General features: G+C 38.2%; 3 protein-coding genes across 3 annotated transcripts; 1 reads left to right on the top strand and 2 right to left on the bottom strand.

Moving 5' to 3' along the window:
* Positions 1-59301: 59301 nt before the first annotated feature.
* LOC149152315 (uncharacterized) lies at positions 59302-60344 on the bottom strand. Its single transcript, XM_089443454.1, has 2 exons — positions 60029-60344; positions 59302-59789 (listed from the first exon to the last, which is right to left on the bottom strand). Exons 1-2 carry the CDS (start codon positions 60342-60344, stop codon positions 59302-59304), a joined length of 804 nt encoding a protein of 267 aa, XP_089299580.1.
* Positions 60345-60847: 503 nt separating this feature from the next.
* On the bottom strand, positions 60848-61222 carry LOC149152314 (putative disease resistance protein At5g63020). Its single transcript, XM_089443453.1, has one exon. The coding sequence runs from the start codon at positions 61220-61222 to the stop codon at positions 60848-60850; it is 375 nt and encodes a 124-aa protein (XP_089299579.1).
* A 5654-nt stretch (positions 61223-66876) lies between these two features.
* LOC149152313 (double-stranded RNA-binding protein 2-like) lies at positions 66877-67346 on the top strand. The gene has a single exon (XM_089440952.1). The coding sequence runs from the start codon at positions 66909-66911 to the stop codon at positions 67311-67313; it is 405 nt and encodes a 134-aa protein (XP_089297078.1). The 5' UTR covers positions 66877-66908; the 3' UTR covers positions 67314-67346.
* Positions 67347-72089: the final 4743 nt, after the last annotated feature.

The following is a 72089-nucleotide window of genomic DNA, read 5'->3' as shown; positions in this document are numbered from 1 at the left end:
AAGGATCAATTTGTTGAGACCCAACATAAGAGTTTCTGAATACTATTCCGGATGAACAAACATGAACGGACCATACTGTCGAAATAGCCCCTGAGTGGGCCCCTTCTAGCGATTGAGAGCTAGTTGGGATAGATGGTATGCCGACGAACATCCTTGGAGTGATAGCAGGAAGTTCTATCGTTGTTGTGTCAGATGACATAGTCCTAGATGTCGACGGTTGTTCAGACATTTCTAGTCTATCCAAAAGATTACCTAGCGATTCTACAGGAGCTTCCGCTGGCAGTAGACTAATTTCTGACGAAGAAGGATACAGAGTGGTCCCGACCCCAAATTGCGATGGAGTACTAGATGGAGGATCCTCCATAATCTCTTCTATAGAAATCAAGCCAGGTGGAAGAGGTAAACCGTCAGGTCCATAAAATATTTCTAGTGCCGAAGAAGGTATGGAATCTGCAGCGACCAATGTTTGGGGAACAACACTCTCCGAACCGGTTGTAGATGGAACTGGTTCAGTAACACAAGTGTTTACCCTCAGACTAGGATCAGTACTACTGTCCTTCGATGGCTGCTAAACTTCTTCTGTAAAGTCAGGGATACCAGAAATGTTTGGAGTAACCGGAGTCTCTGATGTTGTTGGAACACTTGTTCTAACTTTACCAAGAGATTTGGAACCGATTAAACGAGTTCGCTTTTTCCATAATAGTTTCGATTCCGAAGACAAATATGGTTGAATCGTAAGCCTCCGCGAGCGACGGGGTTTCAATTGACTTTCTTCCATGATTGTGGATTACTCGATCAACTAAAAATCAAGGGGAAGTATGTTTCCGAATTAGATGAATTTTAGATGCTTTGACACAACTTGTTTTTTCAATTTTAAAGAGTCAAGAAAAAACAAAAGATGACTCTAGTTGCCTTCGATTTTTAATGAGCCTGAAGTGACAAGTGCTCAGATGGACCTTTTTTGTTAAGGAGTCTGAAAGGAACGAAAGGGACTGCTCTAGAAATCTAGGCAGAGGGATTACCAATCCAATTGCAAAACTGCATAATACTTTTTACGGTACGACAGTCAATCTTCCCGAATGTTGTGTTCAGTGCATTGCGATCGATAGGGCGGCAGACACGGATTCCTATGGATAAAGGATTAAGCCTATTGTGGTCTCCCAAAATATACTCGAAGGTACGTGGGAGCATAAGTCCGTACTGGCACTTATCGTCTCAAAGTGGAGGAATCACCCAACCAACAATCAGAACAACAGTTACCAGGCTTTACGACGCTGAAATACGTCTCTAGCCTAGACTTCTAGATGTTGTGCGTTAGGTTCCAAAGTGTTGTTAGATTCATTAAATTTATTTTATAGTTGATCTTGCTTAAGAAATTTTCCTTTCAGGTTCACCACGTGATGTAGATGTACAATTCCTAAAATGCAACCTAAGATGATAAACAGTCTTTTTATCTTCTTTGTGCAATGAAAATCCTAGCTACTAAGGAAAGAGAGACAGTATTCTTTCAAAAAAGAGAAAAGAGCACACACTATATGCACTGTCCTAAATCAAACCAATCAAACAGTCTAAATGAAAATGCACATGCATGTATTTGTTTTCAGCCTTCTTAATATGTGAATGATAAAAAAGAAAGCTAATGCGTAAATCTGAATTACTTTTTAAAGCGACAATTACTAACAAGTTTCTTTTCAAAATCAAAATGAAGACAATGACGACACTTTGCGATTTGGAAATGAAAACTTGCTTTCGACACTAGAAAAACTACTAATTCAGATCAAATACAATGGTAACAGGGTAATCGACTATCAAGAGCAATCAAACTCTCTTCTATGACTGAAAATGATACTTGCGACACTTTCAAATCAAGAAACGACAGTACAATTACGTTACTTTTTTGCAAAGGAGAATTGAAAATGACTCAACAAATACACAAAAAAATTTACAGTTCTTTGCACAATGGAGGTGGAATAACTGCAAGGAAAGGGGTTTCAAACATAGGTGTACTGACTACAGGCAGCAAAATTCTTGAATAGATCTGAAAAGAGTGAACAAAAACCAAAATTCAGGAACAATGCCTAGTCTGATCAGCACACCTGTAACACAGTGAATTTGAAATGCAGGGCACTTACTACACTCGAGAAGTGCGCTGAATTTGAGATTCACAGAACAGAGAGTGCACTAGACCAGGGAGGAGACTTTGCTTGGGTTCCGGGTCACAGTTTGCAGTTCAGTTCAGGGATTTTGGCCGAGCAAGTGGTAATCAGTAAATCAACAACAGGGGTATATCTAAGGAGGTTACTAGAGCCACCACAAGGTCAATTAGAGAGTTTGTAAATCAGTTGTTTAATTCATAAAAAAAACCTGGATATTGACTGAAGCGACATTTATCTACTTTGCATTTGCATAGCAAATGTAGTTCGAAGGCTACCTGGCTCAACTTCAGGCTCCGTCTGTAAGTTTATAAAGTAAATAAATGTAGATAAACAAACAACCTAGTCGCTCCCCAGTGAAGTCGCCATTTTGTTATAGGGAAAAGTGTCTATGCAAAACTGCTAATCCCACTAAGGCATGGTAGCTACCTTAGAAACAAACAAAGTAAAACTACTCTCGTTTTCCTTTACGAAAGATAGATGAGAGAAGAATAAAGGAGACCAACCTCTGTCTTGCGCTTGGTTCCTTGCTCGATTCCTCTCTCTTCTGATAGTCCTTTGCTACTTGCTTCCTTGTATACCCAGATTTACAAAGTACCTTTAGAATCAAAGCAGCATAACACTATACGAGAACATGGTTCTATTATCATAAACAATCTAGGATCAGATGTAAATTGACCATACAAATGCACAAAACATAGATTACACAAGAGTATGGAGGAAAACTTGAATAGCTTTATTGATAATCAAGAAAGAGCCAAGAGATTTACAACCAGTTGTTCTGACCCAGCATCATCCTCTCAGCAAGTAAGCCCTTCTTCACCTCATGCAAAGCTTAGATCACCCAACACTATGATGTTGCCTCAAGAAACCAACAACAATTCCTTACAAGATGCAAAATTCCAGCCTCTGGATCTCTGGGATGAGAGATCCATATATAGATATCTGTAAGGGAGATGAGTTAGCTTGTGATTTGATTAGTAGAGGGCTTCCACTTGGAGATTGATGATCTCTTACTCATCCCTGGTCGAATTCATAAAGGCAAGTGTCACAAAAGAAGTTTCTGGAAGATTCCATGCTTCTCCACCTCGCGGGTTGACACTACCATTTGTCTCTTCTCGCCCATCGCACCCCATAGAAAGGCTTTTTGAAATGAAACGCACCCACTGAGTGTACTTAGGTGAGATGCAACGCACTTTGCCTATGGAGCACGTGAAATGATCATGTTTTGACCAGTTCTTAGTAGTTTTTCATGGAGAACTTCTAGGAGAAGCTGTAATCAGTTGACCTTGTTCCTTTAGGGGTTGGAACAACACTTTTAGGGACTTAGGAGCCCTTGGTTTATGGACATTTTATGCTTGGGGTTGCAGTGCCAAAAATGTCTATAACAATCATGTACTGGTGCAACACTCCTGTGCCTCTCACATTACTGCAACCTACTATTTCTGCATTGTCTTGAGACTCATGCACTATAGCTTTCTCTGCCACTCCATCTGCGTCCATCTCTACCCACTTAGCCAGTACTGCTACTACTCGTCGGGGCTCCTGCAGCAAGTTCTAATCAAAGAGGTTGGGTACCTCAAGGATCCTACCCCTATTTTAGCCTTCTTGGGACTATCACTCCTGATCGCCCCACCTCCCACCTGGAGGTATGAATGCATGTGAGCCCTCTACCCACCTGGCTCAAAATTTCCCCCTATTGGAGGTCTCTACATGAATGGATGCCTCCACTAGGTCTCCTCTTAGCTTCCCCAATTGTGGCTACTCCATAACCTCCTGAAGCTGCTTCACCAATTGTGGCTCCTCCATAATTGTTTGAGACTTCTTTTGGTGTTGCATGTTGAGAGGTAATGTACTTTCCCTCTCAACCACCAAGTCTCCAATAGTTTCCTTGCTCCTCAAGGCTTTGCATGCATGTTGAATCTCAAGAGCATATAGGTTCTTGACTCGTGAACCGATCTGCTTCACTTGCCTCACGGTGATGTGTCTAAAGAAAACCTTTCCCTTATTGAGGACTACATCATAGCCTTTGTCTTCCAACATTGTGATCATTACCAAGTTCTTCCTCAGTCCTGGCACATATTTGACATCTGTCAAGGTAATGCCAGCTCCATGCTCCCTCTAAAAAGAAACCATTCCCACACCTGAAACACTATACTTTTCATCATTACCCATTGCTATGAGTACCTTGAGGTCTTTCTCCTCCAATGTAATGAATAGACTCTTATTGCCAAATAGAGATCGTGTCACCCTTTTCACACTTGATTTTCCGAAGCTTGTCTTTCAGCGCCAAATTCCTCTGATCGTTGATGTTCTGATATAGATCCTTCAATGTTTTCCACATTGAAAATGGTGTCTCCTCCTCATGAATACTCGAGACAATGTGGTCTCGAACTCCCTCCAAAAGAATCCTCCTCGCTCTAGCCACACATTTCTTCCATTCCGCTAATTCTTGGGCATTAACAGTTGTTGTCTTGGGGACTTCTTGATCAATGAAGTCCTTCAAACCGTTTTCCTCTAATACTGCTTCCATGTGATCCTTCTAGGCTATATAATTCAAGCTGCCATCCAGGGCATACTTTAGTCTCAAACCGTTGAACGCCATTGGTGAAATTTGAGATGTGATAAGAATTCGATTTCTATAATTAGGAACTTCAAATTTCAAACTTCTCCATTATTTGTATATTGTTCTTCGCTTTGATCACCTTTTCTCCGATACCATGTAGAAATTTCACTGTAGATCACCTAATAATGCAATATACTAAAGAAAAATACTTGATCTACTTCTACTATCAAACTTTGCGGAAGCTTAATCAATTTGAGCAAGATCAATCGGAACATTATAATAGAGAAGAAAAAATCATACACACGAAACACAAAAGAATACTCTAGGGAAAGCGTTAGCTAAAAACCCCACTATTTGTATTATCATACAAGTGGAAATATCTCAGGATTACACAAAGATTTATCTCACAAGCTATCCAACTCTTAGTACAATCCCTCACTGCTACTCATAAACAGAATAGACAAGACATATGCCTTCCTTCAGTCCTCCAAGCCTCCTATTTCCTTGCGCATTTTCTCCTGGGTCCTCAAGCTGCCACCTGTGTGTAATAATCCCTCACACACTGCTCTGACCTCTGAAATAACTGCACAATCTTGAAGGAGTGAATTCCTTCTGCATGGATGAGTTTCCTTTATAGAAAAATTCCTCCAACTATAGTACAATGTCCCTTCCTTTAATCTCAACTGGGTCTTTCTCTGAACTGACATGCATGAGTTATTTATGAGAGAATATTCAGGTATCTAGAGAACACTAGTTGCATGCATGCATGCATTAACTGACTGAACTCACAATTAGTTACTCCAACTGTTTGGAACTAATTTAACTAGAATTAACTCAGTTAACTGAGCTAACTAATTGTAACTCAAATACAACTCATCCTTATCTCCTTAATTAAGGGATACCTTCCTCAATCCAAGGGATAATTGTTGCATGTCTTCACAAGGACTTCATGTTTGATTTTCTCCAACTAATTAACTCAAGATGAATTAACTAATTATTTTTCAAACAGCTACTAAGATCAAATTTGAATTTTGATTCTCAATTTTAATTCATGGACTAACTAAAATTGGAATGTATCTCGAAATCCTATTTATGGCAATGCTATTTTTATCATTTCTATTTTATCATTCCTTGTTGCTATTTCCAACACTGGTACCTGAAATGTTATTTATAGCAATGCTATTTATAGAATTGCTATTTTTAGCATTTCTTGTTGCTATTTTAAACAGTTAGTCCCATGGTTGCAATTCAAATGGGTGGTGTTGATATTGTATAGGAGTACAATGGTTGCAAACATTGAGAATTGTGGCCCTTAATTTCCAAGGTATTTCGTAAGATTTTTCCTAGAAGGAAAGGAAACTAAGCTTAAAGGTATCCTAGGGAAACCTAGTAAAGTGATAAGCTCTAATAACATGAAAAAATTACTAAAAAGGGGACACCAAGGTGTAGTTGCACTATTGTGTTCATTCTATGTTCAAACATCTCTATCCTCTACTCTATTGGATCTTTAAGAAGTTATCAACATTCATGCTAACGTATTTGGAGAAATGACTAAGGGTCTTCCACTTGTCTAAAAACATGACCATGCTATTCATTTTCAACCTAGAAGTGTACTACCTAACATTATGCCTTACATATATCCGCATGCACAAAAGAATGATATTGATTGTATGGTTCAAGAAATGTTAGAGGCGGACATCATTCAACCTAGCTAGAATGATTTCTCTTCACCAATTAGGACGATTCTTGAAAAGGATGGTTCATAGCATATGTGTCCAAATTACAGATAGCTCAACAAAATGATAATCAAAGATAAGTTTCCTATTTTTGTCATTGACTAATTGTTAGATGGATTACATGGAGAATTTATCTTTACTAAGTTGGATCTTCATTTTGGATATCATCAAATAATAGCGAGGCAAAAAGAAATTCTCAAAACAACCTTTAGAACACACGAAGGTCATTATGAGCTTTTAGTTATTCCATTTGGACTTAAAAATGCACCTTCGACATTTGAAAGCTTGATGCATTACATTTTCAAACCTTTCCTTAGAAAACTTGTGCTAGTATTTCTTTTATTACATACTAATTTACAACAAATCTTGGGAAGGGCATGTACAACATGTTGGCAAGGTCTTAACATTATTGGAAGAGAAATAAATATATGCAAAGCCTTCCAAGTGTGCCTTTAGGTTTCAAGAAGTTGAATATTTGGGTCATATCAAGGTAGATCCTAACAAAATCAAATCTATGAGGGAATGGACAATCCCAAATAATTTGAAGAAACTTAGAGGGTTCTTAGGATTGATAAGACATTACCACAACTTTTTTAAGAATTATGGTTAAATAGAAACACCTCTAACAAAATTATTAAAGACGGAATCATTTTTGTAACAGCCTCCTCCCACATATACCCAAGTAACCGGCCAATTGGGGTAAACATGTGATGAGAAGTTACTATGATATGATTCGCCTCCCTATGTGTCTGTTAAGGAAGTGGAACTAGTGGAACACATCACATAGACCTTCCACATCAACAACGTAACTCCTAGGAGCCATCCCAACCTCTCAGGTAGTCAACCCTTGAGCCCAACTGAAGTTTTAATGCATCAAACCCTTGGATGCTCCCTTGGTATGGACCAACATGCATCCAGGAGGCTCCACATGCTCCCATAGTAAGGGAAAGCGAGCGTTCGGGGTATTTTTTTTATTTAGTGTTGTTCCTGCGACTCCCAAATTTGTGCCACTTTTTCATGCCTAGAGCCCAAGTCACTGCTTAGAACTCAATGACACCTTCAGAAATGAAATTTCACAGTGGAACAAAGATACATTCTAAAAAATTGAAAAGGACTAGACTGTACCCCTATTAGCCATGATAGGCATTTCATCAAACATGTCACAAACATGAAATCTAGAGGTCTTAATAGCAAAACTAAGCATATGGATCTCATACTTATCTGAGAATCACTAAGAAGCATTGATGTGTCAACACATTAGCTGCAAATTCATCTATCAGGCCATAGATACATTGTTCATTCATTTACAAGTAAAAACATGATGAGAACCATACATAGCCACTACCGTAATACATTTTCATAAATAACATAATAACAATAGAAATACCAAGGAAACAACAACCTTATAAACCACATATAAACCAGTATAATACTCATGAATTAATAAGGAGAAATAACCTCATATTAATGATGCAATGGCCAACCAAGTGTGGGACATCCATGAACCACCTGACCATAGACATGGCTGAGCCAAATCTCTCTTCAACCAGTCACCCCCTTGCCATACTCCAAGCATGAATGTGGGATCTCATAAAACACATCAATCGTAACCATCCAAGGCTTTCAAAGGCTAAACCACCTCAACCCATCAAATATTGATTCCACCTCATGGTTGTTATAGCACCATTTACCACTCTTGGTAGATATGATGCTCTGATTATGGCCTAGGGCAACCCTTCCTTCCATACTTGCTCCAAAATCTAAAAAAAATATGTTTTATTCCCTATACACTACTTTGCCTGTGATAAAAGTGTCTACACATAGGTCAACATATACCCAACCCACGTACATACGTTAAAGCACTTAAAAAAATTAAATTTCCTTAATTTTGGGAAGATTTCATAGGTTTTACCTGTTACTCACCTCCTATTTCCCGTGGCCCAACTATTTCCCAACTAAAAAAACTAATTTGAAGAAGTATAAATAAACCTCCATGGGAGGGCCTTAAGGGAGAAGATATGAGATATTAATACTATAGTGACATTATCCTTGATCAAGTCTGACGAAATCCCTATGCCTCCTGCACTCCCCAAAGCTTCAAGAAACCCTTGTTTCCTTGTTGGAGATACCCTTAATTTTTTTTGAAGATATCCATGTATTGGTGATGGAGGAAGATTGTTGAGGTCGGGAAAGGATGGATCTGGAGGATGATTCCACTTGGAGCCGAAGAAGGACTCAAGTCGTATTTCTCCACTTTACTCATAGCTAACTTCAATAAAGGAATGTTGTTTTTTTCCAATATTAAATGTGTTTATGCATCTATTTATATTGTAATTCATTTATGAATCTTACATTGATCCGTAATTGTTCATTCATTTATATGATTTAAATTTATTATCATGAACATGCTTTATGTTTCTACTGCTGTATATGTTTCATTTGAATAATTTTCAGGTTTCAAAGATATTAAGAGAAGTTGATTGTTTGCACCCTGTGGGATCTACTCAAACGTAGGACTCATAGGTAAGGACACTTTTACACAGTTCAGTAGAATAAGCATTTAGGTTGACTGCTTGAGCATTTCTTGTTGTGGTTTTCCCTCCACTCTGTTGGGGTTCTCAAACCAAGACCCTAGGCTGGTCTCGCCCACAACAGAATTGGTGACTCCACTTGGGATAGCATTCTTGTTATTCCTGGTTTGGGTTGTTTGTTCTCAATCAGGGTACAATTTCTTGATTTCTTGCTTTTACAGTGTTGTTTGATCCATTAGTGTCCCAGGCATCAAGTCTAGTCTTCTTGATCAGATTTTGATTTTTGTTTTCGTAATTAAGCTTTGTATACGTTGTTTTCTTAGGTTGCAGTCACGTATGCAATTTCTTGAATTGTTTTTTCAAATATTTTATCCCAGTTAGGTCTACTGCCTGGTGTTTTATGTTGTTGTATGGTCATCTGTTGTCTAAAGAAATTTTCTTTTCTGCAAGCTTTCTTTTTCAAAATATTCTTCTCACTGAAAAGTTTTGTTTGGCCTAGGATTGCTTCTTAAGCAAGTTTGTAGTTTGTGTCTTGGGTTCAAGGCTTCGTTTTGAGTTCTTAGATGTTCTGGTTTTCCATAACAAGGAATTGATTTTGATTTTGATTTCAGCCCAGATTTTAAGTGCCCTTGCTTTTCTTTTCCTTGTTTTATGGCCTTGTTGCCTTTCATTCTTTTTTGAGAGTCTTTTTGGCAAGTTTGAAAGTATTTCTTTCTTGACACTTTTTTGGTTTGCCGAAATCTTTTGATATTGCTTGGATCAGTTTGTGCAAGTTTGTAGTATTTCTTCATTTATTCATGATTTTTATAACTTGTTGTAGAGCTATAAAAATGGTCTCCTTCACCTCTAATTACCTCACATTAATATGTAAATCCGGGAGCATTTTGTTATTTCAAAGAGTGTCTCAGTCTGAGGCTATCATTTGCCAGAGTAATGCTAGTAGTACAATGTTCAAGAAATACAAGAGTAAACGGATGCTTGTCTATAACTAAGTTACTTTAAAGGAATAAATCACACACTCAAAAGCTAGGCAACTTATCAGTCAAGGGTTCGACAGCGATAGCCCATCCCTTTGGAAACTGATGGAAAGGAAATTAGAGCATGGACCACGGGTCTAGGAGCTAGACAGTAAGTGTCGAGGCTCACTACAGCCACAGATTGTCTCTCACACCAAAACAACAAATGCGAGTAAATGAAACGGCAGATAGAAAAATAGAACAACAAATAAGAAATCGAACAACAAATCTGGAATAGAACAGCAATGATAAAATGGAACAACAATTCTAAAATGGAACAACAATCAAACAACTAAGTCTCGCGAGCAATAATCAAACTCTATTCTACTAACTCAAATGCACTCATCACAATCAATCAACAATCTTTCATTCTTAAGGCAAAGCAAGCAGCACACACTAATGGAACAACACTAATTTCTGATAAGTTATGGAACAGCGCTTGGAAATCATATACATGCACAACACGCTTCAAGAGTAATCTGATCTAGCATCAATCTTAATTAACAGGAATACGACTGTGTTTCAAAATGGAACAGCATTACCCCTGAATCGTAAAGAATACAACTTCCGGATAAATCCTATAACATGAATGTACAACATAAAAGCTCCGTAACAAAATAGTAACAATATTCGGTCAAGACTAGTAATATTCAATCAACTCTGAAAGGATCAGTAATATAATGCAGAGTCAATACACCAGTTCTGTCTGTAAAAACCTTAATGAATGAATCTTAACAGAGCATATGATGTTAACTTATAAAGCATATCAGATTACCAAATAACGACGATAAGCAAACCACGCAAAAATCAAATCGTAGTGATACACAAGCAAGTGTCCTCTGGGGCTGAGCCCTTAGCCTCCAAGGGTACACCGCTTTAAGCTAATCCAGACGCAGAGATAAGATAATCACCAAGTTTATATTAATGCATAAAACAAAAGTACAATGAACCAGTTTCAACGAGACTCGATGATCAAAGTTTGATCTTTAACAGAAAATTACATAAAAGCATAACCCCCCAAAGCTAACAGTGTCGTCCCTTTATATAAGGGTGACGGCGGAGATGTCTAAGTAACAAGATAAATAAAGCAGTGATCCCTTAGGATCAAAGATCCTGAGGGATTCGCCAAATTGTTAATCCTTAATCACTTCTTTTCTCCTCCGTCAAGCTGGTGTCTTCTCCTCCTTTTCCGGACCGGTTTGCTTCGATCTGCTTAGCCTTGTTTGCACTTGGTCCCCCGTCAAAGGGACAGAAGTTACCTTGTTCTTGTCTTTTTCTTCGGAACAACAACTCCTCATTTTCACCCCTTCCTGCACAGAAGAATGACAACTATCAGCAGTTGAGTCTTGCATACTAATCCCACATGTTTTGTTATAATTATTTATTGTTTTCCACGTTCATGATGCAAAAAGGTTCACAAGTTCCACTGAAAGGCCACTGAAATGATCATCAAAAACATACCTTTTTATTACTCCACACACCCCCCTGCTTACCCTGTTTCATGCCCTCATGAAAACGTTGTAGTTTACATGCAAGGCAGTGAGAGAATAGGCTGGAGAAGGAATCTCATGCGGAGGCCTACAGCCATGGTGAGTGACTAGGTAGTCAAAGAACTGGCCTGTTTGACCCTCAGGCATCTCATATAGGGCTTCATATCCAGGTGCAGGGTGCCAGATAATTGGACTGCGGAATCTATATCCTAACCAGGATGGCCCTGCTCTCAAAATGCTTTCACCATAGAGGTTCAAACGGTTGGCAGCTAATTGAAAATTCTCATACTTAAACGGTTCCCTGAGCTGGATGTTTGGATTAGAGATTCGGTACCGAAATTTGGCTGCATCAATGGCGAGGTCTTTGATAGAAAGAAAATATTCTAAACTTTGTCGAATGAGTGCCTCGTGCATGGGTCCTAATGTTTCAATGACACCCAGAGTTCTCATGAGGTTTCTATGTGCTTTCCACAACTACACTGGGTCCATAGGCTCAGCCCTTACCCACAAGTCTAGGCCATTTTCCTGCCTCTAGAAAGTATTATAGGCATTGAAACATTTAATCTGATTAACCCCGAATGAGATGAATGCTTGCAATTGGATATCTCCAACAAAAGGGCCAGGGTTCAGCTCAGTCTCCTGATCTAGCACGAGGTTATGCAAATAGAATTCACACAACAATCTCTGGACCTTCACCCCATAATGTTTACAACAGTCTATAAAGTCATTGACAATGTTAATTTGTATAGGCGCACCTGCTTTAACAACTTTTATTTTTAATTGTAAATACCGTTCCAGTAAAAACAGAGCATAGTTTTTGGCAGGGGCCCTACATGCTCAAACGTCATTGTATAAAGAACACAAGGTATCCCTCTGCTTAGTCATGCACTCAATTGAACCACTAAATTCTATTCAAACAAGGCAACAACAAATCTGTTAGGAAAGCGGACAGTGGAGCAGGGCTTTTACATGCTCCGCACGCAGGTTCTTACCTTCCGTTTTTAAGATCCAACTCTTCCCTAGCAGGTTCATACATTACTCTGAAAAAGACAAATGGATACACTCTTTCCCCGGCAACGGCGCCAAAATGTAGAGCTATAAAAAGGGTCTCTTTCACCTCTAATTGCCTCACATTAATATGTCAATCCAGGAGCGTTTTGTTATTTCAAAGAGTGTCTCAATCTGAGGCTATCATTTGCCAGAGTAATGCTAGTAGTACAGCGTTCAAGAAATACAAGAGTAAACGGATGCTTGTCTATAACTAAGTTACTTTAAAGGAATAAATCACACACTCAAAAGCTAGGCAACTTATCAGTCAAGGGTTCGGCAGCGATAGCCCATCCCTTTGGAAACTGATGGAAAGGAAATTAGAGCATGGACCACGGGTCTGGGAGCTAGACAGTAAGTTCCGAGGCTCACTACAGCCACAGATCATCTCTCACACCAAAACAAAAAATGTGAGTAAATGAAATGGCATATAGAAAAATGGAACAGCAAATAAGAAATCGAACAGCAAATCTGGAATAGAACAACAATGATAAAATGGAACAGCAATTCTGAAATGGAACAGCAATCAAACAACTAAGTCTCGCGAGTAGTAATCAAACTCTATTCTACTAACTCAAATGCACTCATCGCAATCGATCAACAATCTTTCATTCTTAAGGCAAAGCAAGCAGCACACACTAATGGAACAACACTAATTTCTAATAAGTTATGGAACAACGCTTGGAAATCATATACATGCACAACACGCTTGAAGAGTAATCTGATCTAGCATCAATCTTGATTAATAGGAATACGACTGCGTTTCAAAATGGAACAGCATTACCCCTGAATCGTAAACAACACAACTTCCGGATAAATCCTATAACATGAATGTACAGCATAAAAGCTCCGTAACAAAATAGTAACAATATTCAGTCAAGACTAGTAATATTCAATCAACTCTGAAAGGATCAGTAATATAATGCAGAGTCAATACACCAGTTCTGTCTGTAAAAGCCTTAATGAATGAATCTTAACAGAGAATATGATGTTAACTTATAAAGCATATCAGATTACCAAATAACGACGATAAGCAAACCACGCAGAAATCAAATCGTAGTGATACAAAAGCAAGTGTCCTTCGGGGTCGGGCCCTTAGCCTCCAAGGATACACCACTTTAAGCTAATCCAGACGCAGAGATAAGATGATCACCAAGTTTATATTAATTCATAAAACAAAAGTAAAATGAACCAGTTTCAATGAGACTCGATGATCAAAGTTTGATCTTTAACAGAAAAATACTTAAAATCATAACCCCCCAAAGCTAACAGTGTTGTCCCTTTATATAAGGGTGATGGCGGAGATGTCTAAGTAACAAGATAAATAAAGCAGCGATCCCTCAGGATCAAAGATCCTGATGGATTCGCCAAACTGTTAATCCTTAATCACTTCTTTTCTCCTCCGCTGAGCTGGTGTCTTCTCCTCCTTTTCCGGACCGGTTTGCTTCGATCTGCTTAGCCTTGTTTGCACTCGGTCCCCCGTCAAAGGGACAACAGTTACCCTGTTGTTGTCTTTTTCTTTGGAACAGAAGCTCCTCGTTTTCACCCCTTCCTGCACAAGAGAATGACAACTATCAGCGGTTTAGTCTTGCATACTAATCCCACATGTTTTGTTATAATTATTTATTGTTTTCCACGTTCATGATGCAAAAAGGTTCACAAGTTCCACTGAAAAGCCATTGAAATGATCATCAAAAACATACCTTTTTAGTACTCCACACTTGTGAGATTGGAAGACTCCTTGTACTTATTTCTTGATCTTTCAAATTTTAGTAGTACTTTTGTGACCTCAAAAAGTTTCTTTTGTTTCCTTAAAAGAAAAAACACAAAAAAATTACTTTTTCTTTTTCTTTTTCCAAGCTTTTGGTTTACAGTTTCTTTTGTTTTATTGTTGAGAAGCGAATTGTGATCTTTTGCAATTTGTTCTAGTTGCTTTGGAGAGAGATTTGTTTTTATTTTTTTGCCCTCTCCATTTTCAAGTTGGCTTATTGTCTCTATAAAGAAACACATTTGCTTGTGAGTGTTATTTAGGATCTTGCATCATCATTTTGACTTGCGTTAGCTTAGTTTGCATTGTAAGCATTTTTAGTCTTTTTAGATTTTGGGTCTGTGTGGATTGTTTCAAAAAAGAAAAGAAAATTATTTTGCTTATATATAGGTTTTCGTAGAATCCAAGTAGAAATCACTCTTCATCGAAGAAAATGACTGCATCCATATAGTTAGTTTTTCTATTGATTTCTTTTGCATCATAAAACATCATCAGTTTCACTCTCATAATTCCCCCTGACTTAAAGAACAACTATATAAAATCAAGTGATCTAATAAAATGAACTAGAACTTTTATTGTTGTCATTAATAGACACCAACATGTTTAAGTTCACTAGGGCCTTGGAATATGTGAGTGGAGAGTTAACTCTCCAAGGCTACTCAAATTACAAAACTTAGAAGTTGAATAAAGAGAGAAACCTAATATTGTTAGAAACATTGAGAAAGCTCTGTGACTGAGAGTTAAACACGAGGGAGAGTGAAGACAAGGAAGAGAGATACCCCTCTCCTACTTGTTTGATCTCGCCTCACAATTGTTTCGCCAAGCTTTTGATACGAGTTGGTATCCATAGTTTCCTTTCCTAGGGATTGCATAGGTGGCTGCGGAGGGGAATACCATGGCACCTTAGGCTAACATTGCATCACATTCAGTAGTACTTCTAGAGGGTACCCTTACAAAGCTTGGGTGCTTGCACCAGCAAAGGTTGTTGTTTGGAGGTCAGTGTAACTGCTCTCAATACCTTCGCTAGTAGGCTCAGGGCGTAATTACCCTAGACTATTTTTGGAAAGCCTTCCTTTTATTTTTATGTCCAATCCTAATCACCTTAAATACTTGAAAATTGTTTCATTTCTTGTATCTTTAGGGACTTTTAGAGAGTTCTCTTTGCTCCTAGTTGGCCGAGCTTTAATTTTTTTTTGAGTCTTTAAGTATATCTCTTAAAAATAATTCAAAGTGGTGGATTGACTAACTCATCAATCCAAGAGACTTCTTGGGTTATCACCTATGAGTCCTGAGCCTTCACCTCGAAGGCATAGGAGAAATCCTGCAAGTGATTTTCAACCAGTGGCAGCAGGCACATCGAAGATTGATCCTCCAGTTAGAGTTATTGATTCACAAGATAGACCTAGTACAAGTAGAGAGTTAGAGAGGAACATTCCAGTTCTTTCTCGAGTCCTCTTCCAATTGGAGGAAAAGTATTGAGCTTGAAGAGCTTTCTGAGTCTATTGCAGCTCCTAATTCTCCTCTTCCTCCTGATTATCTAGATGTTTTATTATACGTTGGGACTCCGACCAACAGGCCTTCGAGCCCAGGTCATTGATATTTTCCTTTGGTGACCACTACTGGAAGCATGGCATCCATGACAAGTGTTACGAGTATGCAAACTCTTGTATCCGTACAATGAGGAGGAACTATTTCTATACCTTCTGTTACTCCTAGCACTACTATATTTGGTTCTACTTTGGTTCCATCTTTGAGTGGAAGTTGTCAAGTTGTTGCCTCTAGCATTGGCTTTTTCCCTTTTGGAATACCAACCAGTGTGATTCCTTCGGTTCCTTTAAGTATTCCATCAGCTGCCTCCACATCCATGGCAAGTGGATCATCTTCTTTTCAGGGTTTCCCTTTTAGGGGTGGTCATATACCACATTCAAATCCAACTTTGGGATCGATGCCTCTTTCCTATACGGGTCAAAGTTATAATCTGTTTCAAATTTGAGCAAACCCTGCAGTTAGTGGGTTAGGAGTCAGGAATCAATATTATTTAGGCCAACAAGGGAATATGTTGTATTCTTTTGTCAGTTATTTCCAGAACGTTTCTCCCTATGCTAATGCATGGAACCTTTACCAAGGGCTCTCTGCTTCTTTTAACACTTCTCAAGGGGGCAACTTTACTAGTTACGGAGGTTTTTCATTAAGAGTTGGTAAAACTCTGGTTTTTTCTAGACCACAGGAGCTCCTTATTGTTTAGCTGGGTCTACAAGTTACTTCAGGGAACCTGGCCCCTTCACAAATCCAGGCCATTCTTTTCAGAACGTTGGGTGTTCTGCCCACACTGGGTGGAATCCTCAAGGTCCACCACGACTCCCTTTTCTGGCAATGTTAAACTTTCCATATCTCTCTAAATTGACTAATGATCTGATTAGATATAACCTAGTTTGGCCTCCGGTCCCAACTAAAATTCCCTCATATATACCAAAATTCGATGGGAAGAAAAGAAGAGTGAAAAATTAGAGTTTGTGTATACAGATGTATGGAGACCTGCTCAGGTACCATCTATCTATGGCTCTCATTATTATGTTACTTTTATTGATGATGCAACCAGAAAGACCTGGATTTATTGTATTCGAAATAAATCTGATGTATTTGATACTTTCAAGAAATGGAAAGCTTTGGTTGAAAATGATACAAGAAAAAGGTTGAAGTGTTTCAAATCAGAAAATGGAGGTGAATATTGCAGCAAAGAGTTTGATATGTACTTTTCAGAGAATGGAATTCGTAGAGAGAAGATAGTTCCAAGAACACCACAAGAAAATGGTATGTCAGAAAGGATGAACAAGACAATCATGGAGCGTGCAAGGTGCATGAGATTGCATGAAGGATTTCCTTTACAATGTTGGGCAGATGCTATAGATACTGTTATTTATCTAATAAATAGAGGGCCTTCAAGTTCCTTGGATGGTGGTATTCTAGAGGAGGCATGGACAGGTAAAAAGGTAAATTACTCATTTTTAAAAACTTTTGGTTGTGAAGCCTTTGTCCACATTAATAAAGAAAATAGAACAAAGCTTGAGGCAAGATCAAAGAAATGTACCTTTATTGGATATGGTGTTAATGATTTTGGTTATCACTTTTATGATTGTGAAAAACACAAAATCATTAGGAGCAGAGATGTCATATTCAATGAAAATGTTTTGTATAAGGACCAATTGCAGGAAAAAAAACAGGAAAAAGAAAACAAAGAATACATAGTGCTTGATGAGATCACAGAAAAAGTGATGGTGCCTAAAAATCATAATGATCAACAACTAGAACAAAAACCGCAATAACAACAAGCACCTCAAACACCTGAAAGTGGTGTTAGAAGATATACCAGGATAGGTAGACCCCTTGAAAAATACTCTCTTTATTATATTATGTATTGTTGACTAATTCTGGGGAACCAGAATGTTATGAAGAAGCATTGCAGGCAGAAACCAGGAAGAAGTGGGAGCAAGCCATGAAAGAAGAGATGGAATCCTTAACACATAACCAGACTTGGGACTTTGTCAAGTTGCCTGTAGGTAAAACAAGATTACAAAATAAATGGGTTTATAAGTTGAAGGAAGAATATGGAGGTAGAAAAAGGTATAAAGCTAGACTTGTGGTGAAGGGGTTTGCACAGAAAAAGGGTATAGACTTTGATAATATATTTTTCCCTATTTCTAAAATGACTTCAATCTGAACTATTTTAAGTCTAGTAGCAGCTGAAGATTTGCATCTTGAGTAGTTAGATGTAAAGACAACCTTTCTCCATTGTGATTTGGAGGAAGAGATATATATTCAGCAACCACAAGGATATGAGGTAAAAGGGAAGGAGAAACTAGTGTGCAGGTTGAAGAAGAGTTTGTATGGCTTAAAACAGGATCCAAGGCAGTGGTATCTAAAATTTGATAGGTTTATGTCTGAACAAGGTTATACTAGATGTCACTCTGATCATTGTGTTTATCTCAAAAGGCAAAATGATGGCAGCTATATTATATTGTTATTATATGTAGATGACATGCTTGTTGTAGGTTCTAACATGCAGGAAATAAATGTACTCAAAAGAAAATTGGAAAACTCATGTGCAATGAAGGATCTGGGTGCAGCAAAACAAATCCTTGGTATGAGAATAACTAGAGACAGGAAGAATCACAAATTAACATTATCTCAAAGTGAGTACTGTTAGCTCTATTATGCATTTGTGTATTTGGAGGACCAAATGACTACCATGGCCATGTGTCTTTTCAAGGAAGGAACTAATAGAAGTTTATGTCATCCTTCCACCTTTGTTAGTTGTATACCCTCGTAACCCCTTAATCTCTATTTTCTGCCAAAACCTTGTGAAAACCCATGTTTACTTAAAACCCCTCTTACACTCCTTAACTCCCCATTCCTCCGTTTTCCACCAAATTTCTCCATAAACCTTTTTCCCAGCTCCCGCGTGTTTTTTTTAAATACTATGAAACTCCGATAATCCATCTAAACCCTTTCGCAAGCCTTTTAAACGTCTTTTCACCCGTCATATCAACTAAAAGCACATGTTGTAACCCATCAACCATCTGATCCTCCACCTGGTGATCCAACGCCATACGCTTCTCTCACCGCTGGAACCTGTGCACGCGATAGTTCGTGGGGAAGGCAGTTTCCCGCCGGACCTACCTGCCATGCGGCGCTTTGGTACTGGATCGCTTCTCCATGTACAAAAACCACCACAGCGCTCGAAGCGGTGCGGGGAAACTGCTTATCGCCCTTCCTGTATGGCTCCCCACTCGTTAACATGTGCTCACCTTCGTTGCCCGATAGCCGTCGAATCTGCTCGACTGCGATTTGACGGCCCTCATTTGTCCGATCCCATTGTCTTCCGATATCCTCCGTAGACTGATCTCCGCCACTCATTTGTTTAATCCAACAGCTGCTATTGATCCATATTACGCCTATGTGTCTTCCATCACCTCCTGCCATTAGATCTTGACCTTCCATCTGAGTCATCCAACGATTAATACTCATTCTCGGCTTCGTCCATTTTCAATGAAATTTTCATGTTTATGGCAGTCCTGTGCACCCGAAGGAGAAAGGAGCCCATGGTTCAATACTCTGCCCATTAAATCCTCAGCTACCACAGTTAAAGAACAGCACGGCCAAGGATGAGAAGGACGATCCTCGAGTAGTTCAATGACTGCAGCACTTATTGAAGTTCATTCAAATAATACTTCACCTATTCAAGAAGGACAACAAAGTACTAGTAAATGTCAAATTGAACAATCAAATTGTATCAAAGACCATACCTGATAGTAAATGTGGTTGATGATCAGTTATGACCCCTCCACGCATAGGTTATGCACAACAATTTTGTAATCAACCTCCATATATACCCAGAAAGCGAATGTAAAAGGGTTGATGAATGTTATTTTAGTGTAAACTTCAACTTTTTGAGACTGTAACTACTGTGATACCTGCAGCTTCTAGTCTTCATTTCCAGCTAATACAAGTTTCTTTTGTTGTTAATTGCTCACTTTCCACTTCTTCTTTGTTCCAGGCTGTTCCTGTTATACATTTATTCATGTGTTGTTGATGTTTTCCATTAGAGGGGCTGTCATCCCACTTGTGTGTTAGAATTTAGCATGTATTATTGAATATGTATGCAAGTTTCTGTTATTTTAATCCCAGAGAGTTGTCATCCTATCTGGGCATTAGGAAATAGAATTTACAGACCTTTTAACTGGTTGCAGCTGGCCATCACAGGGTCCTATGCATCTGCTGGTGTGATCATCATTCTCCATCATCACATTTTCTTTAAACTGTGAGTAATTGGTGGTCTAGAGCCTTGTATTTTGGGGGTGTTCACCCATGTCTGGGGTTAAGCATAGTAGAAGTGGTTATCTGGCTTGAATATGCAGCATTTCTTTCATTCATCCACCATTTTACAACATTTTTGTTGAATTTGTAATTTTCCCGAGCATCTCTGGTATACAACCTAGGAGATTTTCTTGGGATGATAACATTAATTGGCGTCATTGTCGAGGAGAGGAGAATTGAAGCTCAGCTTCCCTGAGAGAATGGCATAGTTTCAAGCTTTGATGATAGACAAGGTTTGAACATAGTTTTTGGTTGTAATCATCTATTTGGTGACTCCACTAGAGGAAGACCAAACTTTGATGACTCCAAATTGAAGTTCTGGCTCAGTTTGTGAGACATACGCGAAGAAATCCTCAGAAATCAGCAGTTGAACCAGTGCCTGAGCTTGAGAGAACTCTCAAATCAAAGAAAGCATCATTGAAAGGGACATCAGGATCAGGTAAGCCTAATAATTCTCATGAATCTATGAAAGATAAAGTTATTGCTGAAGATATACAGTTTGAAGATTTAGACCCCAACACTGTTATTAAGGAAATTCCTTCAGAGATTAATACAACCCCTTTGTCAGTTAGTTCCCCTTTGAATCTTAGTCCAAAGAAAACTTCCCATTTAGTCCAAAACATCCCTTTGTCTCTACCATCCATCACATTATTTCCTGCTATTCAATCTTCCACTATTCTTCCACATATCCCAATCATGGCAGGACAGCAAGCACCCACAAAGATAGAAAGAATTGTTGCTGCTAGATATGGACCTTTAGTCTTTCCTGTTCCTTTAAATCCTATGCATGTGGGAGAATATCAAAAATATATGCCTAAATTCACTGGAACAGAGGGAGTAACAACAGAAGAGCACCTAGAAGCTTTTTACAGTTATGCTGATAATTTAGATATAAGTGAAAATGATGTGTGGATGAGAGTTTTTGTCCAGAGTCTTGATGGAGAGGCTAGGAAGTGGCTCAGAGAATTACCCCAGAGATCTATAATACATATTGAAGCATTAGATGTTGCATTTTTGAAGCACTGGGGAGATAAAAAAGACTTTTTGTATTACCATGCTGAGTTTGGAAACCTGAAGAGGGAAAATGGTGAATCTTTTCCTGATTTTAATAAAAGATTCAACCGTATGTATAGTAAGCTACCAGCTGAGGTAAAGCCTACTCCTACCTCTGCCAAAATCACTTATGCAAATTCTTTTGACTCTGATTTCTGCCTATTGTTGAGAGAAAGAAGATGTGCCACTCTAGCTGACATGGACGATGCAACCCTAGAGGTGGAATCTAATATCATGGCTGCAGAGAAACTAAAAAGTCAAGCTGACAGAAGGAGGAAGAGAGGTCAGGCTTCTACTTCTTTTGCTCATCTTCAGAGCCTAAATTAGACAAAATTATTAAAATTATAGAGTCATTAGCTGTTGAAATTTCTAAGCTAAAGGTTGAGCAAAATTCAGGAAAAACAAGGCAACATAACACATTTGCTCCAAGAAATCCAAATCTATTCAGAAGAGCAAATGAAAGTTGCAAATAATTCAGAGGGGTGAAGAAACAAAGGAAGAGTAGAAAGTTAAAGCTCCCTTCCAAAATGTATTCATGGAGGAGGAACAATTTGAAGAAGATGAGAATGAAATTCACTACATGGAAGATAAAGGCAGCGCTGCATTTTTTACTCTGCCTACTTATGAAGAATCATTACTGCAAGAACAAAATAGTCAGGAGTGGGATAGAGGAGTTTTTCTACAAAATGAGCAGCAACAGAGATATAACCTGAGGTCGAATGCAAAAAATGTCAAAGAAAATTCTACCCAAAGAGCTGCTGTCCAAACAGAGTCATAGAATATCATGCAGAAAAGACCAGCAGCTGATCCAGTCATCCTCACAGCTCCAATTCAAGAGGTAAAAGGTTCTGATAAGTTATCTTCTTCTTTCAGATTAGAGTCAGAAGTTCAGAAATTGAAAATATCTATGCCTCTAGTAGAGTTGGTAAAGAGTGAAGTATTTAGAAAGCCTATCCTTGAAGCCCTTGAGCTAGAAACCACGCAAACCTCCACTCACTTTGTCAATTTGCAAGATGACAAGCCTGCCATTGTGCTCAACCCTATGATTGAACCTGCTGATAATAGTTCTCCATATTTTTATGTCTCCTTGAACATTCATGACAAAATCCTCCACAACTGCCTGCTAGACACAAGGGCCAGCCACAATCTGATGCCTAAAGCTGTCATGGAAGAGTTGGGCCTTGACATCACCAGACCTTATCATGATTTATTATATTTTGATTCAAGGAAAGTGAAATGCATGGGATTGATCAAAGACCTAGCCATTACCTTAACTCAGTTTCCCATGAAGAGTATGATGATGGATATTGTGGTAGCAGATGTCCCTCCTAAGTTTGGCATGCTGCTGTCTAGAGGGTGGATTAAGAGACTAGGTGGGGCATTACAAAATGATCTATCTTATGCCATTGTCCCAGTGTTCGGAGAAGAAAGTAGGATATTGTACAAAGAAGCACAGTTGGCATATATCATCAGTGATGAGAAGAATCCTACAAATCATACCATATATGCAGTGGACACTGATTTTGAGGCATGTATCCTCCAAATAGAAGAATATCATAATACCTCATTGTAGATCAAGAAACCAACAACTGAGGCCAAAGAAGAGCAAGGAAGTCAAGTTTGGGAGATGTTCTTTGATGGAGCATGTTCCAAGGAGACTGCAGGAGCAGGGGTGGTACTAGTGTCTCCAAAGAAAGAAAGCATCCAGCTGTCTTTTAAGCTGGTTTTTCAAGTGGCAAACAATATAACAGAGTATGAGGCTTTGTTGTTGGGCCTTAATGCAGCAAAAGACAGAGGAATCAAGAATCTAAAAGTGTTTGGAGATGTCGATTTGATCATTCAACAAGTCAATAAAACATTTCAAGCAAAGCACCCAAGGCTGAAAGCATACAGAGATGAGGTATGGAGAATCAAATATTCTTTTGATTATTTCTATATTTCATACTTCCTAGAGCCCAAAATCAGCTTGTTGATTCCCTTGCTATTTCTGCTAGTCTATGTATCCCTCCCATGCCTCCCAGACTAGTCTATGAAGTCCAAATGAAATACATACCTTCCTTGCCTGACAATGTCCAGCATTGGAAAGTTTTTAACGATGATGATGAGATAAATAGGTTCCTTCAAGTCATTGATGAGTTTTCTGAAATGAAAATTGACCAAGAAAATGAAGCCTTGGAAGAAAGCCTCCAGCCCCAGCTTAGAAATAAAATTGGTAAATACAACATTGTCCAGCTTCCTAGTAATCATATTCCTAAGGGTTTAATTCCTCTTGAAAGACTGTTTGACCAGAATGATGTGCCTTACAAAGCTGCCCAAAAATAATATTATTCTGTGGTATGTAAGCATGATATAGTAAGTCCAGGTTAGCCGAGATATGTGAATTTTTCCACTCATCTGTCTGTTAACCAGAGTGCTGAATACTGCAATTTAATGAAGCAATTTGCTGATGTGTTTGCCTAAGAATATAGTGATCTGAAAACATATTATAAGAACATAATCCAACATAAAATCCCTCTGGAGAAAGAAACTATTCCTTTCAAAAAAAAGCTGAGACCAATAAACCCTATGCTTCTTCCTCTGATTGAGAAAAAAAAATTAAAACTTATTGGCTTCCAAGATTATAGTTCCTCTTAGATATTCCAAATGGGTAGCCAATTTGGTGGTAGTAAGGAAGAAAAGTGGAGAAATCATACTATGTGTTGATTTCAGAAACTTGAACAAATGCTCTAAGAAAGACAACTATCCTCTACCAAAGATGGAGCATTTGTTGCAGAAGATCTTAGAAGCCAAAGTAATGTCTTTCTTAGATGGTTTTTCAGGCTTTAATCAGATTGTCGTGCACCTAGATGACCAAGAAAAGATTGCATTCACCACTCCTTGGGGAACTTTTATGTATGAAAAGATGCCTTTTGGATTGATGAATGTTGGAGCTACCTTTCAGAGAGCTATGGATATAGAATTTGTGGGAGAGAAGGATAAATTTGTCCTTGTCTACCTTGATGATATAACAGTTTACTCCAGCAGTCATCAAAATCATTTGTAGCATGTGCAAGAGGTTTGGAATTTCAGTCAATCCCAAAAAATCATAATTTTCTTTAGAAGAAGGCAAGCTGTTAGGACATGTGGTGTCTGCTGCAAGTGTTCAGATTGATCCAGAAAGAATAAAAGCAATACAGACCTTGTCTGTTCCTAGATCAAAGAAGGATATCCAATCCTTTCTGGGAAAAATTAATTTTGTCAGGAGGTTTATTCCAAATTTTTCAGAACTGGTGAAGCAAATTACCTCCATTTTGAGAAAAGGGTCAGAGGTAAGGTGGACTGATGCAGCAAAAAAATCATTTGATTTCATCAAAAAATCTATTATGGAAGCTCCCACATTAATAAGTCTAGATTACAACAAGGAGTTTCATATATTTTCATTTGCCTCTGAAGACACTATTGCAGCAGTTTTATTGCAAACAGATGAAGAAAGTTTAGAACATCCAGTAGCATTTTTCAGCAAGAACTTGAGGGATTCTTAACTGAGGTATGATATTATTGAAAAACAGGCATATGCCCTTATCAAATCCTTACAGGCTTTCAAAGTTTATCTCTTGCATTCTAAGATAATTGCATATGTACCCTCTGCTGCAATAAAATATGTCTTGACACAACCTGATGTTGATGGAAGAAGGGAAAAATGGATTGCAAAAATGATAGAATTTAATATAGAACTGAAGCCCACCAAGCTTGTCAGAGGTCAGGGGCTTGCCAAGTTATTGGCTGAAGAAAATTGCAGGTCTTTAGATATTGATTTCTTGTGCACAATCGCCAAAAATGATCAGGCAGAAAAAGAGGAAGAAGTTGAAACAGAGAGGAAGCAATCAGTGGCCGAGAATCTAGCTTCTTATGATTGGTATTCTGCAATAGTTAATTTCTTGCTGAAGCTAGAAATCCCTTCAGAATTGACTCAAAGTCAAGCCAAAACTTTAAAACTTGGGGCAGCTAAATATTGCATTAATGAAAATCTGCTCTATTGGAGGGATCTATCTGGAGTGCTTTTGAGGTGTCTAGACAAAGAACAGTCAATAGAAGTTATGCAGCAGTTTCATTCCAGCATGTGTGGAGGGCACCATTATTGGAAAACTACAGCCCACAAAATTCTCAGAGTTGGGTACTATTGGCCCACTTTATTTTCTGATGTATTTGTTTTTGTTAAATCTTGTGACAGGTGCCAAAGATTTGAAGGAAAAAAATAGTTGAAATCCCTACCCTTAAAACCAATACTTGCAAAAGGACCTTTTCAACAGTGGGGCTTGGATTTCATTGGAGAAATCAATCCACATTCTAGTGGCCAACACAGATGGATATTAGTAGCTATTGATTATTTCACTAAGTGGATTGAAGCAGTCCCTACTAGGAAGGCTGATCATAATGTGGTCATGAAGTTTTTGATAGAGAATATCTTCAGCAGATTTGGTTTTCCACATAAATTAATCACAGATAATGCATCAGCCTTTAGGGCAAAAGAATTGGTTGAAATGTGTGATTCTATGGGTATTAAACTTGTTCATTCCACCTCATATTATCCACAAGGAAATGGTCTGGCAGAATCCTCTAATAAAAGCCTGATAAGGATAATTAAGAAGCTATTAGAGGAAAATAAAAAGAATTGGGATTCAAAGCTCAAGTATGCACTGTGGGCTAACAGAGTGACCATTAAGAAATCCACAGGCAATTCTCCTTTCAAGCTGGTATATGGCACTGAGGTTGTATTTCCAATTCAACTAACTCTCCCTGTGGCAAAATTCCTTCAAGAAGAGCAGGATGAGGAAGAATACATGGCAAATAGGATCACTAATTTAGTAGAGTTGCATCAGATTAGAAAACAACTGGTTGAAAAGGCTACAGCACATCAGGAAAAGATCAAGGAAGCCTTTGACAAGAAGGCAAAAACAAACAATTTTCAGGTTGGAGACTTGGTTCTGAAATGGGATGCACTAAAAGAAAAGAAAGGCAATCATGGGAAATTTGATGCTTTCTGGACAGAGCCTTTCATCATTTCACAGATTCAAGGGAACAACACCTTCATACTGAAAAGTATGGGAGGAGAAGTAGTTTTAGATGGCCTAGTTAATGGGTGGTTTTTGAAAGTTTATGTGATTTAAGGTCTTTGGCCTTAAAGGTTGTAAATATTGTGTTTTTATTAGTTTTAGTATAGGTGCAGTAGACTGCATGCCCAATGGAACACTAGGAATTTTGGCTAATTTGTTTCAGCTGGAAAGGCATTGATCTGCAGGTTCTTGAGACCTCGCAGGGAGGATCTCATCCCCAGAAGGAGCCAATGTTAGCTCTGCTGTGCATTTGTGTATTTGGAGGACCAAATGACTACCATGGTCGTGTGTCTTTTCAAGGAAGGAGCTAATAGTAGTTTATGTCATCCTTCCACCTTTGTTAGTTGTATACCCTCGTAACCCCTTAATCTCTATTTTCTGCCAAAACCTTGTGAAAACCAATATTTACTTAAAACCCCGCTTACACTCCTTAACTCTCCATTCCTCTGTTTTCCGCCAAATTTCTCCATAAACCATTTTCCCAGCTCCTGCGTGTTTTTGTTTAAATACTATGAAACTCCGATAATCCCTCTAAACCCTTTCACAAAACTTTTAAACATCTTTTCACCCGTCATATCAACTAAAAGCACGTGTTGTAACCCATCAACCATTCGATCTTTCGCCTGGTGATCCAACACCATATGCTTCTCCCACCACTGGAACCTGTGCACGCAATAGCCCGCGGGAAGGCGGTTTCCCGCCGGACCTACCTGCCACGCAACGCTTTGGTACTAGATCACTTCTCCATGTACGAAAACCACCACATCTCCCGAAGCGGTGCGGGGAAACCACTTACTGCCCTTCCTGTATGGCTACCCACTCGTTAACCTGTGCTCACCTCCGCTGCCCAATAGCCGTCGAATCTGCGCAACTACGATCCAACGACCCTCATTTGTCTGATCCCGTTGTCTTCCGATATCCTCTGTAGACTGAACTCCGCTACTCGTTTGTTTAATCCAACGGCTACTATTGATCCCTATTATGCCTCTGTGTCTTCCATCACCTCCCGCCACCAAATATCGGCCGTCCATCTAAGCCATCCAACGATTAATACTCGTTCTCAGCTCCTATCCATTTTCAATGTAATTTTCATGTTTCTGGCAATCCTATGCACCCAAAGGAGAAAGGAGCCCATGGTTCAATACTCTGCACATTAAATCCTCAGCTACCACATTCAAATAACAACACGGCCAAGGACGAGAAGGACGATCCTCGAGCAGTTCAATGACTGCAGCAATTATTGAAATTCATTCAAATAATACTTCACATGTTCAAGAAGGACAAAAAAGTACCAGTAAATGTCAAATTGAACAATCAAATTATATCAAAGACCATACCTGATAGTAAATTTGGTTGATGATCAGTTATGACCCCTCCAAGCATAGGTTATGCTGAGCAATTTTGTAATCAACCTCCATATATACCCAAAAAGAGAATGTAAAAGGGTTGATGAATGTTATTTTGGTGTAAACTTCAACTTCTGGAGACTGTAACTACTGTGATACCTGCAGCTTCTGGTCTTCATTTCCAGCTAATACAAGTTTCTTTTGTTGTTAATTGCTCACTTTCCACTTCTTCTTTGTTCCAGGTTGTGCATGTTATGCATTTATTCATGTGTTGTTGATGTTTGGAATTAGAGGGGCTGTCATCTCACCTCTGTGTTAGAATTTAGCATGTATTATTGAATATATATGCAGGTTTCTGTTATTTTAATCCCAGAGAGCTATCATCCTATCTGGGCATTAGGAAATAGAATTTAAAGACCTTTTAACTGGATGCAGCTGGCCATCACAGGGTCTTGTGCATCTGGTGGTGTGATTAGCATTCTCCATCATCACATTTTCTTTAAACTGTGAGTAATTGGTGATCTAAAGCCTTGTAGTCTAGGGGTGTTCACCCATGTCTGGGGTTAAGCATAGTAGAAGTGGTTATCTGGTTTGAATATGCAACATTTCTTTCATTCATCCACCATTTTACAACATTTTTGTTGAGTTTGTAATGTTCCCAAGCATCTCTGATATACAACCTAGGAGAGTTTCTTGGGGTGATAACAAGTACGTACAAAAGGTGTTGAAAGGGTTTAATATGAAGAATGCAAAACCAGTTAGTATACCTTTGGCTAGCCATTTCAAAATAAGTAAGGAAATGTGTCCCAAGACTCAGAAAGAAATGGATTATATGTCTAAAGTTCCATATGCATCAGCAGTTGGAAGCTTAATGTATGCAATGGTTTGCACAAGGCCTGATATTGCACATGTAGTGGGACTTGTAAGCAAGTACATGAAAAATCTAGGAAAAGAACATTGGATGGCAGTGAAGTGGATTCTTAGGTATTTGAGAGATACCACAAATCAAGAATTATGCTTTGGTGGTTCAAACATTACTCTACAAGGATATGTTGATGCAGATATGGCAGGTGATAGAGATAATAGGAGGAGCACAACAGGGTATGTGTTTATTGTAGGTGGAACAACTGTCAGTTGGGTTTCAAAACTGCAAAGTGTTGTTGCACTATCAACAACAGGAGCAAAGTAGGTTGCTGCTACAGAGGCTAGTAAAGAACTGATTTGGTTACAAAGGTTTCTGGATGAATTGGGTAAGAAGTAGGAGTTGGGAAGGTTATATAGTGACAGCCAAAGCACCATACATCTTGCAAAGAACTATACATTTCATTCCAAGATAAAACCTACATCTCAAGTATCATTTCATACGGTCAGGGTTGGAAGATGGACATTTGAAGCTGGAAAATATACACACTAGCCAAAATCCTGCAGATATGTTAACAAAAGTTGTAACTAGGGAGAAACTGAGATTCTTCTCAATTTCAATTGGTATTCAAGTATGATGAAAAATATGAGAAACAACCATGTCCAAAGTGGAGCCATTGTGCAGCAAATGAAGAAGCGATGGAGTTGCTATAATCAGTCTCCAAGTGGGAGATTGTTGTGTGTGGAGCCTGATTATCTTCTTTATTCAGACGTATCACTGCATTGGATCCTAGTTCATAATGTGATGGCAACACCGCTCATTATATTTACGCTACAAGGGGGTCCAAGGGGGAGGGGGCGGTTGCGACCTTTGGGAGCCCCCCTCTAGCGGGGGGATTGGGGGCAGTGCCCCGAAAGCTAAAAAGAGATGTAAAATTGCCTTGTAAAATGTTGTAATTTCATAGTCAATCTAAGCCATTCATTAGGCAGATATCTGATGGTAGAAGTTATGTTTAATTTAGGGATTTTTCCCTAGAAGGCAACCCCTCGCTATATATGAGGGAATTGTATTGCATCTATGGAGATCTCTATTCTGAGTGAGACAGAGAGAGGAGATTGTGTGAGAGTGAAGAGGGAATTACAACGGATCTATTGTAGGTTTTATCTCTTCAGTTTGATGGACAATATAAAAGGAAGGACTAGATGTTTCTTTATGGACATAGCCCAAATTGGGTGAACCACGTATATCTGTGTCTCTCTTGTTTTATGTTTTTTCTATGTTTTGATTTCTGCAATATATTTTATGTGTTCCGTTGCTTTGTAATATATAATTTCTAATAGCACCCTGCTCAGAGGAGTGCATTACTCTTGGAAATCGGAGAAGTAGATCCAAAACTCACTTCTGATATGTCAAACGTCAAAAAGAGACTCCCCCATCATATGGATTTTCAGATAAAGTGTACATATCGAATGACCAACATCTTTTGAATCGTTATCGATGAGGGAGCTTCCCCATGTGTGAAGTCCATGTCATGTTGGAAGGCCACTGGATCGACTCAAGTTGTTCCTTCCCCAACTTTATTGACAGAATTTGATGGACATTCTCATAGGCCACATGAGATTATTCCAGCCTTTCCCATCTATGTTTGGGGAAAGGTGGTAAATATTGAGGTAGAAATAGTCGATGCGAATCTGGATTACAACCTCCTCTTAGGCAAGAATTGGATTTACGAGATGGATGCCATAGTTTCATCATTATTTTGCATCCTTTGTTTTCCTCATGAGGGGAGGATTGTAAAAGTTGATCATATGGACTACTCTCCGGGTGACTCCCACACATCTTCTGATTCTATTGTTCCATTAGTGGACAATCCTAGGCAACCTGACTCCCACACATCTTCTGATTCTATTGTTCCATTAGTGGACAATCCCAGGCAACCTGTAGAGAATTTAGGAGTTGGGATGTACTCTTCTTTAATGGGTATTTTTTATCTTCCTTCTCCTATAGCTAGAACCAATGTTATTTCATCCTCCAAGGGACCTTCTCGAAGAGAGTTCTTTTGAACTCATTATTTTTCAAACCCTTGGCCTTTACCTTCGTCTAACACCACATTAGATGGACGGAAGGTAGGTGGAATGACATGTCCTATGTCTGCAATAGAGATTTCTTATCAATCTATTGTTAACTCTGTTGAATCCCATCCTACTCCTTTCTCATCAGAGGAGTTAGATGGAGATGTGGCTCTGGCCTGGACCCTTGATTCAACATCGGCTCAAGATTTCTTAGAGACAACCTTACCATCTAAGGAAGCAATCCTAGAAGCAATGATGGGTGTTGATAGACCATGGGATGATTTACATCATCATTCATATTTCCTCCCTCATTTGCAATAAATTGAGTTGAGTTTGTCCAGTCCTTCTACTAGTGATGTTCATACCGTTTTAAACCCTTTGGCCCAGCACAGTTTTCTGCCAAAGGTAACATGTCTGTCATCTTACAAACTGTACCAGTGAACATCTCTAGGAATCCTAACATAATCGAAAATGTCTTCACTGGAGCTGACTGTTCCCCTAAAGAAATCCAAATTTATATTGATCTCTTCGAAGAGTTTCATGATGTGTTCGCTTGGTCTTATGAGGAAATGTTTGGAATAGATCCATCTATTGTCCAACATGAGATCAAGACATACAAAAATGCTAAACATATTTGTAAAAAAAATTGACTGGTTAACCCTAGAAAAACAACAACTATCAAATTTGAAGTCAAAAAGATGCTAAAGGTGAGTTTCATATACCCCATTCCTCTAACTGAGTGGATCTCTAATCCAGTCCCCATAGACAAAAAGCAAGGAACGATTTGAGTATGTATTGTCTTTAGGGACCTAAATAAGGCTTTTCTGAAAGGAAATTACCCCATGCCCTTCATTGATCAAATTATTGATCAATGTGTGGGTAATGAAGTTTTTTTGTTCATCGATGGATTCTCTAGTTACAATCAAATTACTATCTATCTAGAAAATCAACACAAGAAAACCTTTATTTGTCCTTGGGTTACGTTTGTGTACAAAACATGCCTTTTGGCCTCAAAAATGTTAGAGCCACTTTTCAGCGGACCATGTCTTATGATTTTCACGACATCAAGCATGTTATCTAAGCATATATGGATGATTTAGTAGCTCATTCTTGAAAGAAAATTGATCGTCCTAAGCACCTTCAGTTGATTTTTGAGTGGTGTCATTTTTATAAAATCTGGTTGAATCTGAATAAGTGCATTTTCGTGGTCACATCTGGTTGGTTGTTAGGAATCATCGTGTCAACAGAGAGGATTCGTGTTGATCCCTTCAAGGTTGAGGCAATACTTCAGTTTCCTCCCTCGTCATCCATACGTTAACTTCAAATTCTTCAAGGACAAGAAATTTTCTTGAGGAGATTTATAGCCAATTATGCTGAGATCACAAAAGGATTTATGTGTTTTCTTATTAAAGGGGTCCCATATTTATGGGATGATTTTGTGCAACGATCTTTTGATGCTTTGAAAAAATCATTTAGTTCTGCTCCATTGTTGATTCCACCTGATTATAGCAGAGAATTCCTCTTATATCTCACTGTAGCAGAATCAACCATTGGTATGGTTCTGGTTCAGGAAGATGATGGCTTATGTGAGTATGTGATCTACTATCTAAGTCGAGGCTTGGTAGGTCCTGAACTACGTTATTCTCCCATCGAGAAATTTTCTTTGGCAGTTGTACATGTTGTCCAGAGGCTTCGACATTACATTCTGCTTCAAAAAACATTCGTCTTAGCAGCCATCAATCCATTTTAGTTTGTTCTCAGTAGGGAAGTGATTGGGGGAAAATATAATAGATGGATTGTCATTTTGCAAGAATTAGATCTCGAAAGAATGCATATACAGAAAGAACGCCTTACAAGAGCCCATTAGAAGCTCAGACCATTCTGACATGGTCCTTACAACATTACCAAGGTTATGGGAAACAATTCTTTGGAGCACAACATTCCTCCATTCCTTCACTTGCACCAAGTGTTCAATGTGGAATGCCCTCAATCATGCTTCCCACCATTACTGGACACATCAGAGATAGCAAAACAACTCACTAGGGACCAAGATCAGCAGATGGAGGAACTCAACGCAATTGGGACCATTGCTTCCTAAGGGGGGAGGAATGATCCAGGTGGATGTTTGTGGCAACCCACCTATCCCACTTAGACCCCCACAAATATCTCTTTCATTTTTCCAGTTTCCGTAATTGTAGCACAATTTACTATTTTTAGCAGTTTTTCAGGTCTTGAACTTTTGGAGCTGTTTTGAGGCCCTAAACAATGTTTTTTGGGAAATCGAGGAGCAACATTGGTCCATCAACTAATGTTTCTCTTCCCAAATTTGTAATGCTCGAATATATCTTTCTAACGAGCTATTGTATGTGTCAAACTGAGATCGAGTGCCAAAGTTATGACCTCAGGAAGTTGATGTACCAACTTAACCAAAATGGGGCCCACAATTCTGGCGTTTCATCTTCTAGGGTTAGGTTTCTAGATGTTTAGGGTTTTCCATTGTTTCTCAACAATAAATAGGCCTTCGAGCCTCATCGTAACACAGTTCAGAGGAACAATTTTCTGCCGAAGGTAACTTTCTGTTATCTCACAAACTGTACCAGTGAACATCTCTAGGAATCCTAACATAATCGAAAATGTCTTCACTGGAGTTGACTGTTCCCCTAAAGAAATCCAAATTTATACTGATCTCTTCGAAGAGTCTCATGATGTGTTCGCTTGTCCTTATGAGGAAATGTCTAGAATAGATCCATCTATTGTCCAGCATGAGATCAAGACATACAAAAATGCTAAACCTATTCGTAAGAAAACTTGACCGGTTAACCCTAGAAAAGTAGCAACTATCAAATCTGAAGTTGAAAAGCTACTAAAGGCGGGTTTCATATACCCCATTCCTCTAACTAAGTGGATCTCTAATCTAGTCCTCGTAGACAAAAAGCAAGGAATGACTCGAGTATGTATTGACTTTAGGGACCTAAATAAGGCTTGTTCGAAAGACAATTACCCCATGCCCTTTATTGATCAAATTATTGATGAATGTGTGGGTAATGAAATTTTTTTATTCATTGATGGATTCTCTAGTTATAATCAAATTACTATCTATCCAGAAGATCAACACAAGGCAATCGTTATTTGTCCTCAGGGTACGTTTGCGTACAAAAAGATGCCTTTTGGCCTCAAAAATGCTAGAGCCACTTTTCAGTGGGCCATGTCTTATGATTTTCATGACATCAAGCATGTTATCGAAGCATATATGGATGATTTAGCTGCTCGTTCTCGAAAGAGAATTGATCGTCCTAAGCACCTTCGGTTGATTTTTGAGCGGTGTCATTTTTATAAAATCCGGTTGAATCCGAATAAGTGCGTTTTCGTGGTCACATCCGGTTGGTTGTTAGGAATCATCGTGTCAATAGAGGGGATTCATGTTGATCCCTTCAAGGTTGAGGCAATACTTCAGTTGCCTCCCTCGTCGTCCATACATTAACTTCAAATTCTTCAAGGAAAAGAAATTTTCTTGAGGAGATTTATAGCCAATTATGTCGAGATCACAAAAGGATTTATGTGTTTTCTTATTAAAGGGGTCCCGTTTTTATGGGATGATTTTGCGCAACGATCTTTTGATGCTTTGAAAAAATCATTAAGCTCTGCTCCATTGTTGAGTCCACTTGATTATAGCAGAGAATTCCTCTTGTATTTCACTACAACAGAATCAACCATTGGTATGGTTCTAGTTCAGGAAGATGATGCCTTATGTGAGTATGTGATCTACTATCTAAGTCGAGGCTTGGTAGGTCTTGAACTACGCTATTCTCCCATCGAGAAATTATCTTTGGTAGTTTTCCATGTTGTCCAGAGGCTTCGACATTACATTCTGCTTCGAAAAACATTCGTCTTAGCAGCCGTCAATCCATTTCAGTTTGTTCTCAGTAGGCAAGTGATTGGGGGAAAATATAATAGATGGATTTTCATTTTGCAAGAATTCGATCTCGAGTTCATGTCGACTAAATCTAAGAAATATTTAGTATTTGTAGAGTTGATATCAGAGCTGCCTTGTGAGGAAGAAATTATTCACGAGGAAATTTTTCCTGATGAACACTTATTTCTTATTTCTTCACAAGATCCTTGGTATGGGGATATCATTATATATCTCCAGACTTCGAAGTTCCCGCCCGCTTTTTCCAAAGATGAGCGTAGAAATTTGCGTCACCTCGCTAAGAATTATGTTATTATAGGTGACACATTGTATCGTCGTGAGATTGATTCAATCCTTAGGCATTGTTTAACCTTGGAATAAGCCGAGTTAGTTCTTAATGATTTCCACAGTGGAGCTTGTGGGAGTCATCTATCTGGGCTTGCAACAAGCCAAATTTTTTTGCGAGCAAGCTAATTTTGGCCTTTGATATTCAAAGATTGTATTGAAGCAGTCAAAATATGCCATCCTTGTCAAGTTTATACTCGGAAAATGCGCGCACATACAACTCCTCTTTTCCCTGTTATCACCGTCGGTCCTTTCACGAAGTCGGGCATTGATTTTACTACTTGTAATCTGCCTTCGGCCGGAAATCACAAGTATATCGTAGTGGCCATAGACTACTTTACAAAGTGGGTTGAGGCCATGCCTACTTTTAAGAATGACAATGAAACAATGGCCTTGTTTTTCTTCAATCAGGTTATTTCCTGGTTTAGTATCCCTAAAGAGATTGTCACTAATCATGGCAGTCATTTCCAAAATCAACTGACGTCTGAATTGGCTCTCAAGTTGGATTTTCAATAGGAGCATTCATCTTCGTATTATCCTCAAGCCAATGGGCAAGTTGAAGCCATGAACAAATCCTTTAAGATCATCCCTCAAAGGATGATTAACAAAGCTAGATCCAACTGGCACATCATGTTGTATATGGCACTTTGGGCATACCAAACGTTAGTTAAGACAGCCACTGGCTTTACTTCTTTTCAACTAGTTTACAAGTTAGAATCTTTCTTCCCTATTGAATGTGAAATTCCTTCTCTTAAACTAGTTGTTGAACTTCTTCCAGAGACTTCTAGTCTCAAGGAGCACCTCGTTCATTTGGAGCATCTTGATGAGTAGCTTTGAGATGCCGCCACAATAAATGAAGCCCATAAAAAGAGGGTAAAAACTCAATACGATAAAGTTGTTTGTCCTAGAATTTTTTCTGAAGGTAACCTTGTCCTAGTCTACGATCAAGACAAAGACGCCTTGGGGGCAAGAAAGTTTAAGTCTATGTGGTATGGTCCCTTTATAGTCAAGCAAGTTTTGAAAAAGGGAGCTTATGAATTAATTGACTTTGAAGGAAACAAGTTGGCAGAGCCCAAAAATGGACTCTATCTTAAGAAGTACTTTGTTTAGGCTTTGATCGAGCACTTACTTGTTTGTATATATTGTATGTTTATACATATCTATCTATTGGTTTTAGTGATGTCGATATTTTTGATCTGCTTTGGTAGGTATTGATGGACGATTCAATATATTTAGGATTCGCCGATGGTGCGAGTAGGCATACCCGAAACCTTGCTTCCACGGCTTGGGTGATTTATTATCCATCTGGCCAGTTGATGGTTTCGAGAGGAGTATGTATCGATCCTACTTCGAATAATATTGCCGAATATACTGTCGTTCTTAATTTTCTACCCGAAGTGATATCTCTTGATATTGATTCGTTAGTGGTTTATCTAGACTCACAACTGGTGGTATCTCATATTAAAAACATTTATCGGGTACGAGATCCCTATTTGTATCGCCAATTTCCGAGAGTACGATTGTTGCAACGATAATTTATTTATATCACATATGTTCACAATTCACGATCAGAAAATTCCTTAACTGATTCTATTGCTAATCAAACATTAGATTGGCATATAAATCATTCATCAAATTAAAAAACATAAAAAATAATTGAAGTATCATCTGTATATACGATCATCATAAAATAGCATGTATATAGATAGAGTGCTCGTGTCCAAAATAATATACAAAAATCGGGACAAAATGCCCTCCAAAATTTGGGCTTATGCCCATCATCATGTCTAATAATAAAAAGATCAGATCATCTATCTGGTTAGCTCAGGATGAGCAGCTAGAAAATAAACAACGGCGTTGGCCACATATCAGAAGAGTCGCACCCAATTCTGTGGTACTCCCACCATGCGACGATGCATCTCCTTGGGTAAGTCCTCCATGGATATCAGATCAAAACTATCTGCGTAACGAGGTTGACATAAGATCAAAATTAGCCTCGTAACCCTTGTTTCATTTTTTAAGGAGCTTGACATAGGAAATGAACTATGCTCCGATGATCCATGTTTCATTTTTTAAGGAGCTTGACATAGGAAATTGACCTATGCTCCGACCAAACTTAGTTTCATTTTTTAAGCTTGACATAGGAACACGAACTATGCTCCGAACGAACTTCATCATAATGAATAGGGTGTCGTTGCTTCCAAGAGTGGCACTCCCGGTGGAAGGACAACATCTCGAAAGTCAGCACCCAATGCCCCCAGGACATCATGCACGACGGCATCAGCATGGGATACAAGCACGGGGTAGGTAGCTACATAGTTGACCTGCGGTGGGGCAGACACAACCGGTGGGTAAAAACTAGGAGGGGGTGGCAGCTGCGCAGGAGGCACCGGGGGACTAAATAACGATAATTGATCTGTATTCACGATTCTTTCGTCATGTGGAAAGCAAACCACATGGAAAATTGAAGAGACAAGGGCCCCCATGGCATAAACATAGTCATGACCAAGGAGAAGACTGAAATCTAAAGCACCTTGGACAACCAGTACGTCCATATAGACGGTTTTGCCTCCCAAAGTAATAGGAAATTTCGAGAGGACCCCTATAGGTTGACTGGTTCCCCCGTCAAATGCTAACATATTCTATGCGACCGGCCCAAGCTCCGGGGAACCTAAAGCTTGCCAAGTAGTGGACAGCATAAGACTGACAGACGCACCTTCATCCCAAATAGTGCCAGGGATGGAAGGTGGGAAAGTAGTCAGGTGACTCCAGTCAAAGGATATGGCCAAACTACTTGGTGGGGGAATCGTATGATTGCCCCTATGCTCTATAGGAACCGAAGAAGGACTTTCGCGAGCAGCTGGGATAGGAGAGTCATTTCTGGACTCAGGAGAATCTGAGGAGATGAGAAGAACATGGGCATGATGCTCTTCCAAAACAGAGTGATCAACGGGTGGTGAACTCAAGTCGATACTCTCTCCAACTAGTGGTTGGTCCGGGGCAGGCTTGGCACAGCCAGGTTCGGAAGGAGGAGGATGGACAAGAGAAGAATCTAAGTCGATCTCTTTGTCCACAGGGAGGGGGTCAAAAGAGAGCTTCTGATAACCAATAGGAAGTTGGGGTGAAGAAGTTGTAAGACTTTCCAAAATAGCGGAAGCTTTATCCATGAGCGGACAAAGGTGAAGGGGATAATTACCCTCACATAGTCTACAGGGGATTCGAATCTTCCCTTTCTTCTGAATGTTGCCAGTTGATAGGATGGCATCGCCATGAGCTTGAGAGGACGATGAGGGATGAGCCGGATCGCGAGACCATACTTCAAGGATCCTGGGAATACAAGGACAATCACGAAGAAGGTGGTCATCCTTGCACAATCTACAAGGAAATTTGACCTTCCACCGAGGAGCAGAAGGTGGCTCGACTTGAGTTGTATTTGGAGAAGTCACTGCACTTTTAGCCTCTCGCTGATGAGACTTCTTTTTCTTCATCTTCTTCTTCTTCTTCTTAGCCACCTGGTTACTTGAATCCAGACTTTCACCAGGCGAAGTAGAAGACGAGGACGTAGAAACAGGCGAAGAAGGGGAGAGGTCCACCCTAGAATCAACATGATGTTGTTCGGGTGGAGGAACTGATTGACTGGAAGTTGAGACGGTAGGGACCAGAGAGGTTGAGAATAACCAAACAGGCAACCCAACAGTTAACCCAGGAAGGGACAACGTTGCCATGTAAGGAGCACCAACATTTCCAAAAGGAGGGAAATGACCAGGATTCCCATCAGAGGGGATTCCTGGGTTGGTAAACTCCGGAAAAGTTGCCATCACAAATGAGAAAGAAACCTACTCAAACTAACGCAGACAAGATCTAATCAGGTAAATGTTAATCGTGGCCGAATAAATTTTAAGACACAAGGACATAACTTGACCTTTTCATTTTTTAAGATTCGAGAAAAGGACAAAAAGATGACTCTAGTCGCCTTCGAATGTTTAATGAGCGTGAAGTGACAAGTGCTCAGATGGACCTTTTCTTTTAGCGAGTCCGAAAAGATACGAAAGTGACTACACTGGAGAGCTAGGCAAAAAGGTTTACCAAACAAATCCGTAAAACCGCATATACACCTTGGCAGTCATATGAAAACCAAGGACTTTCCGTACAGCAGTCAATCTTCCCGAATGTTGTGTTCGTTGCGTTACGGCTTGTAAGGCGGCAGACACGGCTTCCTATGGATAAAGGATGATAACCTAGTGGGGTCTCCCCATATACTCGACGGTATGTGGGAGCTCAAATCCATGCTAGACCACTATTGCGTCACGGAAGGAGGAATCACCCAACCTTAAGTGAAACAAAAGTGACTAGGTTTAACGACACCGGAGCACGTCTCTAGCCTAGACCTCTAAATAGTGTGCGTTATGTTCCAATGCGTTTTTAGTTTCATTCAGTTCATTTTAGGTTTGATCTTGTATTAGGTCTCAATTTTCAGGCCTTACCGTATGTAATTTCTCAAAATTGCCTAAATGCAAACTATATGCCAAAATATGTCATTTCATTCGATGAATGCTAGTTACGAGAGGGTTTGAGGGCTTTCACACAAACGAAATGATCACAAAACAACAAATAACTTCCTTAATGCAGCTAATGGAAATTCACAAACTTTTCTTCAAGATCGGTAATCACTAATCAAAATGAAAAGCTTCTAATTCTCATTAACTAGTACAAAGCAAAAGAGATTTTTTTTGTTGATGGCAAAGTGCATTAAACAAACTTTGAGAAACGATAACAAACAAATGTGAAAAACTGGTTGACCCCAAACAATTGTGATCTGTGTCCGGGTAGTGAAAAGAAATCGAAACAATGTCAAGATTGGTTCAACAACGATCACTTAAACAACCAAGCAAAAGAAAGCAAAGAGGAAGGCTCAATCAAACCAATAGCAAGCAGTAAACGAACCTTTGCAAATGAGTAACCAAGCAAAGCTGATCCAACAAACTTGGAATAATAAAACTAGGTCACAAAGCAAAAAGGCAAGATTCGCTCAACAAAACTCACAAGAGAGTGCTTCAATCTCCAAACAGTGAAAAACAAGTCATAAACCAAGTGAGAATAGCAGGGGATAGCAAGACCAACAGGTTCAGGAGGTAGAATTGAAGAAATTCAATTCTACAGGAATCAGCGCGGGTGATACATAGCAACAATGCGCTGATAAAGGAGTACGCGTAGCAACAATGTGATGTCAGCGCGGAAGTACACGCCTTACCCGCGATGGTCGGATTTACAGAACCGTCGTGACTGTTTGGTGTATTAACGCGATGAACAGGAGGTCACAGAAAGGGTTGTGCGATGACAACGCGACTGTTTAATTATAAACCGCGTTGATGTTCAAAAACAGCCACAATCAAGCTAAAAGTTCCCAAACCAAGACAGTCAATTTTTAAACAAACAAAGCATCTCCCAGACCAAACCCGGAAACCAAGAAACAGAGAACTAATCCCCAAATTTTGAAAAGAGACCAAAAACAAACTCAAGGAAAGAATGAGCAAAAAGGGACAAAGGCCAGCTCCAAGCTATTCAGTTTGTAAACCAAACCGGAGATTGACTGAAGTGGCGTTGATCTACTTCGCTAATGCAGAGCAATAGCGTTTCGAAGGCTACCTGGCCGTGCTTCAGGCTCCATCTAAAGTTTACAAATCAAACAACAAGGTAAACTCCCCAGCGGAGTCACCAAATTGTTGTGGAGGAAAATCCCCTCTGCGGACAGAGGCAATCCATACTAGTCCAAATAGGGTCTAGCAACAATCAAACAACGCTAACACGCAGGTTCCTTATTGCAAATTAAAGACCGATGATGAGGGCCTACCTGGATTCCAACGCTAGTACTTGTATAAGAGTCGTCGCTCCCATTCCTTTGCTCCGGCTGGTCACAATCCCCACGATCCTCATGAACGGATACCTGCACATGCAAAGAACAATACAAACACAAGCATAAAATCCAATAGATGCAACTATATATCAGTCAAAAAGGATATAACTCAATCACCATCATAAAGACAATAAGAGTGGAACCATAATGATAATCGTCTATAATTGTTAAACAAAGAAGAATACAACCATAGTTCTGACGTCAAATCCTTCTCAAGAGGGTCCAGCCAGCAAGTTCCCCAAGCATTCACCCTTGAAGATATATCTCCCAAGACAAAACTCTCTCCCTTCAGCTCTCTAACAATCCCACACTTGTCACACCAGCTACCTATCAAGCTCACACACTATCAGCAACACTCCAAACACTATGAATTCCAAACTAGCAGCTCATAGCAATGGTGGAGGCTTAAATAGGAGAAGGAGTCTCCATGAATGGTGGGAAGATGAGCTTATCTCCAAGGAAGGTGGATCAAATGACGAAACAGACATGCCAGAGAAGGGAGGGCGACATATACAAGGCCAAAAACCAGGTCTAGAGTCATCTGGAAGGCTGGCTATTAGAACAAACTCGCCCAGACTGGATCATCGCGGGTACATAACTACACTGGAGTGCTGACATCACTACTGCATAACGGAGAAAGTCATGTCAGCGCGATCAAATATAAGCAACAGTCACACTGTCTCATGAAATTCGACCATCGCGGGAATCACGTGTACTTCCACGATGGCAGCGCGTTTGGTTTGTTTTGGAGCGCTCATCAGCGCGTTTATTTTTACAACAGCCGCGATGATGCAGAAACTTTGGCAAAGTGGGTCATTTGGTAACATCAGAGAGCATGAGCATGAATGATTTGGACTCATGACACAGTAGGAAGACTGGGATGAAGGCAGCGACAAATTACTGTGTAACAGTTAGCTCAGGATGAGCAGCTAGAAAATAAACAACGGCATTGGCCACATATCAGAAGAGTCGCACCTAGTTCTGTGATACTCCCACCATGCGACGATGCATCTCCTCGGGTAATTCCTCCATGGATATCATGGGTACTTGGTGAGTCAGTCTCACCAAGCTCCTCTGAACTTCATGGAGAACTCTCTTCGTCTCAGATGCAGCCCCTTCGGCATCTCTTCCACGACACCTATGTCGGGGAAATCCGTCAAGTCTCACTGGCCCCACATTTGAAACATGATCATATATTATTTAAGTGTCTTGTCTCATAAAAATACTTTTTCATTTATATTAAAATCCAAAAAATCTTAATAAATTCAAAAAATAAGAAATTGTTACCTATGGTGCCCCATTCTGCATCTGGTGGTAATACTAAATCTGGATCTCCTCGGAAATCCATTTCGACGTAGGGGTAGTCATCGACTGCGATGACCTGTTGATCCCACCATGCAAAAAAATCATCATAAAAGGTCATCTTGGGGACATCACCACCCCCTAGGCATTTCATCGGGTCAGCCCATCTACCCATCTGCGGATCCCTCGGGCTGCTGATGGTCGATATTACCTTGGGTTGAAGCCCAGGTACTTTCTCAAAGAATAACGAGCATAATATTGTGTCGTATCCAAAATTATTTATCTGACCCTTCTGAATGGAAGTGAGTTGGTTCTTCATGTTGGTCAGTAGAGGTGTACACCAATCAAACACAGTAGTGAGGAATTCCACTGCTAGGCTCATGCATACTCATGAGGCCTAATGTAAAGCAGTAGAACTATTTACCCTGGTGATGGTAAATAGTAGGATCTTCAAGGATAAGCTCTCTACGTGCTTGATTGGAATCTGACTTCCAATATTTTCAAGATGAACAAGATAGTATATGTGGAAGTAGCCTTCAACACTTAGACTACCTCTTGTCCTGCCAGTAGAATGCACTATCTCTCCCCTTCGAGAAAGACCGATAATGAAGTAAATATCTTTGATCTCGATCCTTAGGGGCATCTGATCGATCATGAATGCATTATACTCTGCACTCCAGTAATGAATTAACAATTGTATACCTAGTCAAAAGTAGTTGTTGGTCTTTTTAGCCGTTGGAGGCTCTGCTCTGTCTATTTAACTTGCTAAGTTGGATCTGTTTCTTCAACTTGTCCTGACGATGAACCACACTGGTTGGTTCGAAATGCGTCGACAAATGGTTTCTCATGTGATTTTCGCCGAAAAATCTCTCGCAAAAAATGAATTAACAACCCAAGCAATCGTGTGTTTGCTTTCATATTTGGCATTTAAAATAATTTTAGCAAGCCACAATCTCTTAAAGCATCCAAAGCATTTTGATCCTCCATTACTTGGTTATCAATGGCACTATTCTCCCTTTCTATCCAAGTGATTGTCATCATGCCCAAAAAAGATGTTTCAAATCATTAGATATATGTTTTAACTTTTTTACTCGTGTACACGCAGGTTACCTTTTTACACAGTAACGTGTAGGGCCCTTTTATACGCGGTTACCTTTATTCAACTCACGTGTACACAGAGATGAAATTTTTAACATATTTCTCTATGGTCAAATTTTCAAAAAAACATCTAAAAAGTATCATAAATGATTAAAATCATGATAAAAGGGTTACTTATAAGTTTTGGAGCGATTCGAACGGTTGAATTGGACGGAGGAACATTGTTTTAGTTTCTCTCCACAGCTCCTTGCTCAAAACACAAATGACAAAAATGTGAGCCCAGAAGTCCTTATATAGGTTGCAAAATGAAAATTAATTTTCCAAAAGTGGATTTTTATCTTCTGGACTTTTTGACCTTTTGGCTTTGAGTGTCAGGAATGGGTTGTCTTTACAGGAAATTTTGGAGACTTCTTCGAGAAAGCTTTTTGGTCCCATGACTACAGACCCGTCATGGCAGGTATCATTTTCTTACTGGCATATAGGTTAGGGAATAACACTTTCTGTTTCATTTTGCATACTAGCCTCCATACTGTGATATGTTTGCCATAGGGTTGACCCCATCATTTCTTGGTTCACAAACCATTTTCACTCGCTGACTTTAAAATCATGATGTGATGGTAGAGCCAACCTTTACATGGGCATCATAGTTAGATCCTCGCTGACATTTGTTGCCCATGCTACTATATTGAGTAGGCTCGGGAGTCCTCTTTAGTCCCACCATGACTTATGCATTGAAGACTCATTATCGTTCTTCTGCACTATTTTTTGGCCTTATACCCTAGAGGCTCCTTTGTGTTGAGTTATACTGCTGCATTGCATATTGACTATTTGCACCTTTTGGCCTTGAGCCGGCTTCACTTGGACTCGTGTTTAAGCCATTTTTCAACCATGTCTTCTGCAAAATCAACCTTGCAATCACTTAGCCTTTGCAACTTGACGCACCCTTTTACTCATGGAAAGAGCATTCATTTGAGTGTCCTTGACCAGTTTCGCCACCTTGCATTAAGCATAGGAATGTTCCCCTCCCAAGAACTAGAGCATCTGTTTTTTCGACAATCGTTCTTTCCATTGTACTATAGCATTCTTTTATTCTTTTTCAAGCTTCATATAAAATAAAAAGACAAAATATATATATATATATTCCAAAAAGAGTGGGAATGGGACATTATTTCCATATTTGATGGCAGCTAGAGTCAATTGTGTCACGCTTGAACAAAGCACTCAAAAGTAAGTCTTTCCACCATTACGATGGGCTTTATTTTGACTTAGGAGAGCCTTAACCTTGTTATTGAGTCAGTACTCCTCCGATTGGTTACCTCTTCCAATCATATGGAGAGTTTGCTTATGCCTCTTGCAAGACAAACTTATAAAAAGTTATCATATGCTGCCATGTAGTCACAGTTGAGTCATGCTTTTGTTCAAGGGAAGTAAACCTGAGATGGCCTCCTTGCGGTGTCCCTTGACCTATTTTTCAATTAGTCATCCCTAGTTTTCAGCATCATGTTCGTTATCACATTAGATATATTGGTCCTTTGCTCATGTTGGTTTGAGAAGGTCTCCATTGAATTCTTGTTGGTGGATCTTGCTCTTATCGACTACGACAAATTGCTCTGAGGGAAGATATAGAGCCACACCCTTGACATATTTTCATTATTGATAGATCAACTTATGCTCAACATCAATCAGTATCATGGGCCTTTAACTGAGTGGTTTCCCTTGTGTTCGACATCAGCTTTCATTATCACACATTGGGATTCGTGCGGTGCCTTGGTTATTTGACCCTATTTGTGGATTCCTTGCCTTTGTGTCATCTTTCATTATTGGTTGGTTTAGAGGGTTTCTATCATGTGCTAGCCACATCTTGTGTATGCCGGAAACGTGCTTCAATTGGGTTACTACATCTTTGTTTGTCTGATTCCTTCCACATTATTGGCCTACGGGTTACACTCGCGCTAGATTGATGAAGTATGCCTTAATGCCTTCCTTCTAGTGGATCTTTTCCCATTAACTTCAACTCATTGCTCTGGGAAAGAGATCTAAAGTCCATTTGGTAGTACCTTATGGTTTGCTGTCATCAGTGGCAGATTTGAACTAGGTGGAAGTTGGTGGCCACCCACCTATACCACTTGGATCCCCACAATTGTCTCTTTTAGTTTTTTAGTTTCCGTAATTGTAGCACAATTTACTATTTTTAGTAGTTTTTTGGGTCATGAACTTCTAGAGTCCTTTTGAGGCCCTAAACGAGGTTTTTTGGGAAATCTGGGAGCAACATGGTTCCATGTTCCAATGTTTCTCTTCCCAAAGTTGTAATTCTCAGATAGATCTTTCTAATGATCTATTGTACGCGTCAAACGGAGATCGGATGCGAAATTTACGACCCTGGGAAGTTGATGTACCAACTTACCCAAAATGGGGCCCACAATTTGGCATTTCATCTTCTAGGGTTAGGTTTTTGGATGTTTAGGGTTTTCCATTGTTTCTCAACAATAAATAGGCCTTCGAGCCTCATTGTAACACAGTTCAGAGGCATGTATCCAACACATCTCTTCTCAAAGATAAGCTACCATCACCCTAGCTGGTTTATTTCCATTTCTGTTTGTAAGCATATTTCAGTATTTTACATTAATGAAATGAAGTATTATTTCCACTGTATCTCTGTATTTATGGTTATCTTTGTAATTTATTGCGTTCCTGCTTAAATCCAAATCAGTGGTATCAGAGCGATTTGCTTTTTCTCTATTTTTCTTTGCATGTCCCCAACGAGGTCGAGATATAAGGAGTTAGGGCTTGAACTAGTCGAACCTTTGCAAGACCAGCCTCAGAAATCCCGACAACCTCCCATGGCGAATGAAAATAAAGACGAGAGGGTAGGAGATCCTATCAAAATATTTCTCGAAGAAGCCCTCGAGTGACAAAGGAATGCGATGATGGACAGTTTTTCCCAGATCCTTCAGCGGCTACCCAAGGGCGACCCATCGACTTCCAACAGCTACTCTGGAAATGCCACACTGTTTAAGGTACAAGTTAATTTTGAAATCCCCATATTTGAGGGTCATATAGACGCAGATGTCGTGGATAAATGGCAAAATCTGTTGGAGGGTTATTTTTATGTTCATGATTTTCCAGTCGGGAAAAGATTATTTTCGCTCTTCTGAAAGTAGCCCCCCACTTCAAGGATTGGTGGGAAACCTACTGTGAGCAAAATGATGAAAGTACAGGGTCACTATTTTCAGCCGCACCCACTTGGAATTAATTCCAAGATGTCGTCAAGGAGCAGTACCACCTTGTCAAAAGCTATGAGGACAAATACATAAAGTGGACCATGCTACAACAGGGAAGGGACCAAGATGTGCTATAGTTCACAAACATTTTTCATACCCTTTGCACACAGTTGGGTATCAAGGACTCTGAGCTACATTTGGTACTCAAGTACCATGGCTGCCTACATAGATACATCTAGGAAGAGATGGAGTTCCTGAACATCTTCTCGCTCAGCATGACGTACCGATACGCTGTTAAAATTGAGCAAAAGTTCAAACAAAAGAAGTGAGACTTTGGATCTGCAAATTTGAACCAAGGGAAAGGCTTCCCCAAATCACAAAACCAAGGACAAAGCCAACATGGGGCAACCCAACACAACCCATCGAAGCCGCAAGAAAAGAACAACACCACGAAGTCAAAGAAGGACATGGGAAAGTGGTGTGAGTTCTGCAAGAGGCCCACTCACAACAAAAGTGAGTGTTGGACCAAGCAGTCACCAGTGGCCAAGTTGAAGGCTTCAAAATCAGATGCATGTTCCAACCCTGAGTCAGAACCCGATAAGGGGAATGGAAAAGGGAAGCAGATCATTGATACGGAGCCCGGCGTCATTGTTTCCATCGTCAAGATCCAAAAGAATGTGCCTGAAGATCCAGAGGAGGGGGAATGCCTTTTTCGCTCACAAATGTGGGTGAAGGGTTCACCGCTACAATTCATTGTTGATAGTGGAAGCCAAAAGAACCTCATTTCAACAGAGGTCATGAAGTGGTTTGGCCTACCGACTACACCACACCCGCAACCGTATAGTATCGAGTGGCTTCACGAAGGATGAGATCTCCGAATTTTCCAGCAGTGCCACATTCCCTACAGCATCAAACCCTTCAAAGATGAGGTATTGTGTGATGTTACACCTCTGGATGTTTGCGATGTATCATTAGGCAAGCCATACTTGTGGAGGAGACATGTTGTGTATGAGTCAAGGCCTCGCTCTATTATTATTTCTTTGGGTAATTCATTATACAAGATACTATAGGTAGCCCCACCTACTGCCACCTCTTTGATCACTGCTAAGAAAGGCAGCAAGCTCATCTCACAAATTAGGAAATTTATTTTATGTCTGGTTTGCTCCCAAAGTAAGGGGAATATCGTTGCCACATCCATGACCCCCGCGAAGGGTTCCTCCACGCAGCAGTAGCAGCAAAGGGATATGGTCATGATAGAACATAGGAACATCTTCTCCTCACCCACAGGGACACCGTTTCATTATCAGGTACCACGCAAGTTTCAAGTGGGCGACAAAGTTTGGTTGCATATATAGAAAGAACGCCTTACAAGAGCCCTTCAAAAGCTCAGACCATTCCGACATGGTCCTTACAACATTACCAAGGTTATGGGAAACAATTCTTTGGAGAACAACATTCCTCCATTCCTTCACTTGCACCGAGTGTTCAATGTGGAATGCCCTCAACCATGCTTCCCACCATTACTGGACACATCAAAGATTGCAGAACAACCCACTAGGGACCAAGTTTAGCAGATGGAGGAACTCAACGCAATGGGACCATTGCTGCCTAAGGGGGGAGGAATGATCCAAGTGGATGTTTGTGGCCACCCACCTATCCCACTTGGACCCCCACAACCATCTCTTTCATTTTTTCAGTTTCTGTAATTCCAGCACAATTTAGTATTTTTAGCAGTTTTTTGGGTCTTGAACTTCCGGAGCCATTTTGAGGCCCTAAACGATGTTTTTTGGGAAATCTGGGAGCAACATGGGTCCATTTAATAATGTTTCTCTTCCTAAAGTTTTAATGCTCGAATATATCTTTCTATCGAGCTATTATATGCATCAAACTGAGATCGGGTGCCAAAGTTACGACCCCGGGAAATTGATGTACCAACTTACCCAAAACGGGGCCCACAATTTTGGCATTTCATCTTCTAGGGTTAGGTTTCTAGATGTTTAGGGTTTTCCATTGTTTCTCAAAAATAAATAGGCCTTCAAGCCTCACTGTAACACAGTTCAGAGGCATGTAGCTGACACATCTCTTCTAAGAGATAAACTACCATCGCCCTAACTAGTTCATTTCCATTTCTATTTGTAAGCATATTTCAGTATTTTACATTAATGAAATGAAGTATTATTTCCACTGCATCTCTGTATTTATGGTTATCTCTGTAATTTATTGCGTTCCTACTTAAATCTGGATCAGTGGTATCAAATCGGTCTACTTTTCCTCTGTTTTTCTTTGCATGTTCCCAACGAGGTCAGGATATAAGGAGTTAGGGCTTGAACTAGTCGAACCTTTGCAAGACCAGCCTCGCAAATCCTGATAGCCTTCCATGGCGGATGAAAAAAAAGACAAGGGAGCAGGAGATCCTATCAAAATCTTGCTCGAAGAAGCCCTCAAGCGACAAAGGAACGTGATGATAGACAGTTTTGCCCAGATCCTTCAGTGGCTACCCAGGGGCAATGCATCGACTTCCAACAGCTACTCTGGAAATGCCACACCGTTTAAGGTACAAGTTTATTTTTAAATCCCCATATTTGAGGGTCAGATAGATGCAGATGCCATGGATAAATGGTTAAATCTGCTAGAGGGTTATTTTTCTGTTCACGATATTTCTAGTCAGGAAAAGATTATTTTCGCTCTTCTCAAAGCAGCCCCCCACATCAAGAACTAGTGGGAAACCTACTTCGAGCAGAAGGATGAAAGTTCAGGCTCACTATTTTTAGTCACTCCCACTTGGATTTCATTCCAGGATGTCATAAAGGAGCAGTACTACCCTGTCAAAAGTTATGAGGACATATACATAAAGTGGACTACGCTGCGGCAAGGAAGGGACCAAGATGTGCTAGAGTTCACAAACATTTTCATACCCTTCGCACACAGTTGGATATCAAGGACTCTGAGATTCATTTGGTACTCAAGTACCGCGACTGCCTACACATATACATCCAGGACGAGATGGAGTTCCTGAACATCTCCTCGCTCGGCACAACATACCGATACACTGTCAAAATCGAGCAGAAGTTCAAGCAAAAGAAGAGAGACTTTGGATCTATGAATCCAAAGCAAGGGAAAGGCTTCCCCAAATCACAAAACCAAGGACAAAGCCAAGACAAGGCAACCCAAGACAACCTGTCGAAGCCACAAGAAAAGAACAACACCACGAAATCAAAGAAGGACACAAGAAAGTGGTGTGAGTTCCACAAGAGCCCCACTCAAAAAACGAGTGTCAAACCAAGTAGTCACTGGTGGCCGAGTTGAAGGCTTCATAATTATATGCATGTTCTAACCCTGAGTCAGAATCTGACAAGGGGAATGGAAAATGAAGGTAGATCATTGATACGGAGCCTAGTGTCATTGTTTCCACTGCCATGATCCAAAAGAATGCGATTGAAGATCCAAAGGAGGGGGAACGTATTTTCCACTCATAGATCTGGGTGAAGGGTTCACCACTACAATTCATTGTTGACAATGGAAGCCAAAAGAACCTCATTTTAGTAGAGGTCGTGAAGCGGTTGGGCCTACCAACTACACCACACCCGCAGTTGTACAGTATCAGGTGGCTTCATGAAGGACGAGATCTTTGAGTTAGCCAGGAGTGCCACCTTCCCTACAGCATCAAATCCTTCACAGACAAGGTAATGTGTGATGTTACACCTCTAGATGTTTGTGATGTATTATTAGGCTAGCCATACTTGTGGAGGCAACATTATATGTATGAGTCAAGGCCTCACGCTATTATTATTTCTTAGGGTAATTCATTATACAGGATACTAGAGGTAGCCCCACTTACTGCCACCTCTTTGATCGCTTCTAATAAAGGAAACAAGCTCATCTCACTGACTAGGAAATTTATTTTCTGTCTGGTTCGCTCCCAAATTAAGGGGAATATCGTTGCCACATCCATGACCCTCGCGAAGCGTTCCTTCATGCAGCAGCAGCAAAGGGATACAGTCATGAAAGAACATAGGAACATCTTCTCCTCACCCACAGGGATGCCGTTGCACTATCAGGTACCACACATGTTTCAAGTGGGCGACAAAGTCTGGTTGCATCTGTAGAAAGAACGCCTTACAAGAGCCCATCAGAAGCTCAAACCATTCCGACATGGTCCTTAAAACATTACCAAGGTTGTGGGAAACAATGCTTTGGAGAATAGAATTCCTCCATTCCTTCGCTTGCACCAAGTGTTCAATGTGGAACGCCCTCAACCATGCTTCCCACCATTATTGGACACATCAGAGATTGCAAAACATCTCACTAGGGACCAAGTTCAACAGATGGAGGAACTCAACGCAATGGGGACCATTGCTTCCTAAGGGGGGAGGAATGATCTAGGTGGATGTTGGTGGCCACCCACCTATCCCACTTGGACCCCCACATCTGTCTCTTTCATTTTTTCAGTTTCCGTAATTGTAGCACAATTTACTATTTTTAGCAGTTTTTTGGGTCCTGAACTTCCAGAGTCGTTTTGAGGCCCTAAACGACGTTTTTTGGGAAATATGGGAGAAACATGGGTCCATGGGCTAATTCTTCTCTTCCAAAAGTTGTAATTCTCGGATAGTTCTTTCTAACGAGCTATTGTACGCGTCAAACGGAGATTGGGTGCCAAAGTTACGACCCTGGGAAGTTGATGTACCAACTTACCCAAAACGAGGCCCACAATTTGGTGTTTCATTTTCTAGGGTTAGGTTTTTCCATTGTTTCTCAACAATAAATAGGCCTTCGAGCCTCATTATAACATAGTTCAGAGGCATGTAGCTGACACATCTCTTCTCTGAGATAATCTACCATCGCCCTAGCTAGTTTATTTCCATTTCTGTTTGTAAGCATATTTTAGTATTTTATGTTAATGAAATGAAGTATTATTTCCACTGCATCTCTGTATTAATGAAATGAAGAATGAATAGCTTGATGATTGAAGCCTATATGTCGATCTTTGACAATGAAGGATTAGGATAAAACACATGATAGCATGAGAGCGACCCATATTGACAAGAAGTAAGCCAACGTTCATTGTATCTTTCCCAAAGTCCAAAGGTCAATTTCATTTTGAAAAGTTTAAAATAATTGAGAATAAGATTTGTTGATGTGCCAAACCCTACCAAACTAGATTCGGCCATGGCACCTTACCTATGATCAATTCCTTCTCATGCTTGGCACTCGCAGTAGTAGCAATGAGTCTCATCTCCTCCAAGGGCAACATTGATTGCCAATTAGCAACAATGATTCCAACAATAATCACCCACATTAATGTATTGCTTATAAACCAATAACAATAATCACAACAGAAGCGAGTGTGCCAAGTGAGCGTACCAAGATGATTTGGGAGGTCCATTACAACTGGGTCATAGGACACTCTAGTGTGGAGAAGACTATGGCAGTACTATAGAAGTATTTTCTTGGCCAAAATTCAAACATGATGTTGGAAAATATATCAGATCCTGCACTGCTTGTGTCATTTCCAAACCAACCATTAAGAAGCAAGGTTTGTACACTCATTTTCCTACTCCTAGCTGGCCTTGGTAATCCACCTCCATGGACTATATGGACAGTCTTACTTCTACCAAGCATGGTAATGAATATCATGTGTTTGTGGTCATTGATAGATTTTCTAAGATGGCGATATTGGTTGTTTAGTAGAATAATATTGGAACAAAAGCCATTGCTAACCTCTACTTCAAATGAGTATGGGTATGTTTTGTGATCCTCTAGACCATTATATCAAATCATGATAGTAGGTTTCTAAGCATATTTTATTCGAACCTATGTTCATTTTTGGACACCAAACACACCAAGTCAATTGCATTCCACCCCTAAATTGATGGCCAGACAGAGGTCATCAACAAGATGATAATGCACATATTACGCATGTACAAATATAAGCATCCATGAACATGGGATGAGATTCTTCCCTATGTGTAACACAGCTACAACAAAGCTCTCCATAACTCAACTGGACACAACCCTTTCATGTGGGCCTGAGATTTCAACTATTGTGTCCCATTGATGTTGCAATGCCTCTTGCAACTACACAGACAAAATTTGCACATGTCCAAATCGAAGCTAACAAGCCCATCAAGTTTATTGAATGCATTTAACACATCCACCAGTAGGTTCATGATATCCTAGGTGAAGCCAATACTAAGTAGAAAAATGTCATGATCAACATCGAGTGCCACATAAGTTTCAAATGGGTGACAAGGCTTGGTTACATTTACAGAAGGAACACCTTTTCGAAGCCATCAGAAGCTTTAGCTGCTCTAATATGGGCCTTATTCTTTGTCATGCACCTAATATTCAATGTAGACCTCCTTTTACCATAGTTTCCACCATTGTCGGACACATTAGATATTGTTGAGCAGCTGACACCAGAAAAGCTCAACCCAAATTGCATTGAAAAGACGACAAATGATGAGATCATGGAAACAAAAGTTAAGAACAATCGCTAACAGAGGATTCAACTGTATCGAGTCGTCAAATCCAATGAGCTCCTTAACCAAGGGATGTGGTTAACTAAGGACCAAGTTCAAAAGAATTTCCCTCACCTTACGGAGGCACTCAATGCAATGAGGACCTTTGCTTCCTGAGGGGGAGGACTGGTACAAGTGGATATTGGTGGCAACCATCCTATTTTACTTGGATCCCCAACACTATTTTCTATTAATTTCTTATTTTTTAGCATACTTTCCTATTTTCGTAGTTTTCTATTTTTGATAGTTTTCTAGTCCTGAACTTATAGAGCCATTTTAAGGCCCTAAACAACTTTTTTTGGGGAAATGAACATTCGATCAATGCTTGCAATCAAAAGTTGTTTTTCTTGGATATAAATTTGTAATTGGATATCATGCACGCCAAACAAAGAATGTATGTCAAAGTTACAACCCCCGGGAAGTTGATGTTGCAACTAACCCCATCTGGGCCTCTACCTTTTGGTGTTTCATCTCCTAGGTTTAGGTTTTTTGATGTTTAGGGTTTCTCATTGTTTCTTCATGATGAAAATGCCACTGAACCTCATTGTAACACAGTTTGGAACACATGTATTCGTCACATCTCTTCTCAGAGATAAGCTACCATTGCCTGAGCTAGTTTGTTTTCATTCTGCATGTAAACAATTTCTAACATTTTCTATTTATTAATTGAAGTTTAGTTTCTCTGTGTTTTTTTTTAATCTATATTTCATTTCATTCCTTCAATGTATCTAAGTGTTTATGTTTTAATTTTGTATTTCATTTTGTCCCTTTCATAAATCCAAATCATCTTCCATCTTCCTAATAATGTTGTTTGTATCTTTCAAAAATGTTATATTCATACACTATCTTCTTCTATGGAAAATGACAATTAAATTTACTGCCAATATGGATGGGAATAGATAAACTAGCAATGGCACAAGGGTGGCTTTTAAGAGAACTAAGGGCTTTGTTACGATGTGTAAAATATCTGAAATGTCTACATATTTACCTTCTCATATGATGTATTATGCTCATTGCTTAATAGCATTCAAGTATTGGTTCAAATTCATTAACAAACCACCTTGATATTCCCTCATGTAGAGTTATTGTAGGTTACTTATATATCCTACTCATAATAGGGGGAATTAGTTCTTGAGTATCCTAATGAAATGTTAACTATGAGAAAAGTCAGTGAACAAGGATTGTCTATCTTAAATACAATTATAATTTACTTATACTATTGGTATAGTTATATATTATTCAAAGGTATTAACATTTAAAAAAGTAATATAAAAAGCTATTCATACCATCTTTTGGATGCAAAATATCATTTCAATGTCGATCATCCTCTTGTTTCTCAAAAAGAGCACTTGGTAGTTGATGGCTTAAAAATGTCAAATGTTGGTCATTTCGTTACCACTTGTCATTTAGCCAAAAGTGCATTGTTCTATTCAAAAGAAATTTAAGGCAATAAATATTGTTATAAATAAAGGAAAGAAAATTTAGAAGACAAACAATAGAAAACATGGGAGGTGAATTATAAATGGTGTTGTGATAAATGATTATCTAATCATCCGTGAGATGTATGCTAAGATAACTGAAATGTAATCAATATGTTATTTTGTTGGTAGCTTTGAAGGCAGCTTAATAATATACAAGGTTTATACAAAAAATTTAAAAAAGAAAAAAATTTAATATATGTAGGTCATTGCATTGAATTTGGTGAACAATTTACATTATTGTTACAAGTATATCTAACAAACTAGAGTTCCTGCTATTGATCCAACAACTTTCAAATTCCTTTTCTGAGCAAAAGGACGTAGGTAAATCTCATTAACGTAGGTAAATCTCATTATTTAATGGAGCTTAAAAATTATTTGAAGCTTTGGTTTTTATATCCAACTTAATATTGATAAATTAGTATAGTTTCATAATTATTTTTTAACTTTTAGAATATGTGTTGTAAAATTAATCTATCTTCAATTGTTTCCTACCACTCTGATGTAGCCATAACATGATACAAATAGTGAAAAATAAGGCACAAGGCACATTATTTTCACCTTTGAAAGACTTTGATAAATTAGTATAGTTTCACAATTATTTTTTAACTTTTAGAATGTGTTGTAAAATTAATCTATCTTCAATTGTTTCCTACCACTCTAATGCAGCCATAACATGATACAAATAGTGAAAAATAAGGCACAAGGCACATTATTTTCACCATTGAAAGACTTCGCTTAAAATTTCTCAAAAAGCCACTTCTTTAGTGATCAATTTGAATGCCTCACTTCATTCATTGAAATTATTTACATATTTTATGAAAAGATGGACTATCTTGACATCTTCATAGTAAATATGCCCCAAGAGTTTTTGTATTTTGAATGAGGCCATAAAGATTGTCCCATTTACATGCTTAAATATTCTTCTTTTATACAATTGCTTGTATAAAATAACTAATCATAGTCTTCTTAATGTTAATTGTTTGAGAAAAGAAAAACAATACCATACCTATAAATCATTAAAACTATGTAATAAAGTATATAGAATCTTCATAGACGTATTCTTATAAGTAGTGGGAACCTAAGCTGGTTTATTATCATCTCTATTACAAACTTGGAAAATGAAATAAGAAAATACTCGCAATACATTGGAAAATGAAATAAGAAAGTACTAGCAATACATCTAGATCTTAAAGTGAATTGCCACAAAGGTTGGCATGTCTCTAGAGACTTGAACACACTACTTGGAACACAAATCACGAATCATACCACTAAAGCTAAATTCCTTTAACTATTATTTAAATAAAATTAAAAATATAAAATTATTAACATTATAAATTATAATTAAAAATAAGTATTAACTATTACTATATTATTCATATTTTTACATTTTTGCATATAAAAATTTGATCCAATTTCTTTCCCAAATATTATTACTGTCACATTCTATATAAAATATTATTACTCTCACATTCTATATAAAGTAAACTCTTATAGGTAAATAACACATTAGATTTTTTATATTTTGGATGCAATGTGGAAAATATAAATTCATTGTCAAATTAAATTCCTCACTTTCCCTATTAAATAAATTCTCATTCATAAATAAATAAATAATTATTGAGTTAATAACATATTTAAAAATAGAAAATAATTTTGTAAAATCTTAACTATCGTAAAAAAATAATTAAACTATTTTATATATAAAATAATTAAACTATTTTATGAAATTATAAAATAAAATGTAATCTATATTTATATATAATATTTAGAATATTTAATAAAAAATTTAAATAAAAAATAAAAGTTATTTTTTTAATAACCTTTTTCTTTAATAACATTAGGGATCATTGAAAAAATGGAATATATTTCAGACTAGAAATAAATTGATTGTAATAATAATTCTTTCGACATTCTCATATTTTCTTTAATTCTATCTATATTCTACAATAATTCAACCTTTTCTTCCAGGTAGAATTTTATGTTATGATCTGCCTGAATGGATCTTTCCCATACATCAGCGTCAATTTCTATGTTTTTTAAATTTGAGAGCTTCTCGATTCCTACCGACAATCTCTTGAGTGTCGGGCAACCCTGTATCAGCAAGAATTGAAGCTTGGGCATTGTACCCTCCATCCACACAACATTTGATGATGAGGAGGAGCTTGATATACTCTCTAACACCGGCATGTTCTGTATCTCCAAGCGCTCCAACATCGAAAATCCACCAACGCTTCCCCTAATCCCTAACTCCCTCACTTTATTTAACACCTGTAATTTCAATACCCTCAAATTTGGCAATCTCTCCAATGGTGGAAGCTCTTCCAGTTGGTCACAACTGATCAACCACAGGTGCTCCAGTCATTCAAAGTCACAAATACAATTGGGCAAACTTATTCCTTGATATCTGAAGAGACCAAATGTCTGCAGGTTCTTCATGTTTTGCATGTCCGGGGGAAGATCCTCCATTACCTTAAGCTCATTCCTATCAAATTGCAATACCAAATGCTTCATCTGCAACCAAGTTCCCATTGGACCCACTTTTATTCCCCACCTTTTTCCGTCTACTATCTTTCCCACTTTGACATGTACACTGAGCTCCATCAAATTTGGAAAATTTGTAAAATCCTTCAAACTGCACATACCACTCTCAGCTTCATCCATGCCCAGCACAACCTTTCCCATTAACAAGAAAAAGCCTAGCTTTTTCAATGACGTAAGTTGAGAGATCCCATGTGGAATCCCCACTAACCTCTCACAATAATCTAGATCTAACTGCTTGAGATTTTTCAGCTCTCCTATTGTACATGGCAATGATTTTAGCTCTCGACAGTGTCGAAGATGCACAAATTGCAATCGAGAAAGATTGCATACCTCAGCGGGCAGAGTACTGATATTGGTGCCATTCAACCCCAAAAACTCAAGCTGTTTGAGTTGCCACATCGACTCTGGCAACAATGTTATATTGGTGTCGCTAAGATCCAAAACCCTTAGAGATGGGAGATTGAGTAAGAAGCCATTTGGAACTTCTCTTAAACCCTTATTTTGGGCTAAGATCAAAGTTCCAAGTGTTGGACATCTGAAATCTGTAGGCAGAAATGTGGTATCATTATAATAGCGCATTGCTATTCTCTTGCAATTGTCCATCACTTGTTCTGCATGAAACTGGTCCAGCTTTTGACTTGTTCTAAATAAACATTTCTCTTCCTTTTCACCAATATGGAGCGCCATATCACAAAGAATGTCATGAACTTTATCCACTTCTTTTGGCCAATAACAGTATCATTGCTAACATGCGCAAATAAGCAATGTTCTACTAAAAGATTTACATGCCTGCCTCCTACTACCATTAATTGGCTTTTGTCTGTGCTACTAACCAATCCCTCCCCTATCCACGTCTCCACCAATTGCTCCACTCGAATGCTTTCATCTTCGACGAAGAAAACACTAGCAATACATGTAGATGTCAAAGAGAATTGCCGCAAATGCAATACACTACATGGAACACAAATCATGAACCATACCACTTGAGCTAAATTCCTTTGACTATTATTTAAATAAAATGAAAAATATAAAAACATCAACATTTTAAATTATCATATAAAATAAATATAATTTAAAATAAACATTGATTAATATATTATTATTTATAAAATCATTTAAATAAATAAAATTACATTTTCAAATTTATTTATTTATATTAATTAAAAAAACAATACTTCACTTTATTAAAATTCAAATTTTTTCTATCATTATTTTAATGGATGAAAATCGCAAATCTAATTATTTTTTTTTTATCTCTTATTATTTAAGAAATTATTAAATATAAACATGTTTTTTTATATTTTTACATATAAAAATTTGAATCCAATTTCCTTTCCAAATATTAAGTATTCTAACATTCTATATTAAATAAATTCCTTATGTAAATAACACATCTAAATATAAATAAGTTCTTTATATTTTGAATGCAACATGAAAAATTTAAATACACATTAAATATGAAAAATTTAAATACACATTAAATTTTATTTGGGCATATTAATTCCTCTCTCATTTTAGATTAAATAAATGTTCATAAATAAATAAAATCATTTTTATGGAGTTAATAACCTATTAAAAAAAGTTATAAAATATTAATTAAGATAGAAAAATTAATAAAATCATTTTTATAGAGTTGATAACATATTAAAAAAAGTTATAAAATATTAATCAAAATAGAAAAATTAATAAGAAGTAATATGATTTATGTATAAAATAATTAAACTATTTCATTAAAATATAAAAAAAGTGTAAAAACAGAAATTAATATTAAATATAATATTTAAAATATTTATTAAAAAATTTAAATGAAAAACTTAATAGTGATTTTTTTTAACAACCTTTTTCTTTAATAACATTAAGGATAATTGTGAAAATGGAATATATTCCATGCCAAAAATAAATGAGTTAAAATAATAATTCTTTCTTTAATTATTCATTTACATATGACATTCTCATATTTTCTTTAATTCTAACTATTAATAACATTTATTATAAATGTTATTATTACAATAATTTGAGCTTTTCTTCCAGGCAGATTTTTATGTTATGATTTGCCTGAATGGATCTTTCCCATACACCAGCGTCAATTTCTATGTCTTTTAAATTTGAAAGCTTCTCGATTCCTACCAGCAATCTCTTGAGTGCGCTGCAATATTGTATATTCAAGAGTTGAAGCTTGGGCATTGTACCCTCCATCCACGCAACATTTGATGATGAGGAGGAGCTTGATATATTCTCTAACACCGGCATTTTCCACATCTGCAAGCGCTCCAACATCGGAAATCCACCAACGCTTCCCCTAATCCCCAACTCCCTCACTTTATTTAACATCTCTAATCTCAATACCCTTAAATTTGGCAATCTCTACAATGGTGGAAGCTCTTCCAGATGGTCACAACTGAACAAGCATAGCTGCTCTAGTCGTTCAAAGTCACAAATACAATTGGGCAAACTTGTCCCTTCATAACTGAAGAGACCAAATGTCTGCAGGTTCTTCATGTTTTGCATGTCCAGGGGGAGATCCTCCATTACCTCATGCTCATTCCTATCAAATTGCAATACCAAATGCTTCATCTGCAACCAAGTTCCCATTGGACCCACTTTTATTCCCCACCTTTTTCCGTCTACTGTCTTTCCCGCTTTGACATATATACGGAGCTCCATCAAATTTGGAAAATTTGTAAAATCCTTCAAACTGCACATACCACTCTCACCTTCGTCCACGCCCAGCACAACCTTTCCCGTCAACAAGCCTAGCTTGTTCAATGACGTAAGTTGAGAGATCCCATGTGGAATCCCCGCTAATCTCTCACACTCATTTAGATCTAAATGCTTGAGATTTTTCAGCTCTCCTATTGTACATGGCAACGATTTTAGCCGTCAACAGTCTCGAAGATGCAAAAATTGCAATCGAGAAAGATTGCATACCTCAGTGGGCAGAGTACTGATTTTAGTGCCATTCAACCCGAGAAACTCAAGCTGTTTGAGTTGCCACATCGACTCTAGTAACGATGTTATATTGGTGTTGCTAAGATCCAAAACCCTTAAGAGGGGAGATTGAGTAAGAAGCCATTTGGAACTTCTCTTAAACCCTCATTTTGGGCTAAGATCAAAGTTCCAAGTGTTGCTGGACATCTAAAATCTGTGGGCAGAAATGCAGTATCATTATAATAGCGAATTACTATTCTCTTGTAATCGTCCATCACTTGTTCTGCAGGAAACCGGTCCAGCTTTTGACTTGTTCTAAATAAACATTTCTCTTCCTTTTCACCAATATGGAGCACCATATCACGAAGAATGTCATGAACTTTTATCCACTTCTTTTGGCCAATAACAGTATCATTGCTAACATGCTCAAACAAGCAACGTTCTACCAAAATATTTACATACCTGCCTCCTACTACCATTAATTGGATTTTTTCTGTGCTACTAACTAATCCATCCCCTATCCACATCTCCACCAATTTCTCCACCTCAATCTTTGCATCTTCGGCAAAGGCACCACAATATAGAAAATAGTTCTGTAAGTTACGATCGTAACTCCATTTGAGTCACCCATAGAGATCTTCATCAATGCCATTGTACAACTTTAGAAAATCAGGATCTACATTTTTCATTTGAGTTAGAGCAAAACTCCACTCATCAGCAAAAGTATTACCCTTCATTGCTACTGTAACAACATTTATCACCAACGGTAGACCTTTACACTCTTCTGCAATTTCTCTAGCAATATCCTCTACAATTTTTGTAGGAGCATGGATTGCATTGAAGGCAACTCTGCCAAACAACCCCCATCCTTCTTCCATGGATAGGAGTTTTATCTGTATGCAGTAGTCATCATTTTCCCCCATTTTTCGAATCACTTCTTTGCTGTGGGTAGAGATTACCACTCTACTACCATTATAATTTCCTAAGGGGATTCCAGTTCTTCTTCCAGGTGGATTTGATTCCACACATCATCCAGAATGAGAAAAAAATTCTTCTCCTTGAGATAATTAGAAAGTTCCCTCTTTCGCATGTCAAGAACAGCAGAACTGCTCTCAGCATTAGAACTGCCCATCCCTAGGTTTAAATTGATTTCTTTCGCAATAACACTTTGCAACTCCTGAATGTTAAAATTTTCTAAAACAGTTAACCAAATCACGTTTTCAAACACATTACCTTTCTTGTGGGTGTTAAATACCATTCTCAGTAATGCCATCTTGCCAACGCCACCCATGCCAATGACACCTATTACCTGAAATTGATGATTGTCTGCATCTTCAAGCCTTTTATTCAGCCACATCTCCGCTTCTTTTATCCTAGAACCCACAAAGATAGACTCTGGTACTGGCTGAAGTAATGCCCCTGCTTCCAGTGGCTCAGAAGAAACAATCCCTTGAGTAGAACTTCTGGTTGAAATGGCATTTTCAAGATTGTTGCGACGCTCAATGATATTTAATTTGCATTCTCTAATTTTCCCACGCAATCTGGGCTTGCAGAATCGACAATATAAGCAACCTTTCCATTGTTGGGAGCGTTGTATGACGCTCTCTGCATCTTGCAGGGAAATTCGGAGCCTTTCCAACCCATCATTCAGAGGGGGAGGGATAATTCTTTGCTGATGTTGAAATTAGTTGACCATGTCATCTAAGAAGACTCAGGTACTACTTAGTTTTTCTTGCAAAAACTGTGTGTTCCTTTCCAAGTGAATAACATCATCTATAGTTTGGACTAGTGGAGAAATAACAACACTAACAACGTTGCTTATGATGTTGGCTACTACTCCAATGAAAATGACCTCCATGGATTTTGCAACGACGAAGCAAACAAAGAGAAAAAGCAGAAAAAATATGGAAAATAAATTTTGAAAATAGAGAAAAAGCAAAAACAATATGAAAAATCAGTAGATATTTGCAGATAAAATAATATGTATGGAAGGCGAGGTGAATAGGTACAACAATGAATCCAATTAATATAAAGCAAGCAGTGGTCGTTTCTCTTGATTTTCTTTGGGCAGAATGTGATGGGAAAAAGGAAAAGTAAGAACAAAGGAAGGAAGCAGTATGAGTGTGACCAAAGAAAAGAAAAAGTAGGAGAGCTGAAAACCATGAAGGCACATGAGTGCGACCGAAGAAAGAAAAGGGGGAGAATAATAAACATGGAAGGCTAGCAATGCAACGAAAAACAAACTTGCAAACAGAGCAAAAGTAGAACAAATATCGAAGGAAGGAAGGAAGCAAGGAAGGAAGCAATATGAGTGTGACCAAAGAAAAGAAAAAGCAGGAGAGCTGAAAACCATGAAGGCACATGAGTGTGACAGAAGAAAGAAAGAAACAGGCACATCTTGAGATGGACAAGGAAGGAAGGAAGCAATATGAGTGTGACCAGAGAAAAGAAAAAACAGGAGAGCTGAAAACCATGAAGGCACATGAGTGTGACCGAAGAAAGAAAAGTGGGAGAATAATAAACAGGCAAGGCTAGCAATGCAACTAAAAACAAACTTCTTATACAAATACATATATATAACTTCTTATTGAATTCTATTTTTACACAATATTACATTTGTTCGAATACATATAAATATGCTCAAGATAAACATCACAAATATATATATATATATATATATATATATATATAACAAAAAGTATATGTTCTACACAAGTGAAACGAACACTCAAGTAGAGATTTTATTAGTTAAATTGGTTTTTTTTTTCCAAAAATACAAATTTGTAAGTATCAATTTTAACATAGTACTATTCTCTTTCAAAAAAAAATATTACAAATTTTCAAGTATCAATTTTAACATAGTCCCTAAGCATATAGATATTTTGAAAAATCATGTAAAAACAAAGCTACACATGTTTGATATCTATGTCCATGTTGTTCTAATGGACTATGTCAATGGCTGAAATTTGGAGTTGTTTGAACCAATTCACCATCACTCAATACAATTGACCATGCAATTAAATGCATCTAGTTTTGAATCATGCTTTGAAAGCTCTATATCTCATCTATAGTTTTTAGAGAAGGTGATTCCATTATTATGGAAGATTCCCTATCTAGTGTATCTTCTTGAGTTCTAGGCTTTCACAGTGACAATGGCATTTTTGTATAAGTCCAATCTTTTGAATCTTCAATTATTTTTTAACCTCTTAAATTTCACATGTAAAATATTTGTCATCATGCTTACACCCAAACAATACCTATTTGATAAAGGAGTCTTATTAGTCCTTGCATAAAGCTTTGACTTATGACTTAAAGTCTAATGTAAATTACTAAACTCAAGTAATTCTAATTCTAATAATAATAATAATTTAAAAAAACAAAGAATGAAAAGTTATAATTCCAAACTAAGGCAAATTTCTTAACTCCTATAAATACCAACATGAAAAACTTCTAGCGAAAAAAATTTAAACATGCAAAACAAAAACAAAAATCCGCAACAAAACCAAAAACCAAAGAACAAGCTCCATAAAACCAAATTTAAAGTCAATCAAAGTAAGTATAGAGATCTCCAAACATTATGGAAACCCAAACACTAGTATCAAGGAAAAATCTCCTACAAGGATGAAGGAAAAGGACAATTGATTGTATAAAGGTATTAATGAGCCTTTAGATATGAATTGAGGATAGAGTTTTGTTTCAAAGACTTGTTTTTTAGATATGAATTGAGGATAGAGTTTTGTTTTTCAAAGACTTGTTTTTTAACGTGTCTCAAAACAGATGCTTTTTGGGGTAGAATATGCCTTCCTATCCAAGATTCTTAAGATATGATAGTATTTCATCTTATATAATTTTATTTTTTCTTTCCTTATTCTTCATATATTTTTAATAAAATTATTCTAATTTTATCAATATTATTTACAACACTTTTAATTATAAATTTGAGATTTCCTATTAATTTTAATCCCATATATAAATCCAAAACCTCAATCTCATTATTAGTTACTCATCCTAAATCCCATGCAAATATTATTCTTTCCCTTCCTTTAAGATAATAAACAATCTCAATCCCTCTATCTTACCATAATTTCCTATTTAAAGAAATTACCATTAGTATATAAAGAAATATATATTTGTAGATGTCAAAGTAAGGATGAAATTTTATTTCAAAAACCGATGTACCTTAATGTGATTTGGTCCAGCCACATACTTCTTTACATTTTTTATCGCCTCAAATCTTATTTATTTTTTCATTATTTTCTATACATTTCTAATAAAATTATTCGGAGTTGTCTACAATGCGACTTTTTGGAGATTCCGGTGACGGAATCCGGCAGAAGAAATTGAGGTTAAATCTTGATTTATTGCAGTTAAAATGGTTTTTTAACTGCATATTTGGATTCAGCGCCCTGGAAAACCCCTAGGACGCTTTCATTGTGCAGAAACTAGCTATCAAACTTGCGATTCCAATAAATTCCTGCCGGATTTCGACCGGAAAAACCCGTCGGAAAGGCTTTCAAAAAGTCGTGTTATAGACAACTGCAAATTATTCTTTACCCTTTCATCGTCTCAAATGTTATTTATTTTTTCATTATTTTCCATATATTTATAATAAAATTATTTTAACTTGAAAATAATTTCCAAAAACTTAATATCATAATACTGAAATAAATTTAATTCCATATAAATGAGCTTAGAATCCTAATGAATTAGATTTAATCCCATTTATACAGCCAAAGTCTCAACCTCATTATTATTAGTTTCTCTTTCTAAATTCTTTCCTAGATCTTGTTATTAGTTTCTCTTTCAAAATTCTTTCCTTTAAACAATCTCATGTGTCCTAGCACTATTAAGTTAATATGTTTTTACTTTAGCTATGGTGTGCATATATCAAGTTGATAATGATGTCGATGTCTGAATCATCTTAGTTGATTTGTTAGCATCATCCATATCATATCAAATCCTTGATCTTTGAACAAAAATATACAGTCACATTAAGAGCATTCTGTGCAATATTAGAAATTTAGATGATTCTGTTACAGTGAGTATGGTTAAAGCCACATGCTTCCACTCAGGTCGGTAAGATTAGCCCTAAAATTCACAGTTATCCAAAAGATACCTCTATCACAAGATAATTTTGACAAATATAGAAATGCAGGCTACCAACATTTATTAATTATGCTAAACTCCCTTTGATGTTGAGATTATGAGTATGACGGGTCTGAAAACAAATTACAGGTCAAAACAGAATGTAATATAATTGTATAGTCAGATCAGTTCAACTGGGGTTACTGAAAGTGATGAGGCGATTCCTAAATCTAACACTATAGAAAATTTATTGCACTTGACATGCGCCGGAGATAGCCCCTTGTAACACGCCGTTTTTTTTTTTTTTTTTTTTCCTATAGTCATCCGGGCACGTGTTATATCTGCATATCTCCGACACATGTCAGGGCGTATTAAATTTTCTATAGTGTTGGATTTAGGAATCGCCAAGTGATGAAGGTGTAGAGGCCATGGCCCCATAATTAGTAGTGTACGTCTCAGCCGGGCTGACATCACAGCTGCATTCATGTAAACCAGCAAAGTGCCCTGTTGCTACCCTGACGTTGAGATGTTCTCTGCATTTCAACGCGTTTTCTTTGGCAAGCCTTATCTACAAGAGACAGTACCCTACAGTGGGTTTTGGCCGCCTCGATATGCGGACTACCATCTCCCTGTTTATGTATGCGACAATGGGTTTTGTCCGCCTCGATATGCGAACTACCATCTCCCTGCTTATGTATGCTCATACATACCATCCTGAAAGAGAAAAAAAAAAGCAGGAGCACTGAAAGAGGCACATCCTTGAAAGAAAGAAAGAGGTACATCTTGACAGGGACAAGGCAGTAAGGAAGCAGTATGTATGATGTCGATTCAGAATCATTTTAGTTGATTTGTTAGCATCATCCATATCATATCAAATTCTTGATCTTTGAACAAAAAAATACAGTCAGGTTACGAACAAAAAAACAGTCACGTTAAGAGCATTCTGTGCAATATTAGAAATTTAGATATCATATCAAATCCTTGATCTTTGAACAAAAATATACAGTCACGTTAACAGCATTCTGTGCAATATTAGAAATTTAGATATCATATCAAATCCTTGATTCTGTGCAATATTAGAAATTTAAATATCATATCAAATCCTTGATCTTTGAACAAAAATATACAGTCACGTTAACAACGTTCTGTGCAATATTAGAAATTTAGATGATTCTGTTACAGTGAGTATGGTTAAAGCCACAGAGTTCCTCTCAGGTCGCTAAGATTAGCCCTAAAATTCACAGTTATACAAGAGACACTTCTGTCACAAGATAATTTTGGCAAATATAGAAATGCATGCTACCAACTTTTATTATAGGGGGATGTGCTTTAATTATACTAAACTCCTTTGATGTTGAAATGATGCGTGCAAACAAATTACAGGTCAAAACAGAATGTAATATAATTGTATTGTCAGATCAGTTCCACTGGGGTTACTGAAAGTGATCAAGGTGTAGGGGCGGTGGCCCCATAATTAGTAGGGTACGTCTCAGCAGGGCTGACATGAGAGCTGCACTCATGTACAACCAGCAAAGAAAACACGTTGAAATGCAGAGAACATCTCAAAGTCAAGGTATCAGAACAACACTTCCTGCTGTGCTGCTGAGGGTATAATAAGGTGTTTAATAAGGGATGCGACTTTAAAATACCAAATTACACAGACCACTCAGCTCGACTGGTATCATTGAAGAATACAGGTTCCCTGTTTTTCGGAAAAGAATAGAGAGGTTGTCTATAATAGAAATACAGTTTTTCCAAAATTATTGTCCATGTGTTCGTCTAATTTCGTGAATTCATATGGGCCGTAATTCTCTCAGTTTTGTTAAACCCCAGTAAATTTATCACGGTTGGGAGAAATTATATTAGGATATTGGGAACCCGCATTAACCCTAGCTTCTCTGTTCCACACTCTTTTCTCCTTTTTGTCTGCATTTCGATCCCTTTGCCCTGCTGCGGAAATGTTCAAAAACAGGTTACGAGAGTACGCCCAGAAGAATTCTTTGCCTTTGCCAGTTTACACCACCGTAAATGAAGGCCAAGACCATCTTCCTGAGTTCAAATGCAGTGTGACAGTGAACGGCGCACGATATGATTCGCCTCCAGGATTTAAATATAAGAAGGAAGTAGAGAATGCCACCGGATATGATTCGCCTCCAGGATTTAAATATAAGAAGGAAGCAGAGAACGCCGCCGCTCAGGTAGCGGTTGAAGATTTGCATAAGCTGGGGTTGGATATCCACTTTAAAGTAAGGTTGACTTTCACTCAAATGCCCAAAATGTTTTCTAGGGCCATGGAATATGCTGTATCTGATTTATGCGATTTCCTTATATTTTTCTCCGAAAACACTGCGATAGAAGTTTGAGACTGTATCCAGCTTGTTGCTGTGTAGTATATTAACGAATATGTCTTAAATCATTACCCAGTAACCCAAACAATGTTTCTGTTCTGTTCTGGGTCTCTGGCAAATTCTTTGTTTTAGTAAGAAAATCATTATAAATTCTGATCATTATTTTTTCATGAATTAAATTCTGAACATTTTCCTATGAAGCCATAGGAAAATGTTCAGAATTTAATTCATGAAAAAATAATGATCAGAATTTATAATGATTTTCCTACTAAAACAGAGAATTTGCCAGAGGCCCAGAACAGAACAGAACAGAAACATTGTTTGGGTTACTGGGTAATGATTTAAGACATATTCGTTAATATACTACACAGCAACAAGCTGGATACAGTCTCAAACTTTTGTCGCAGTGTTTTCGGAGAAAAATAGAAGGAAATCGCATAAACCAGATACAGCATATTCCATGGCCCTCGAAAACATTTTGGGCATTTGGGTGGAAGTCAATCCAACCCCAGCTTATGCAAATCTTCAACCGCTACCTAAGCGGTGGCGTTCTCTGCTTCCTTCTTATATTTAAATCCTGGAGGCGAAGAACGCCACCCTGGAGGCGAATCATATCCGGTGGCGTTCTTCACCTCCAGGATTTAAATATAATAAGGAAGCAGAGAACGCCGTCGGTCAGGTAGCGGTTGAAGATTTGCATAAGCTGGGGTTGGATATCCACTTTAAAGTAAGGTTGACTTCCACCCAAATGCCCAAAATTTTTCTCCGAAAACACTGCGACAGAAGTTTGAGACTGTATCCAGCTTGTTGTTGTGTAGTATATTAACGAATATGTCTTAAATCATTACCCAGTAACCCAAACAATGTTTATGTTCTGTTCTGGGTCTCTGGAAAATTCTCTGTTTTAGTTCATGAATTAAATTCTGAACATTTTCCTCTACCATTTTGTGGAAGTATGGATATGGCTTGTTTTATATTACACTGCTCAGTACTCTTTCGGCATAGTATGTACCATAATGATATCTGAACATCCTTATTTATGCATTGGCCGCAATGATAACTGAACATTTTCCTGTGCCATTCTGTGGGAAGCATGGAGATGGCTTCTTGTTGTATATTATACTTCTCGGTACTCCACAATGATATCTGAACATCCTTATTTTATGCATGTGCCGCAATGATATCTTAACATTTTCCTCTGCCATTTTGTGGAAGCATGGAGATGGCTTCTTGTTATATATTATACTGTTCAGTAGCCACAATGATATCTGAACATCCTTATTTATGCATGTGTCGCTATGATATCTGGACGTTTTCCTCTGCCATTTTGTGGAAGCACGGAGATGGCTTCTTGTTATATATTATACTGTTCAGTACTCCTTCGATACAGCATGTGCCAAAATGATATTTGAACATCCTTATTTATGCATGTGCCACAATGATATCTGAAAATCCTTATTTATGGGCCACAATGATATCTGAACATGCCATGCCACTTTGTGGAAGCATGGAGATAGCTTCTTGTTATATATTATACTGTTTTTCTCTCCGAGTGTATGAGGTGGTCTTCTCATAGAATGGAAACTTTAGATGCATATATAAGCACCTGGGTCCTAGTTGATCCACAACATGTCATAATGAGCTAGATGTGATGAGTTCCATTTGATCAGAGGTCAAGTGGTGAACAAGTCTTAGCATGTATCCTCGAACACTCGAGACCTTTGTCAATCTGGTAAAGAGTTTGTTCATTCGTTACCAAACCTAATGAGTTTGAATATGTTGGAGGATTGTAAATTTGTTTGTCTTATTTTTGATGACCAAGCAGGAGACAAAACTACTCAAGAACGTGCTCAACGAGTTTGCTGTAAAAAAGAACATTCCACTTCCTACGTATCAATTTACAAAGGAAGGAATTGCACACTGCCCAACTTTTACGGCAACTGTAGAGATTAACGGGGAGTCGTACACCGGAGCTCCTTCAAACAATAAGAAGGAGGCCGCAAGAAACGCTGCATATGAAGCAATCCGATCAATTCGCACCCAAGATTGTGAGTTGCTGTAGATAGAAAACAAATTATTTGCATTCTCCTTAGTTATCTCTATGTAATTTGTAATATTGTTAGTTTCCTTCTCTCCATTGTGCTATTTAGATTTGTTGATGCCACTGATCCATTAGATTCTCTTTTCAGGCAATTCTTTTCCACAGATTGAACTTCATGATGAAACCAAACAAAACAATGATTCTAAGCAGGAATTCAAGGTCACCAATGTTGTATCAAAGCTACCTACTGATAACAGTACATCTAATAATCAACTATTGGTAGAAATGGGTTCTCATTCAGCTGAAAATACAGAAAAGTTGAATGTTAAGGATGTTCCTACTGTTCCAGAAAAGATAAATGTGGAGAACCCCATTTGAAGTTGGAGGGTCTTCAGAAAAATCAATGGTGAAGGATTCGGGTGAAGTTGAAAATGGTAAGCCAAGTATAAATGAGGCAAAGAAAAGCCTCAACAGGATCTGGTCGAACAACATGGATTGAAAGAGGAAATGACAGACCTCATTCAAAATAAGGAACATGGATTTAAGCAACTTGAAGGGATGCAACAAGGCAGTCAAGAGGTTGTTTTAACAGAATCGATTGTCAAGAGGATTAGAAGTGAACATGAGGATGCTGAACATATGTCTGAGAGAGAAAAAACTTAAAAAGAAGAACAAGGCCAAAGTGAGGAAGAGTGATGGCACAGCTTGACGCAGCCAAGAGAGTTCATTTTCAGTCTGCCTGGCATTGATACGTGACAATTCAAATTTATTCATATTTTACAAATCTCTGTTTTTATTTTAACTCTTGTTCTATTTCCTTAGATTGGATTTTATAACTCAAAAGTCTGTTGGCCTGCTCTCATAATTTCCTTTGGCTTGCTCTCGTCATTTCCTTAGATTGGATGTTATAACTCATAAGTCTATTGGCCTGCTCTCATAATTGAAAAAATAAAGTAAAACAACTTTTACATTATGTCAATGGCCTTTATGTTTTAAAACTTTGAAAATATCTAGGAGATGTTTCCTAGTAGCTTTACATATATGTTTTCATGTTGAAAACCTTTATGATTTCTTGTTTGTCACATGCAATTTATTTTGGAATTTGAAAGTTGCAATCACAATAAACATGCTGAAAGATTTTCAAAAATAAGCACAAATGATTACAAGTGAAAGTTTGGCCAAAATAACCAAATTTGAAAAATCAACAAAAAGCTCAAACTAAGCTGAGTGTAAGTTGTAAATTATTACAATGAGGTTTCTAATTCATTGAGGCTATTTCCCTGAGTTTTATTTTTTAATATTTCACTAAGAACACAACTTATACACATGGGATACAAAACTTTATCACTTCCCTTTTGGCACACATGTTGAGGCAATGAACAAAAACACCAATTCTCCCTAGCTTCAATTTAGCCTTGTTCACATGTGCCAACCTTATCCATGCTTATGCTTATCCTTTGGCACGAGATTTGAGGAGGTTGTTGAACATTAGGTTGACTGGATGGCACCTTAGGGTTTTGACCCTCCATCTCATCCACCATATCCACTCATGCATACATACCTAGGTGGTGCGTTCCACTATGAGGACATACTCCTCATACTCCTTGCATAACCTTGTTCACACCTTACACATTTGAATTGAGTATTGATGGTTTGACTTGGTCAAAGGAATTCCACTTGCGTATATTTTGAGGAGAGATCATGATTTCGATGTGGACCCATTTCCACAAGTACCTAGAGCACATGGTTTTGACCCTCCATCTCATCCACCATATCCACTCATGCATACATGCCTAGGTTGTGCATTCCACTATGAGGACATACTCAGCAGTGTATGTCCCAGAGATCCGATTTTCATTTTAAAAAGTTCCTACCCCATTGACTAGGCAATTTCTATTATGTTATTGAGGTATTTATTTTTTGGAACACCCTGCACAAGAACTTGCTTTCTGAAGGAAGGAAGAGTTCTTGACTAGGTTTTACCCTACGCAGGGGTTTTGCCCTGGCTACGTGTCTATATCTCGTGTCCTCTTCTATTTATTGATTGGCATTAGTCTTGATGATAAGAATAAGATAAATTGAAAGAAGAAAAACTAATAATGAAACATCACAAGATAATGTCATAATACGAGAAATCAATTAACTTGCCACCCAATTGGGTTTCTCAACATGTTATCAGAGCTATGGTGGAAGAATGTTGAAGATCACCTTATTGGCAAGAAGGAAATACAATTACTCCCTGACCTATACATTGAAGACAACTAAAGGAAAACACTAAATCTTGAGGTCCGATCTCCCGATTCAAGAAGGCATAGAAAAGGTCCGAAGAAAGTACAAGAATATAATCATTACTACAAGGTTCAACCACCTCAAAACCAATAGAGACATGATCACTGTGATAAAGGATAAAGAATCTAAGAACATATCGAAGAAAGAAAGAAGTCATTAAAATATCAAAGAAGCAATCTGCATTAGTAGAAATCCTTTAGAACCTGTAGCAACTTCTCCATTATTATCATAGAAGGATACAAAGGTCATGATGGCAGCAATATGGATATTGTTCCTCAGTTTATGAAATAAATGTTGAGAAATCAATGCTAGTAGAGTTACGATTAGATTTCTCTTTCTTGATAACTACTAGTGAATTATGTTGGCTTCTTTTACTTCTTTGTTATATTTATCTTTCATCAAGCAATTATTGTTGTTTTGACTAAAGTTGACTTTATGGTTAGGGCTGAAGTTTGACTGTA

The sequence above is a fragment of the Pinus tabuliformis genome, chromosome 9, assembly GCF_031772625.1.
Source record: "Pinus tabuliformis cultivar Carrire ecotype Pingquan chromosome 9, CPIR1, whole genome shotgun sequence".
NCBI lineage: Eukaryota > Viridiplantae > Streptophyta > Pinopsida > Pinales > Pinaceae > Pinus > Pinus tabuliformis.
This window is presented reverse-complemented; position numbering and strand designations above follow the sequence as displayed.

Coding starts and splice junctions, on each gene's coding strand:
- LOC149152313 (XM_089440952.1), top strand. CDS start 66,909: ATGTTCAAAAACAGGTTACGAGAGTACGCCCAGAAGAATTCTTTGCCT.
- LOC149152315 (XM_089443454.1), bottom strand. CDS start 60,344: ATGGTAGTAGGAGGCAGGTATGTAAATATTTTGGTAGAACGTTGCTTG. Junction 59,790..60,028: donor GATCTTAGCCCAAAATGAGG/GTTTAAGAGAAG, acceptor CATGTACAATAG/GAGAGCTGAAAAATCTCAAG.
- LOC149152314 (XM_089443453.1), bottom strand. CDS start 61,222: ATGTGGCTGAATAAAAGGCTTGAAGATGCAGACAATCATCAATTTCAG.